The sequence below is a fragment of the Canis aureus genome, chromosome 14 (assembly GCF_053574225.1).
Source record: "Canis aureus isolate CA01 chromosome 14, VMU_Caureus_v.1.0, whole genome shotgun sequence".
Lineage (NCBI taxonomy): Eukaryota > Metazoa > Chordata > Mammalia > Carnivora > Canidae > Canis > Canis aureus.
In genome coordinates this window covers 60,533,330-60,605,418 of record NC_135624.1, presented here as the reverse complement: position 1 = coordinate 60,605,418, position 72,089 = coordinate 60,533,330, and positions in this window count along the sequence as shown.

Sequence of the window (72,089 nt, the reverse complement as noted above, 5' to 3'; positions counted from 1 at the left end):
TCCTAGATCACACTCTGGATCATATGGAACAGAGACAAGGGCACCTCACTGTGCCTTGTTCCAATTAATGGCTCTCAGAATACATAAGCTTAATAAAATTGTTGTTTTATGCCAGTGAGTTTTGGAGTGGTTTGTTATGAAGGAATAGGCATTTGGAACATGTGTATTACATTAGCATTTTGGCTTTCAAATATAATTAAGATTTTGTTATGAATTATTTAACATTAGGCCACACTTTACCTTATTGTACCTTATAAAACATGGATACAACTATAACTTTTTAATAATAGGTGTATGAATGGTAAAAGTAATAAGACGCTCTTTATTCGAACTATAATTATTTTATCCCCATTCTCTTTAACTGGGCATAGAATTGTTTCTTGCAAATGACCTCTTGGCAGTGTTCTGGAGCTTGGCTCTATCACAGACAGCCATTGCTACTGATGCTCAGGAATCTGATGCCACCTTATTCTGAATATTTTGATGACATTTGGATCTTTTTCTCTTCTGGAAGAATTTAGAATCTTGTCTTTATATCCCCAGTGCTACAAAATTTCATCATAATCTCTCTCAGCTTGAGACTTTTTTTAATTCATTACACTGAACATTCAGCACACACTGTTAATCTTGAAAGCATATATATATATATATATATATATATACATATACACACACACACACACACACATATATATAAAGGTTCTGTAGAATGATGTCGTTGGTAATTTCTGTCCCACAATTTTATTTGTTTTCTTTTTCAGGAACCCCTATTATTAAAATGTTAGGCTGCTTAGATTAATCCTCCGGTTTTCTTTATTTTTTTTTTTCTCTTTTACATCAACTTTCTGAAATGTGTTTTCAATTTTAATTTCAAATGCTCTTTTTCCTCCGTATTCTTTGTATTTTTTCTTTTAAAAAAAGCGTATTTTATTTGTATTTTATTTTGTTCTTTATCTGGTTCTTTCCTTTAATGATATATTTTTTTTGAATGGTTCATAATTTCGGCAATGTTGTCACATATAATGTTTAAGTAATTTAAACCTACCTACTACACTGTGTAAAATTGATTTTTTTAGGGCAGATTTTAATTTTTCTAGAATTTCAAATAGCCTTTGCTCTATTTATAATAAGACAGAAAAATTATGCCTCCTTTGTAATTCCTCTAAATTCTCTCCCCTCCTTAATTATGAAATCTTTTTAAAAAATGTATTCTCTGAATTATTTCAAGTTTATCATAAGAAAAACATCATAGATGCCAGGTTTCTGGGCTTTTTTTTTTTTTTTTTATGGAAGGAAACCAAGTCTAAGGAGCATAAATGGAAATGTCCTCTTTTTAGCTCTCTCTCAGCTATTCATGTGGATCTTACTCAACTTCTCTTTTCAATGTTGTGATTCTGCAGATTCTGGAATAGAATTTTCTCCAAACTTCCTCTCAGAAAGATGTCTCCTGCTTTTAAAAATGTCTTCTCCCTTCTCTTTTATGTTTTTTTTTTCTTTTCAGATTTCTCTCTTCCCCAGCTTTTCCAAGTATATGATCTACAGTTACCTTCATTTCTTCACATTCTTGACAATCATGTCATATCAGTGGAGTTCTCAGAAGAAAGGCTGGGCAATGCCTATGCTCAATCTTCCCTTTTGCATTAGGACTTCCACTGTGTTGTTACATTTGTTTATTCTAATCTCAAAAGGGAGTAGATTTTTATACTAACAAAAGACTGAAAACTGATGACAAAAGTGAAAGCATTTCTCCAGTGGTTTTTTAAAAATGTTTTAACACCGGAGATGATTTTTGTTAGGTCTTTTTCCCTTCTTCCTTTCCTTCCCTTCCTCTTTTTTCATTCGTTGGTTCATTCTTTTGTTGTTTTTCTTTCGTTCTTTCTTTCATTCTTTCTCCCTTTTACTTTCTCTTTCCTTCTTTCTAAGACATTAATTGAGATACATCAGACCTTTCTATTTAAACATAATTGAGAAATGACTATATGCTCCTAAAGTTCACTGAATAATAAACTATACTTTGGTAAGAGGTTCAAAAAGAATCTACAAATGGGCAACCACACCAAAAGAAATACACAGTTAAAATGCTTTGGGATTTTAGCATTCAAAGTAATTCAGTCCATCTGAGGACAATATAAAAAGGCATTAACGTAATGGCAGCATTTGTGAGAGAAGAACAAGATTCAGTATGTGCGGCAAAGAAAGAAAATGGAGAGTTAGCCTAGAAAACAAAACAAAAAAAAAAAAAAAAAGAGAGAGAGACAACCATAAATAAGTCAGAAATTGGAAAGTAAAAATATTCAAGAGGATCAGTGGATGAAGCTTAGAGGAAAAGACTTATGTAGGCAAATGACAAAAAAATATCATAGGCTGTAGCCATAGCATCGAGTGTGTGCCTTAGTTTGAATCATATAGGCAATATGTTGAGTATTAAAAATACGTATGTAACAAAATGGCAAGAGAAGACTTGTCATTTCAGAAAGATTATTTTAGGAATTCTGAACAAAACTGGAGAGAGGTTTTTACATAGTGTAAGCGAGAATAGTCCTTGTCAGAATAGATGGCACAATTGCAACAGATATCCAGGGAAACAGATTGACAGAGCATATCAACTCTGAATGTAACAAGTAAAAAGATGAACAAATTGTGGTTTTCTGACTAGGAATTAGGTGATTTACAGAAGTTTATGAAAAGGAAAATTTTGTTTTTTGATAGGTTACATTTATAAATTTGGAAGGGTATTGATATGGAGACATAGAGCAAGCTATAGATGAAATATATGAATAGAATTAAGGAAACATGATTGGGCTATTGATACATATTATGAAATATTCACACGATATAGATAGTGCTTTCAGAAATAAGAATACTTGCAAGATAGTGCAGAGAAAAGAGGTGAGTAAAAATATAAAAGAGGAGAAAGAAACTCTTTGAGCTAGAGAAGCTAGAGCACCTGGGAGGACAGGTAGCAGTTTCATATGAGGCAGTGGAAGGTCTAGGAAGTCATGTGGTCCTAGAAGTCAAGAAAGGAGGAAGTTCCAAGAGTCAAAATCAATAGATCAAATATTGCAGCAGAAACCAAAGAAGAATGAGTTTAAACAGAAGGCCATTGGATTTTATAACTAAGAGTCAATTAACCTCTGGCATTGCAAGATAAGGAAGGACAGAGGCTGGACAGAATTGTTTTATTTGACTCTTTGATTATCAATCCTATAAAACAGAGACTACAATTATAGTGTGTGAGGGGAAATAACAAAACCAAGACAAAGTGCTAGAAGTTATTGAGATATAATTTTATTAGCTTTTTTTTTTTACATATTTACAAATTGATTAAACCCTGAAAATAATGCCTTGAGGGTATAGAGCCTCAGAAAGTCAGGATGACTATAAATTTTGCAGATTGATTCAAGTATGAGCTGATACTCTAGTCAGATGAATTACTTCATTTTTATAACTAAGCACTAAAGTGGTGTGGCAGTTGAATATTGCCTTCTTCAGAGTGGTAATCAGGAAGGTCAGTGGAGGGTGTGGATCAGAATGCCCTGCTTTCTGCTGTCTGGCCCCATCATTAGATGATCCATCCTCATGTCAGAGGCTGTATTACTGCTGGCACCATTTTCCACTTACCACTTGCATTGTGCTATTTATGCAGCTGCTGACCTTTTTTCCATTAAAATCATTGTTGTCCTAATCATAATCTATTCTGTTCAGCACTTTCGTAATGTCTGTCACTTAGGAAATTAACACAGTCATAAAATTAGCATAGTCTGATGACTTGAAAGATACCATATAACTTTCTAAACTACTAAAGCTTACAGACATCTCTTGAGTTCTTGCTGTTGTGCTAATGAGTTTAGGAGAAATGGGGAAATATCGTAGCCTAATTATTTCTAATACAAGTATATTATTTATTTGTAAGATTTTTATTAATATCTTCAACTTAAACCTTTGACATAGGACTATCAAGTGCTATACTATCTATTCTTTAGGCCAACTTAACCATAAGAGAAGAGTAAGACTGGCATAAGTATAAGAAAAGAATATGCATGTTTGTCTGCAAAATGTGAATTAAAGCCATTTAACAGGTTGTCCCTAAATATTACTCCTTAACAAGATCCTCAGATAATCACTGAAATATCATCAGTTTAAGTAAACTATCATATTTCCATAGCAAAAAGGTGTCTTCCAATCATTTATGAGTCTCAGCTGTGTCATTTGTGAAATAAAGATAATGATATTGTCTACCACTTATTTCACAGGGCTATAAGGATCAAATAAGATAATTCTTCTGAAAGTATTTTGTAGACCTTGATGTATTATATAAATATAACTTAATATGTAAAATTGGTGAATGTATATAGCCCTTGGAGATATATAAATCTATTAAGCGTTATCAGTACCTTAATGTGAATCTGAATCATGTTTGTGGAATATTAAGAAAACCTGACTTTAGGCAACAAGTGTTAATAAGGTACAGGCTGCTGCTTAGAAAGAGTAGTCTCAAAGATTCTAGAAAGAGAACTTAGGGAGCCAGGGTCACAGGAGGGAGTATGATCCCTGAGAGGAGTATAAAATTCAAAAAACATTAATAAAAAAAAGATGCTAGAGTGGTTTTCCCAGAAATATGTTGGTGATAAACTTTTTGGTGGTTTTTGTAAAAGACTAACTTAAAAAAAAAAGGATAATACAGTGAGTATTTAATGAGGTTTATTTAAAATAAAATGCTTTATTTGGAGGTTACGTTTTTTCTACTTTTTTGAGGGGGTGGGGCATTACCTATTATTTTCTAAAACTCATATTTTCCCCTGTTTTTTTTTTTGTGGTATAAGGTAGATATAGTAAAATTTAACCATTTTAATTCTACACTTTGATGAGTGTTTACATTTTTACATAATAGTGTGTCCATTGTCATCACTGTATGGCATAGAGTATTTCCATCAATCAAAACTCTTCCTTTACCCTATTATCATACTCTGCCTCTGGCAACCACTGATCTACTTTCTATCACTGTAGGTTTGCCTTTCTGGACTATCACATAAAAAGAATAATACAATATGTAGCTTTTTCTGTTGGACTCCTTTCACTTTCTAATATTATTTAATCCATCCATATTTTTGCACCTGTTACTGATTTGTTCCTTTACATTATTGAGCACTGTTTCACTGTTTGAATAGGCCTCATCTCATTTATTCATTCACCAGTGGATAGACATTTGATTTGTTTTCAGATTTAAGTTATAATGAATAAAGTTGCTACTAAGTTTCAAGTACAAGTCTTTGAATAAGCATGTTTTTATTTCTCATGAGTAAACATAAACGGTTGGAATTGTTGGAATATATTGTAAATGTATATTAACTTTATAAGAAACTGCCTGTTTCCCAGAGTAGCCACACTGTTGGCATTTCCATCAGCAATATTTGAATGTTCCTTTTACTCTGCAATCTTGCCAGTCCTTGATATTATCAATCAATAATTTTAGTCATTCCAGTAGGTATTAGTGGCGTCTCTTTAGAGTTTTAATTTCCAATTTCCCTAATGACTAATGATCATTATCATCTTTAAATGTGCTTCTTTAATGAAGGGTCTATTTAAGTCTTTTGTCTGTTCAAATTGGGTTGTCTGTATTCTTATTTTTGAGTTACAAAGTTTTCACACATTCTGAATGAAAATCCTTTATAAGATACATTTCCCAAGTATTTGCTACAAGTTTATGCCTTGTATTTTCATTTTCTTAAGAGTCTTAACCTGATTACAGCAAGTCCCACTCCACCCCCCCATTGTGCTCTGAAAGAACTTTCCTTCTCAGTCAAGCTTGCTTCAATTTCAGTGTGGCAGGATCCTTCCCAGAAGACCAGTAGAAACCTCTGCCCACACCATGTCTCCCAACTAGAGTGTTCTACAGGGCTTCAGCTCTCGTGGGAGTAGTATCAGATCTCATTTAAGGAATGGACCAAAGTGCATCTAGTTAAAACTCACCACATTGTAGCCAAGGACCAAACACTGCCCACCACAGATGACTGGCCTGATGAATAGAGCAGCCAGATAACAACAGCAGAGCTCAGGAAACACATACCAGAGATACTTCCTGAAGTGTCAGGCCCTGGAAACTATATGACCTCTTCTTCATAAGACCATTATATTCAGAAGGAAACATGATGGGTATTTCTAACACACACAGAGGCTTAGACAAAATGCCAAGATGGAAGAATTCATCCCAAATGAAAAAGCAAGATAGAGTCACAGCCAGAGATCTAAGTGAAATAGTTATTAGTATCGTGACTGATAGAGAACTTAAAGGAACAATCATAAGGATAATAGCTGGGCTTGAGAAAAGAATTAAAGACAGCAGAGAGACCTTTACTGCTGAGATAAAAGAGTTAAGAATCAGTCAGAAATGAAAAATGCATTACTGTGATTAGAAACAGGCTTGATGCAATGAACAAAAGGCTATAAGAATCACAAGAAGTAAGTATGACAGGAGAAAAGGTAATGGAAAATAATAATCTGAGCAAAAGAGAAAAAATAATTATACAAGAGACTAGACTTAAGGAACTCAGAGACTCCATCAAACATAATATTCATACTGTTGGAGTCCCAGAAGAAGAAGAGAGACAGAAGAGAGGAAGAAAATTTATTTCAAGAAATAATAGCAGAAAACTTTCCTAATCTGGGAAAGGAAACAGACATCCAGATCCAGAAGGCACAGAGAACTGTCATCAGAATCAATAAAAGCAGGCCAAAATCAAGATATATTGTAATTAAATTTGCAAAATATACTAATAAAGAAAAAAAATCTTAAAAGCAGCAAGGCAAAAGAAGTCCTTAACTTACAGAGGAAGACCCATAAGACTAGCAGGAGACTTCTCCACAGAAACTTGGCAAGCCAGAAGAAAGAGTGGCATGATATATTTAACATGCTGAATGGAAAAAATCTGCAGCCAAGAATATTCTTTATGGCAAGGATATCATTCATGATAGAAGGGTAGATAAAGAGTTTCACAGGCAAACAAAAACTAAAGGAGTTCATGACCATTAACTAGCCCTGCAAGAAATATTAAAGGAGACTGTTTGAGTGGAAAGGAATAGTGAAAAGGGAAAAGACAAGAAAGGAAGAGAGAAAATCTCCATAAACATTGATGAAACAAGTAATAAAATGGCACTAAATACATATCTATCAATAACTGCTCTGGATATAATAGGACTACATGCTCCAATCAAAAGACAATGGATGAAAAAAACAAGACCAATCTATATGCTTCCTACAGATGACTCATTTTAGACCTAAGGACTTGAAACAAACAAACAAACAAACAAAAAATCCCATAATAGGGATGCCTGGGTGGCTCAGCAGTTTAGCGCCTGCCTTCTGCCCAGTGTGTGATCCTGGAGTCCCGGGACCGGGTTCCACATTAGGCTTCTGTGTGGAGCCTGCTTCTCCCTCTTTCTATGTCTCTGCCTCTCTCTCTCTCTTTTATGAATAAATAAATAAAAACTTTAAGAAAATCCTATAATAATTATTGTTTACCCATTTTTCTAAAATGAATCAATCTGCAGATGATTGTAATTTTAATCTACAGGATTATATATGCTAACTATAAGAACTACAAAAATTGTAAATAACATAATAGTTAATGAATTTTATTAACTTGAATAGAAATGTGGGAACTGATATGTTTTTGCTTAAAAGTCATATAAATTCTTAGAAAAATGATGAATCAGTTTTTGAACATGGCCCATTAAAGGAAAATTATGTTTAATAACTTTATTCAATTATTAGAAAATATGTAAGTATGCATGGAATTACATGCGGATTGTGTTATCTAGTTTTCAACTGTAAATTATCTCTGAATAAAATTTATGGTCTTATCAAAATTTTATATAAATATAAGCTGTACATTAAATTTTAAAGACATATGAAAAATGAATATAAAATATTGGTAAACTTACTTTGATATTTAGAGTGAATCTTCATTGCAGATTGAAAGTAATGGAATGGAGAAACATTTATCATGCAAATAGATGTGAAAGATGCTAGGGATTAGCAAATATTATATCAGACAAAATAGACTTTAAAACAAAGACTGTAGCGAGATGAAAAAGGACACTATATCATAATATAGGAGACAATCCCATAAAAAGATCCACAATTTTAAATATTTATGCACCTGAAATGGAAGCACCCAAATATATAAAACAATTAATAACAAAAATAAAGGAACTAATTGAATAATACAATAATAATAAGGGACTTTAACTCCCCACTTAAATCAAAGGGCAGATCATCTAAACAGAAAATCAACAAGCCATTCAAATGGCTTTGAATGACATGCTGGACCATAGGAACTTGACAGATACATTCAGAACATTCCATCCTAAAGCAGCATACATTATCTTTTCAAGTGCATATGGGACACTCTCCAGAATAGATCACACACTGGGTCACAAAATAGGCCTCAAAAAGTACAAAAAGATTTGAGATTATACCATGCATATTTTCTGACCACAATACAAGAAAAAATATGGAAAGATCACAATATATGGAGGCTAAACAACATGCTGCTAAAGAATGAATGGGTCAACTAGAAAATCAAATACAAAAATACATGGAAACAAATAAAAATGAAAACTCAAGGTTCCAAAACCTTTGGGATGCAGCAAAAGCAGTCCTATGAGGGAAGCATATCATAATACAGGCCTACCTCAAGAAGCAAGAAAGATCTCCAATAAATACCCTACCTTATACCTAAAGGAGCTAGAAAAATAATAACAAAGCCTAAAGCCAGCATAAGGATGGAAATGATAAATATTAGAACAGATATAAATGATACAGAAACAAAAACAATAATAGCAACAAACCAATAGAACAGATCAATGAAACCAGGAGCTGAATCTTTGGAAAAAAATTAATAAAATTAATAAATCCCTGGTCATACTTATCAAAAATAAACAGAAAGGAAGAAATAAATAAAATTATAAATGAGAGAAGAGATCTAACAACCAATACCACAGAAATATAAACAGTTATAAGAGAAAATTATGAAAAACTATGCGCCAACAAATTGGACAAACTGGAAAAAATGGATAAATTATTAGGAACATATAAACTACCAAAACTGAAAAAGGAAGAAATAGAGAACTTGAACAGACCAATAACAAGCAAAGAAATTGAATCAATAATAAAAAATATCCTAACAAACAAAAGTCCAGAGCCAGATACCCTTGCAAATGAATTCTACTAAACATTTAAAGAAGAGTTGATATCTATTCTCAAAGTATTCCAAAACATAGAAAAGGAAGGAAAACTTCCAAATTCATTTTATGAGGCCAGCATTACCCTAATAATAAAAACCAGATGACTCCACTTATAAAGAGGACTACCGCCCAATATCCCTGGTTAGCATGGATGCAAAGTTCTCAATAAAATACTAGTAAACTAAATCCAACAATACCTTCGAAGAATCATTCACCATGATCATGTAGGATTTATTCCTGGGCTGCAAAGATGGTTCAATATTTGCAAATCAACCATGTGCTATATCACATTAATAAAAGAAAGGAGAAGAATCACATGATCCTTGATAAATGCAAAAAAAGCATTTGACAAAGTACAATGTTAATTTATGATGAAAACCTTCAATAAGGTAGGGTTAGAGGGAACATAATAAATGCCACATATGAAAAATCTACAGTTAATATCCTTAATGGAGAAAAACTGAGAGCGTTTCCTCTATAGTCAGGAACAAGACTGAGATATCCACTGTTAACACTCTTATTTAACATATTACTAGAAGTCCTAGCCACAGCAATCAGATAACCTAAAGAAGTAAAAGACATCCAGATTGGCAAGGAAGAAGTCAAACTTTCACTCTTTGAAGATGATGTTATACTTTATATAGGAAATTCAAAAGACTACACCAAAAGAAATTGCTAGAACTGATACACAAATTCAGGAAAGTTGCAGGATAAAAAATCAATGTACAGAAATCTGTTGCATTTCTGTACATGAATAATGAGGCAACAGAAATATAAATCAAGGAATCAATCTCAAAATTGTACCAAAACCAGGAGTGCCGGTGTGGCTTACCCAGTTGAACGTCTGACTCTTGATTTCAGCTCAGGGATTTCTCAGGGTCATGAGATCAAGCCTCACATCAGGTTCCAGACTCAGTGGGGAGTCTGCTTGAGATTTTCTTTCTCTCTTCTGTTCCCTCTGGCCCTCCTCAACACTCTCCCTCTCTAGAATAAATAAATAAAATCTTAAAAAAAAACCAATTACACCCAAATCCACAAGATCACTAGGAATAAACCTATTCAAAGTGGTGAGAGACTTATACTTTGAAAATTATAAAACACTGATAAAAAAATGGAAGATGACACAAATAAATGGAAAAATATTACAAGTTCATGGAATGGAAGACAAGTAGCACTGAAATATTTGTATTACCCAGAGCAATTTACACACTTAATGAAATCCGTATCAAAATACCAGCAGCATTTTTTTTTAAAGATTTTAAGTAATCTCTGCATCCAATGTGGGACTTGAATTTATAACCATGAGAGTTCAACACTCCACCAACTGAGCCAGACAGGCATCCCCCAACAGAATTTTCAGAGCTAGAACAAGCAATTCTAAAGTTTGTATGGAACCATAGAAGACCCTGAATAGCCAAAGCAACTTGCCATTTGCAATGTTAAGGATAGAGCTAGAGAGTATTATGCTAAGTGAGATCAGTCAGAGAAAGACAAATACCATATGATTTCACTCATACGTGGAATTTAAGAAACAAACCAAACAATCAAAGAAGAAAAAAGGAAAGGCAAACCAAGAAACAGACTCTTAACTATAGAGAATAACCCAATGGTTACCAGAGGGGAGGTGGGTCAGAGGATGGGTAAAATAGATGGTGGGGGTTAAGGAGTGCACTTGTGAAGAGCACCAGATGTTATTGTAAGTGTTGAATCACTAAATTATACACCTGAAACCATATTACACTGTATATTAACTAACTGGAATTTAAAGAAAAATTTAAAAAATGAAAAAACCATAAGGACAAGATAGTCATTGTTTCATAAGGTTAAGTCTATTTAATATAGATTCCTATTTTTAAAATTTTCGATTATAATATGTTCTGATTTTCATCTATACATTGTTCTTTAACATTCAATATTTTTCTTTACAGATAAAATTCAAAATTTTAGGAATCAGTATTTTAAGGAATCTTATTCTTAGAATATAAGATATGAGACTTTACTGGCAATATTTGCATTCTCTGAAACATTTTAAAACACTTTCTATGTATAAAATTGGGACTTTTATATGTCTAATACTTCCTTTCCAAGTTTTTAGTAAGCTTTTCAGGAAATCAATTTCTCTTATCTTTTCCCCTCTCTCTATATATATATCTCTTTCTCCCACCTATCTTTCAATCAATCTATGGCTCTATCATCTATCTAAAAATAGTACATATCCTCAAAGTAACAGACAGTCACATATGTGATTCCCTGATCCCCCAAACACTAACGGATGTAAAGAGTATCCATGAATTATTGAATAAGGAACTGTGGAATAGAAAATATACCACATATCATTTGTGCTTAAGATTTAAACAGTAAATTAAATGATTTAAGCCCTGCAATGAGGTCAATGCATTGACGAGTTATCTATTCATTAAAAGCCAATGTTAGTCTTGTGAAAGAGTTTGTGATGTATACTTTAAAAGAAATAGGTGGCAACATCCTCTATCGTAAAGCTCCTTTCTAAAACAAACCTATTTGTCTGAAATGGAGATGTGAGAAATATATATTCCATTAAGAGATAGTCCAAATTTATTTAATAAATCAATATTTATTCAATAAATGAAAGTTAGGCATTCATTTCCTAAATCTCATGTATGATAAGATCTTGATGAACTTTACATTTTAAATCAGGAAAATTTTCAGTTGATACTAAATAGTAACTTAGTTTAATACAAACAACTGCAACTTAATAGAAAATTCAAGTGATAAAGAACGGTGCTGAAATACAGGCTTTATGCTTTAATAAGCTCCTGATACAGGAAACTTCTAGAAGTAGTGAAACATTCAAGGGTTCTGAGGTATTTCCAATTATATTTTTGGGTCTCCTTAAAGCAGCCCCAATACTAATATCTGGTATTTTGTCTCATTTCTGAAAGAATTTTAGTTTAATCAAACTGATCCCAAGCCTCCTAAGCTTTGATGAAATCTAACAAAAGTACCTATCCATAATGTGTACAAGTTCAACATATCCACTTTCTATATCATGAAAATAATTAAGTACCAAAAACTACTTCTGATAGAATATGGAAATATCAAATTTAAGACATTGTTAAAGTTCAGAGTCCAATGCCACTAAAGTATGTAGGTTTCTCCTAGTGTTTGAAAGCAAGTTTTTCTTTTTGCATTGCTTTTATGGAGCTGTGTGTGTGTGTGTGTGTATTTAACTTTAATCCAAACTAAGATCTACTTTTAGGAAATCCAATCAGTTATTTCCCATTAGCTTGATTAACTTTCCTTGACATGCTCTTATATGCCACATTCTTCAAGGGCAATGTTAAAAGTTCCATCGAAATATCCTAAGAATAATAACAGTCTGAATCTTGTGAATTGGAGAACAGGAAAAAAGAAGTGAAACAATACTAATGAGTTTTTGTATTAATGCCAATAACTCTGCCATCATTAATTTATACAGTGATGTACCCATTGTTTTCTCACTTCAATTCAACGCCTTCAGAAGTGGCTTGGCTTAACAGCACGTAAGAGAATGAAGTAGCTCTTAAATGCATGAAATTCATTCCTCATTAATTTTCTACATTCTAGCTTATTTTTATCTCCATCGTTGCTAAGGTCCAACACTTTTAGTGACTATAAGCATTTTCAAGCCTAGAAAGAATGTATATGAATCAATAGGAAGGTAGAATTGGAGGAAAAATATTGATGATCAAGTTGTATAGTAACTATCCTTCAATTAAGGAAAATTCATTTCAAAGCTCCCTTCTGTTCAAGAACAGTGAGGGGAGAAAAAGATGTTAATGTGTTTGGATTACATTAAAGTTTTAAGATTAACTAAAAGAAAGGGAGGGAAAAAGTGCTAATGGCAAGAGCACACGGAAGAAGCATTATTATATTACTGCTAATGCACATAAAACATTGCCTATTAAAATAGGATGGCAGTTTTACATCCTATTAAATATATCAAAGCTGTGCTTCAATTACAAATCCTTTTATATGCATGTTTTAACAAATATGTCTTTGCTAATGGAATGTAGCTGCAACTTCTTAAATGCTAAACATGAGGCATACTATATAATACAGTGCCCAAGAAAAAAATTACCACTAGAAGGTAACCATATTTTGAGATCTCCCCCCCCCCTTTTTTTAATATATGTCATGAATTTTCAAGTGAGCAGCTGGGCAGCAACTCAATTTAAGAGCCTGGGCCTCTGGGCTTGTGATGGTTAACAGTGATGTGTTGTGCTATTATTTTCACATGGTTATTTGTGGAAATAAATTATGTCCCTGAGATGGTATATGAATAGAAAGCACTTGATCATGTTTGTCTATGATCTTATTTGTGAAATAATGGCAACAACTCTATTGGAAACCTCGATTGTGAAATAAATTTTCATAGAAATTAACAAACCTCATCTTAAATGGCATAAGCGTTAGTTTTATGGAAATTTCAAATACTTCACTGTTAAAATTCAGTCCAGAATCTCTAAACTGTATAATTATGATTTTCTTACCTGATTAAAAATGGCTGGACAAAAATACAAGCAGTGTTTTTTTTTTTTTTTTTTTTTAATTGGCTACTGGTAGTGAGTGAAAGTGGCAAAGAGAACATAATGCATGTTAAGATGTTGATTTTTAAGTGATTACTTATGAATATGAAAATATTCATACACACACACACACACACACACACTTTGGCCACTAAAAAAAGATTACCCTTTAGTAAAATCCAATCTTCCTTTTATTCATGATTTAACCTATGAACAAGTTTTTTTTTTTTTTTTTTTTTCTGTTAAGGAATCATCATCTATGCATACAAATGTGTGTTTTTTTTCCACTGGAAATTGAAAACAATCTATTAAATCTAATTGCTTCATTTTCTCTTTAGTGTCATAAAATCCAGCCAAATTAATTACTCAATTAGTTTATTTTTTTGTGAACTGTTTTCCCCTCCTCCTCCTCTTACTCCCACTAGTCTTCATTTTCTGACTTTTCCAGAGTTGGAGTTTGAAGGACAGGAAAAAAACTAAAGGACATAGAAGTTTCTTCTTGCTTCTGCTTGCAAGAGCTGGTGTTGTACTTTCTGGTCTTGAGAGTTGTTGAAATTTGACTCTTTCTCTGGAAGAACACTTTCGTAAATTCTTCTAAGACAACTCCCTCACCACCATTCCTTGACATGATACATTCTTCTTTGTGGGTCCTTAAGACTTGTCTTTGGTCTCTGGTTCTTGGCGTCCAATTACAAAAGCTTTTTTAGGGTTCCAGCAGTCAGCTATCTCATATATACAGTCCACATGTTGTCAATGGAAAACACTTCCTTCATTTTCTGCCTTAAAAATTAGATGTGTGCTGGATGATTCTACCTAGTAACAAACATCATGCTTTCACTTTCATTTTCTCTTTTTCCTCTTTGAGTTGCTTGTCTTTCCAGAGAGCAGTCATATGTCAGTCCACTGAGCCCCATAATTTCAAGAGACACTAATTAATCCCTCCTACTTATTACCTTTCATCTCTTGGTGAATTTAAGCTGAAGGCAGAATAAATACCTCTCTTCCTGTAGTGGGCAGTAAAGAAAAATTCATTAAGTTGTGACTGTAAATCACCTTTGCACTTTTTTTGGAAACTAAACTTAAAAAGTTACTTGAGAAATAGGTTTTTGTTTTCTCTCTCCCCTTTGAAAATATGGCTGATGTGGTAGGCAGAATAATGGGATACCTCCTCCCACCACTACCACAAGGATATTAGGTCCTAATCCCTAAGAAAAATAATATTTGCAGATATCATTAAGTTAAGGATTGTCAGATGGGAAAATTATCTTGGATCATCTATAAGGCCCTATATGAAATCACAGATACCTTTATAAGCGGCAGAGGGAGATTTGACACACATATTGAGGGGAAGGCAAAGTGAAGATAGAACAGAGAGAGATTTGAAGTTCCTGGTCTTAAAGATTGGAATAATTTAGTCACAGGCCAAAGTTATGCTGTGGCTACCAGAAACTGAAGGAGACAAGGTGCAGACTCCCCAGAGCCTCCAGAAAGAGCATGGCCCTGTCAACACCTTGATTTTGACCTGATGATACTGATTTCAGATTTTTTTTTTTTATTTCAGATTTTTGACTTTTAGGACTATGAGAAATTAAATTTCTGTGGTTCTAAGCCACCAAATTCACTAGAATTTATTACAGTAGCTATAGTAAAATGATACAGCCTGAAAGAAAAGTTTCATATGCTTTCCTTTGCACACATTGTTTTGATGTTTGATGATTGATGATATATCTTGCTTTGCTTCAGTCAGTTGTTTCAATGCTTTCTACTTTACATTAGTTCTGAAAGAAATTTAGTAGCTATAAAAATCATCAATATTAACAGAAGTAAGTCTGAATCATTGCATTTTTAAAGCATTTTTAAAGATATGGTTATAGAGGGATGCCTGAGTGGTGCAGGGGTTTAGCACCTGCCTTTGGTCCAGGGGGTGATCCCGGGGTTCTAGGATCGAGTCCCACATTGGGCTCCCTGCATGGAGCCTGCTTTCCCCTCTGCCTTTGTCTCTACCTCTCTCTCTCTCTTTCTGTGTGTGTGTGTGTGTCATGAATAAATAAATAAAAATCTTAAAAAAGATATGGTTATAGAATATTATATTCTTTTATACCGTACAGAAAGTTGTTAACTTTCAAGAGAACAGTCTTAAAGCATTTGTTTCTACAGAAGACAACCAAAATTTTCCACTTTATCTGAAAGAAAAGGAAAAAAATACCTTTGGGACATTTTGAAAGAAAAGAATTTTATTCATGAGTTGGCCTACTGGAGCGATTTTTCTCGATTCTACAGATGAGCCAAATCTCTGTGATCAAGGTCCTAAAGCCACCATTATGAAAGTTCCTGAATAGTCTGTAAGCTTTCTTGGCTAAATTGCTGATACTGACAAGAGAAGAGTCAGAAAGCTTAGCTCACTTTCCAAAGCTGAAACAAGTGCTTTATAAGATGGAGTAAAGTTATAAATTCTTCAGTATTTCTGAAAATAAAAATGTGCAAATACTCAACTCTTTCAAGAGTATATCTGTCTTTATGGCAGTCACTTGACCCATTGTTTTTTTAATTAAAAATAGACCTATAAAAATATTGACTTTGCCAAAGATAAGCTCATAAAACTTAGAATAAAAAACAATTCTGTACAACTGGAGATGAACTCAAAACAACAACAACAACAAAAAACCCAAAACCTTGTAAATACAGTATTTATTAGAAAAAAAAAACTGGCTAAACCTGAAAAAAACAATGAAATAAGGACACTTGAATTCCATATTAAATACTGTATCATTACAAGTCAGGATTTTCAACACTTACAACTACCAAATCAATCAATCGGCCAAATCATTTACATGCTCTACATAATATTTTCTCTTGTCAAAGATTAATAAATTAATCATATTATTTAAAATAAGTAAAAGCTGCTTCCCTAATATTTCTATAAAAAATGAAATTTAACTTGCTTTTCTACTTGGAATATCTTGTAAATGATACTAGAATGTAATTTTTAAACATCCTTTAACTGTATCTCAAAGTAGGTTTACTTTGAAATCCTGTTTAATGTTATTGCATTCAAATTATATTTCTACAAAGGGGTGCATGGGCATCACTAGAATATCAGAGGGGCTCATGGCAAAAAAAGCAACAACAACATGAGTCCCTGCTCTAGCTCCTGTGTTCAGAATAAAACAAAGGAAGAAAGTGAAGGAAGACGGAAGAATAACGGGCTGCTAGGGCCACAGTCTAGCTGAGAGATGATGTGGTTGGGTCCACAGATACAGAGGTGGAAGTGGAGAGAAGTGTTTCTGTTGTGTATGTATTTTGAAGATAGAGCTAATAGAATTTTCTTTATTTTTATTTTTTTATTTTTATTTTTATTTATTTTATTTTATTATTTATAAAATAAATAATCTTTTTTTTTTCTGTGTGTTACCATTGTTTCTGTTGAACTTTCATTCTTCTTCTAGAATCATATTAATCTCTATAAACTGGATACAAATCCTTGTGTTCCATATATAGGAAATGTCTTCCTCCAGTCTTTTGGAATCTTCTAACTTTCCTCATACTGATTTTATTTGTACAAGTTTATCTTTTTATTTTATGAAAATCCAATATCCTAACAGTTTAACCTATACTTTATAGATGTTTCTTATGTTTTACTGAAGAAAATCCATTCTGTTCCAGGCCAGCATTGCAAAGATTTGTATCATAGATTTTCTTCTAAGGTTTGTATGACTTAGTTCTGTTTTCTATCAAGAATTGATTATTACTCATGGTATGATGTAGTTATTTTATATATTTTTATATGGAAAATCACTTAACCCATTAACAGTATTTTTATTTTAGTGCTATGTAAAATATTGTTTCTATATTAGTATGAGTCTATTTTAAGCTATATCTTCATTGATCAATGTGTTTTTTTGTATGCCATAATTTTATAGTTTAATAAAAAACCTTGGTCTCTGGTAGGGCAATTACTTTCTTTTTCAGTTTTTCAAAATTGTACAGTCAATTCTGTGATTTTATTCAGTTACATGAAATTGAGAATCAGCATTCTGACAAATTTTGTGTGAAAAAATTTAAGATTATCATTGACATGAACAGAATTTGTAGATTTTTACTTCAGAGAAATGATATATTTATGATACTTACTTTACCAGCAATAAATATAATACATTTCTTCATATTTATATCTTATTTTTAGTAACATTTTACAGTCTGTATATAGAAATCATTTCATTTCTATGTAAATTTATACAATATTAAGTTGGGCTGATGTACCATCAAGAATTCATAGAGTTCTAATGGTTTGAAATTTGAATTGTTTCTAATCTTTAGTTATAATGATCATTGTAGATACATCATTTTATAATTTATTAAGTTTACATTGATCTTGATTCCTAGAAAATTGATTAATAGTGTGAAATAATGAATATGTAATTGTGCTGTATTTTGACAATTTCCTGTGTGTGTGGCTTAGAATCATTTTGCATTTCACTGCAATGTGGTAGAGTTTCTGTATCTCTACAGTCTCATTAACAGGTGTATTATCAAAATATTGGATTTTTACAAATCTAATAGGTATGGTTTTTTTTTTAATTTTATTTATTTATGATAGGCACACAGTGAGAGAGAGAGGCAGAGACATAGGCAGAGGGAGAAGAAGGCTTCATGCACCGGGAACCTGACGTGGGACTCGATCCTGGGTGTCCAGGATCGCACCCTGGGCCAAAGGCAGGCGCTAAACCGCTGCACCACCCAGGGATCCCCCTCTAATAGGTATGTAATGTTACAAGTGTATTTTTAACCTGTAGTTTTCTTTTTTTGAAGGATTTTAAGTGATTATGTATTTATGCTAATTTGAATTTCCATTTCTGTGACTCAATTGTTCATATATTTTATCCATTTGTATTTAATATTTTTGGGCATTATCATCTCATTTTATAATTTAAATTATTGTTAGAATTTATTATTAGTCATACCCAATTTTAAGTATTAATGCTTGCAAATAATTTTTTCCTATTTTGTCATGTTATTTTGAGTTTAGTTTGTAGTATTTATGTTTTAATCTTGCTCTGTTGATACACCTGGGTGGCTCAGCAGTTGAGTGTCTGCCTTTGGCTCAAGGTGTGATCCCAGAGTCCCGGGATTGAGTCCCACATTGCGTTCCTTGGATGGAGCCTGTTTCTCCTCTCTCTGCTTATGTCTCTGCCTCTCTCTCTCTCTATGTCTCTCATGAATAAATAAATAAAATTTTATAAAAAATTTTGCTTTGCCTTGCAAAAAAGAGCAATAGATTTTTAATAATAATAAAAGCTAATAAGATCCTCCATATTTTCACTAATGATTTGAGATGCCACTTTTATTAAATACTCAGTTTCTATAAATGTTGGATATCTTTTTGTAGTGTCTATTCTGTTTCATTAGTTTTTCATCTGTCTATAAACAAAGGCTATATGGCTTTAGTCATAGAGGCTTTATAAAATGTTTCAATCTCTGTTATACCTACTGCTCCATTATTGGTCTTTCCTCCGTTTTTCTAATGAATATTGTTTAAATCTACATTTAATTCTGTAATAGTATTTTGCTTCATGTGAAGAAACAGAAGTGACTATTCTTAATGTGATCATTAAACATACAGAGGCTAATAAAAAATAAAATCTTTAGGATGTGAGGCTTCTTTTCCAAAAGTATGATACCTATCTCTTTTATTTGTTTATCTTTTCTTTGTGGCTTAAGGACTTCACATAGTCATAATATTTTAGCCTATTTCTTGTTAAGTTTAACTGCACATAGTCATAATATTTTAGCCTATTTCTTGTTAACTTCATGCCTGTATATTTTAGCAATTTTATTGCTATCGCCAATGGGAATGTCATTTCGTTTTGTTTTTTTTTTTATGATTTTATTTATTCATGAGAGTTACACACAGAGAGAGGCAGAGACATTGGCAAAGGGAGAAGCAGGCTCCCTGCAGGGAGCCTGATGTGGAACTAGATTCTGGGACTCCAGGATCAAGCCTGAGCCAAAGGCAGACACCCAACTGCTGAACCACCCAGGAGTCCCAGAAATGGCATTTCTGATTCTGAACAGTCTTTATTTGTTACACATGTTCCTTTTAATTTTATGTTAATTTTCCTAAATTGCAATATGCAAGTTTTTCTTTATTATCTCATTATAACAGGTTTCTCAATTGGTTCTTTTTTACTTTCTAAATACATGATATCTAAATGTACTATCACCGCGTAGATGCATATAACAAATCACTCTATTAATAGAGGTACACACACACACACAAATATGGTCAAATTCTATTTTATCAAGTGTTTTTATGATGAATGGGTCTTACATTTAATGGAAAGGATTTTTAGGTCCTGTGGAAATTATTATACATGTTTTTATTTTTGTAATAAAATACTTTCATGGAGATGTTAAACTAGTAATCCAATTGAATTCAATCTTGTGAACTATACCAAGCAAATATAATATTTATTTAATTTCTTAATTAATAACTAATTGCAATCTATATAATGATAGAATAGTTCTTTTTCCTTTAAAAATGTCTCATTCCCACATAGACTAGAATCCATTTCAAATTATTTATTTTATTTTTAAAAAGATTGTATTTATTTATTCATGAGAGACACACAGAGAGAGGCAGAGACATAGGCAAAGGGAGAAGCAGGTTCCCCATGGGGAGCCTGATGTGGAACTTGATCTCAGGACCTCGGGATCACGCCCTGAGCTGAAGGCCGACACTCAACCACTGAGCCATCCAGGCGTCCCTCAAATTGTTTATTTTATTCCACTGAACTGTTTTATCCCTTTGCCAATACCACCTGTTTTATAGTAGGTAACGTTGTAATATATTTACCAGAAGGGGCAAATTCCTTCTTTGTTCTTCTTCTTAATTGGTCTTCTCTTTATTTTTGAATATTGGCCATTTTTCATTTATAATGTCATATAACTTTTGAATTCATTAGGCAAGTCCCCAAAATATTTACAGTTCTTAAATTGGAATTATAGTGAATTTATTGATTGATATAGATAGATGTTTCAAATATGCAATTTTTCTACTTCTTGAACATTTTCTTTCTATTTATTCATAATTTCTTTTGCAAACTTCAGTAGATTCTTATGTTTTCTCCCCCAAAAGTCTTCCTACCTACACCTATAGCCTCTGTTCTCTTTGCTATCTACCATATAGCCTCTTAGCCTCTCTTTCTGAATCTGCCAAGCCTTTTCCCATCATACATCATCTTCACCCTATTCCATTTGCTTGGAAATTCTTTCTCCTAATATTCACACCGTGGGTTTTTCTTGTCATTCAAATGTCAGATTATATGTCACCTCTTTAGACAGACTTCCCCTTATATTGCTCTCTAATGTGATCTTCCAGTCACTATACAGTAACCTATTTTATTCCCTGAAAAGCTCTCATCCTTATCTAATATTTTTCTTAAGATGGTGATAATTAATATCTTTGTTTATCTACCTCCTTATACTGATAGAAAGCTCTCAGCAAGCAAAAGCATTTATTTTATTCACTACTAATATACTAACCCCTAAAAACATGCCAGAGAGAGAGAGAAAGAGAGAGAGAGAGAGTAGGCATAAAATTTTGTTAATGAAAAAAGGCTCATCTATGAGGTAACTTTAATTTTAGGTATAATGCCTGAAAATATACTTTTGGTTATGATACAGACTTGAAGAACTATATATACGTGATTTTCATAGTAAAATCCTTTTTTTATCTCCCTTTCTCATCTTCTATCTCATCTCTATCCTTAACATTCTCAGGGGTTTTTTTGCCTCTAAGCTTTCCTATAGAAAACCTACATACCCCTTTACCGTTAAAATTTGCTTTATGATCTCTAACATTGTAGAGGGAAAAAAAGAATGATGAGAGAAATGGCATCATTAAAATATCTTTGAGGTTGTACCCAAGAAAAAAAATGATACCATTTACTGGTAAGCATAGGTATTAGAACTGTACATGATACACATTGATAAATATTAGAATGACACCTGAAAAGAAAAAAAATTGTGATAGTATGTGATATATTGACTATAGAAACAGAGTTTGTAGCCTTATGAGGAAATTTAATAATGTTATATTGTTATTTTCATCTTAATTAATTTCTTAGAAAGCAGATTATTTTAATGGTCACAATCATTTGTGTTGATTAGTTTCCTTTCCAGCTGTCCTTTTGCATAATTATAGACCTGTTTTTCAAAGCAGCATGATGTTTATCTTCTAATGTTCTTTTATAGAAGCAGAAATTTTCATAAGATAACATACCAGTGCTTTTTTGTTGTTGTTGTTAAGGGAAATGTATTCCTAACATTTCACAGATATTAGTGACAACCAGAGCAATGACCATTAACAATAAGACATACATGTAAGCATTAAAGTTCTAAAAGATCTAAAGAGATTAAAGATAATTGTGATGAAAAAACAACTTGAGAGAAAATCAGATTTTATGTGCATGCCAGAAGAATTGAGAAAAAGAAACAAGTTTTGTCAAAAGTCAGCACTGAGTCATTATGCACATATGAACATTTATTTTTAGTTTGGTTACATTCTTATTAGCAAAATAATATGATGTATTCTGAATAATCACCTAATGTTTCTCTGATTTATATGTATAAATTTGTGTGATATATGGGAGGGGGCAAGAAATGGTAAAAGAACAATTGTTTATGATACTCTAGTAAGTTAAAACGTGGTAAATCTAAATACCTACCTTCTGTAGCCTATAATTGTTAATAAGGCAAAAGGTTAAGAAAACCGTAAGATTGAATCTTAATAGCTCCACTCATAGATTAACATTTTACCATTACATACTTCCCAGACCAACCAATGTCAGAGATTTCAATTCCTTTAAAATTCAATTCAGTTCAATTTCAGATGTGTTGCTAAGTTAGGTTATGACAAAATATTTAAGGTTCTTGGAAGTCCATATAGTTTATGTTTCTGGTTCTTAAAAAGATACCATATCCAGAATTACCATTATTGACACTATGTTTATCATATGATATGCATAATACAATTTTAAAATACTGCATAAAATTCCTATGGGAGGGCAGCCCCGGTGGCCCAGTGGTTTAGCGCCACCTTCGGCTCGGGGTGTGGTTCTGGAGACCTGGGATGGAGTCCCACATCGGGCTCCCTGCGTGGAGCCTGCTTCTCCCTCTGCCTGTGTCTCTGCCTCTCTCTCTGTGTCTGCCATAAATAAATAAATAAATAAATAAATAAATAAATAAATAAATAAAATCTTAAAAAAAAATTCTATGGGAGGTGGTTCATTCTTTTCAGTAGTACTTTCTAAAAACTCGTAGTCCTCTGTCAACAGTCAGATCTTCACCAATTAGACTCTAGAACAAAATAGAAGAAGTCTATGAAGAGAATACTTTGTGAAATCATTGTGTCTTACAAACACAATTCCAGGAATCCTGTATGCAAGGATATGCAATAGAAAGAGCATAGAGAGTGGGAAAAATAATGTCAGTTATCTCATTTCTCTGCTTCCGTATATATATGTCTATCTATCTATCTATCTATCTATCTATCTATCTATCTATCATCTATCTATCTATCTATACAGAGAAGATAAAGTCCTTTGGATGAATAGACAGGCTACATTCAGTTATAGGAAACTATCTTCAAGAGAGTTCTCTTGAATTGCTAATGCATATGAGCCTTATTTGTGTATTAAAAATAAAGCTCCATAATACAGTTAAAAGAAAAAAAGTAGGGGCTAGAAGTCCAAGTGCCATTCCCTAAAACAGCAGGTTTTATTCTATTTTTTTATATGTGGGGGAAAAGTAAAGACAATTGTTGGGCATTAAAATAATAACTGTTCTGGGGGTACCTAGGTAGTGCAGTTAGTTAAGCGTCTGATTCTTGGTTCTGGATCAAGTCATGATCTCAAGGTCCTGGGATCAAGCCCCACATCAGGCTCCCCTCTGGTGGAGCCTGCTTGAGATTCTCTCCCTCTCCCTCTGCCCCTCTCTTTCATCATTCTTTCTCTCTGTTTCTGCCTCTCTCCTATAAATAAATATTTTTAAAATAAAATAATAACTGCTCAGTATTGAACACATTCTCTATCTTTATCTTTGTCCTAGGTACTTATTCTAATGTATGTACTTTCTAATTTTACTAAAAGCTTCATCTCCTCAGACTTACTCAGTTTATGTAGATTTTCCACTGATACTGTTGCATAAGTGATTTCTATTTCATTCACCTAGGTTCTCCTCCACCTTAGCTATGTTGCTGTATACAGCTAGTATGCATATGCATAGATATGGACCAAATATCTGAACTAGGCCTAACTATAAAAAAAATTTTAAATCTCAAACACCAAGAGTTTAGATAAATTTTCCTCTTTCCTTTAAAAGGAGTTCATTTAAGATGTTTGATTTTCATTTCTAAATATACATCAAATTTGGTATCCTTAAAGAATCCAACTCTCACTTCACTCTCCTAAACTGTAAATTTTCTGAAGTAGAGAAAGTGGAACATGTAGACCAGACCTTTTAAATAAAGAAAATTTAATTGCTATTTATAGATTTGTGTAAAAAATGAACAAAACATGAGTGATCCATATCCCTATGGCTGTGGCTCTCAGGAAAGTAACCATTTTTATTTGAAATATCTATAATTCATTTGAAGGCCTAATAGCTAAAGTAGCTAGAAATTTGAACTAATCACCCTTGGTCCAATGTGATGCTGCTTAGTGAATCCTTACGATATCTGTATTCCTGGTTTATCTCCACTGTATGTGATAGAATCAATAATAAATTCAGAGTTCCCAGTTTCCTCAACCTGTCTTTAAGGAAATTGAAGTACATGGAACTTAACTAAATTAAAACACAGCCCATCCTACAACCTAGGTCTTCTAATTCCACTCCAGTCTTTTCCTTACTACCTCACATTTCCTCTTAAAAATTGGGATCTTAAAAAAAAAAAAAATTGGGATCTTCTGGATTCTTCTACTTAATTTTGAGTGTCATAAACAGTCTGAAAACAACCACAATGCCCATCTGAAAGTAGGGATGACTTAAATTTTAGGGTCCTACATATTGGACATTGCTACTTATGAGGTTCAAAATAATTTTTAGCCCTGTTTCCCAATGTTAAAAATACATGAATTGGAAGAAAACTCTGAACAAATGAAAATGATGAGTAAATAGACTGAAAATGAACAAAAGAAACGAATAAATCTAACAAATCTTAAGAAATAAAATGTGTCTTTCTCCCTTAATCTGTTAAATATACACTCAAGTTCAAAGCCAAAACAAAAAAAAAGTATTTACGTTCAAAAACAAAACAAGAGGTATCCTATTGGAGCAATACACACTTGCTAACATCAAAATTTCACAGTATTTTTTTTCTTAATGTGTCAGAGTCAAAGCATTCACAACAGATGGCTGCATAAATAGTAGATATTTCTATAAGTAATGACAGAAATCTTTCCACTCAGTTTCATTTGTGTTTTTTAATACATTTTAGAAGTATGAACATATGAAAACATAACTCAGATAAATTTCCTATCAAAACAGTGTGACACTAGAAAATGAAAATCTACCTTTCTGCAACTAATTTAAAGAAAAACTAAAATTAATTCTGGAGAAACAGCATTAAGTATAAGAAATTTCCTTTCTCTCTCTAGTTTGGTCCTCAGAATGCTCAGTTTAAGGGATATTCAAAAGAAGGATTTTTCTGACAGTAAATAACATATGGCCAATTACTGATACTAACAAGGAGGCAGTGAAGATATTTTCTTTGATATTATATTATACTTTCCCTCTATGCCAAAGAGAGTGATGGAGGAAAGTTAGATGATACTCCCTGTCATAGTTCTCAGGATCCAAAGGGAGTTTTCCCTTTGCCAGTGCCTAGATTATGTATAAACTCTACACCATGTCCTACAGAAAATTTTCACTTTAATTTTGTAACTGAAGAATAATTGACCTAAAATATTGCATTAGTGTCAGAGGAACAACGTAGTTATTCAATACTTATATACACTATGAAATGCTGACAATAAAGCTAGTTACCTTCGGTCACCATACAAAGTTGCTACAATATAATTGGCTATGTTCCTTATACTATACAATCCATTCTCTTGTTCTATTAGTTTATAAATGGAAGATTGCAACTCCTAATCCCCTCAGCTATGGTGTCCATTCCTCCATTCCCCTCCTGTCTGGCCACTGTTCTCTGTATCTACCAGTCTATTTTGTTTTGTTCTGTTTGGTTTTGTGACTTAGATTCCATAATGAGTGAAGTTATACAGTATTTGCCTTTCAGTGTCTGATTTATTTCATTGAGTAGAATCTTGAGTTTCATTCATGTTGTGACAAGTAGCAAAATTTATTTATTTTTGCAAAATATATTTTTTATGGCTGAGTAATATTCCATTGTTTGTATTTATATACTGCAACTTAAAATATATTTATTTTTATATTAGAAAGAGAGAGAGCACTAGAGCTGAGGGGAGGGGCAGAAGGAAAGGGAGGGAAATAAACAACTGATTAAGCATGGAGCCAGACACTGGGCTAGATTCCAGACCCTGAGATCATGATGTGAACTGAAATCAAGAGTCAGACACTTAATGAACTGAGCCATCCAGGTGCCCCTGCAACTTCTTTATCATTCATCAATTAACGAAATCTCATCAATTTCATCCATTGATTACCTTACTTTTATATCTTGGCTATTGGGTTGTTTTTTTTTTTTAAGATTTTATTTATTTATTCATGAAGACACATAGGCAGAGGGAGAAGCGGGCTCCCTTCGGGATGTAGGACTCAGTCCCAGGACCAGCTCAACCACTGAGCCACCCAGGTGTCCCTATACCTTGACTAATGTAAATAATGCTGCAATAAGCAAAGGAGGTGCATATGTTTTTTAAATTAGTATTTTATTTTATTCAAATAAAAACCTAGACATAGAATTGCTGGATCATATGATAGTTCTGTGTTCAATTTTTTGAGAAAACTATATTTTGAGGATTAACCCTTTATTGGATATATCATTTGTAAATGCTTTCCCATTCAATGTTGCCTTTTTCACTTTTTTGGAGGGAGGAGGGACAAAAGGAGAGGGAGAGAGAGAGAATCTCTCTCAACACGGGGTTCAATCTCACAACTCTGAGGTTATGACCTGAGCCAAAATCAAGAGCTGGACACTTAACTGACTGACCTACCCAGGTGCCCGTGACTTTTCATCTTTTTTTTCTTTTTTTTTTTTTTTTGATGGTTTCCTTTGCTGTGCAAAATCTTTTAGTTTGATATGGTTCCATTTGTTTATTTTTGTTTTTGTTGTCCTTGCCTTAGGAGATATATCCAAAAAAATATTGCTAAGACCAATGTCAAAGAGCTTACAGTCTATGTTTTCTTCTAGGAGTTGTATGGTTTCATGTCTTGTATTCAAGTCTTTAATCCATTTTGAGTATATTTTTGTATATAAGAAAATGGTCCGGTTTATTCTTTTGCATGTAGTTGTCCAAATTTCCCAATACCATTCATTGAAAAGACTTTACTAAGTGTACATTCTTTTCTTCTTTGTTCTAGATTAATTAATAATTTAAGCATGGGTTTATTTATGTGGACTTATTTTGTTCTATTGGTCTATATATTTTGTGTGTGTGTGTGTGTGTGTGTGTACTATTACCATACTTTTTTGATTACTACAGCTTTGCAGTTTGGTTTGAAATTAAATAGTGTGATATTTCCATATTTGTTCTTTCTTAAATTTTGTTTGGCTATTCAGTATCATTTGTAGTTCCATATAAATATTAATATAATTCTAGTTCTGTGAAGAATCTCACTAGTATTTTGATAGGAATTGCATTGAATCTGTAAATTTCTTGGTTAGTATGGACATATTCACAATATCAATTCTTCCAGTCCATGAGATATAGCTTTCTATTTGTTTGTGTCATCTTCAATGTATTTCATCAGTTTCTTATAGTTTTCAGTGTACTGGGTAAAATTTGTTCCTAGGTAAAATCTATTGTTAAAATTTGGTAATTTTTATTGGTAAAATTTGTTAATTCTTGGTAAAACTTGTTCCTAGGCATTTTATTTTTTGATGCAATTATAAATAGCTTCCTTAATTTCTCTAGTAGTTCACTATTAGTGTATAGAAATGCAAGAGATTTTTGTTTAATTTTTATTAACTTAATTCATAAGCTGGTTTTAATAAGTTTTGGGTGAAGGTTTTAGGATTTTCTATATACTATCACGTCACCTGCAAATACAGTTTTATTTCTTCCTTTTCAATTTGGGTGCCTTTTATTTCTTTTTCTTATCTAATTGCTGTGACTAACATTCCAATGCTATGGTAGATAGAAGTGGTGAGAGGGAGTATCTTTGTCTTAATCCTAATCTTAGAGAGAAAGCTTTCAGTTTTTCACTATTTTCAAGTATTTTGTTAGCTATGGATTTGTTACATATTGATGGCTTAGTAGTAGATTATTTAGGTTGCATGTGTTTATGTTTTTTTTCATTTTCTTGTAGTTGATTTCTAGTTTCATACTATTGTGGTGGGAAAAGATGCTTAATATCACTTCAGTCTTTTTAAATTTATTGAGATTTGCTTTGTGATCTAACATGTGGTCTGGAGAATGATCCATGTGTACTTAAGAATTCTGCTAGTTTTGGATGGAATTCTCTCTATCTATTAAGCCCATCTGGTCTAATGTACCATTCAAACCCAATATTTCCTTATTAATTTTCTGTCTGGATGATCTATCCACTCATGTAAGATGGGTGGTAAAGTCATCTACTATTATCATATTACTGTCAGCTTCTCCCTTTGCATCTGATAACATTTGTTTTATATATGTAAGGGTTATTATGATGGATGCATAAATATTACAAGAGTTATATCTTGCAGGATTGATCTCTTTATCATTATGTAATGTCCTTCTTTATCTGTTTTTACAAGCTTCACTTTAAAGTCTATTTTGTCTGATACAAGTATAGCTATCCTAGCTTTCTTTTTTGTTTCCATTTCTATTTGCGTCAAGTGTCATTTCATCCCTTTACTTGCAAACTTTGTCTGCAGATCTGAAGTGAATCTTTTATAGGCTGCTTAGAAGATGGCTCTATTTGATGGTTTTTATCCATTCAGCCAACCCCAAGCCTTTTGATTGAAGCATTTATATTTAAAATAATTATTGATCAGTGCATATTTATTGCCATTTCACTAATTGTTTTCCCAGTTGTTTTTGTAATTCTTCTTCTTCTTCTTCTTCTTTTCTTTTTTTTTTTATTTTTTTTTTTTATTTATTTATTTTTTTTTTTTTTGCTTTCTTCCCTTGATATTTGATAACATTCTTTAGTGTTATGTTTGGGTTTTTGTCTCTATTTTTTGTGCTTCTCTTATAGGCTTTTGGTTTGTGGTTACCATGGACTAATATATAACAAACTATGTATATAGCAGTCTATATTAAGTTAGTGTTTGTTTAAGTGTGAATGTATTCTGAAATTATTATGTTTTTATTCTCTTCCCTCCATGCCTTATGTTTTTGATGTCATATTTTACATCTTTTTTATTTAGTGTATCTCGTAATTTTTGTAGATTTAGTTGATCTTACTAGTTTTGTCTTTAACTCTCATACTAGCTTTAAAAGTGGTTGATCCATTTCCTTTTCTATATGTTTGCCTTTACCAGTGAGAATTTTTCTCTGATATATTTTCTTATGTCTACTTATGGCCTATTCCTTTCTGCCTAAAAAATCTCTTAAATATTTTTTGTAAAGCTGGTTTAATAATGAACTCTTTTAGCTTTGCTTGTTTGAGAAACTATTTTCCCTTCAATTTTGAATGATAACCTTGCCAGGTAGCACATCCGTGGTTGTGATTTTTTCTTTCCTTTTAGCACTTTAAATATATCATGTCACTTTATGGTATGCACAGTTTTTATTTATTTATTTATTTATTTATTTATTTATTTATTTATTTACTTACTTACTTACTTACTTACTTATTTTTGCTGAAAAATCAGCTGTATTCTTATTCCTAAACCTGGTTGTCTCCTTCCCCAGGTTAGGGAAATTCTCAGCTATCATTTCTTCAAATAAATTTTCTTTCACTTTCTCTCTTTATTTCCTTCAGGACCCCTATAATGCAAATGTAGGTATACTTGATATTGTCCTAGTGGTCCCTTAAACTATTCTTTCTTTAAAAATATACATATATTTTATTTTTGTTACTCAGTTTGCTTTATTTTTGTTGCTACCCTGTCTTCTAGATCACTTATGTTTTTGTATCATCTAACTTGCTAGTTAATCCCCCATTGAATTTTTCATTTCTGTTGTATTTTTCATCTCTTATTAGTACTTCATTACATTTTCTAGCTCTTTGCTGAAGGTCTCATTGTGTTCACCCATTCTTCTCTTGAATTTAGTAGGTACCTTAATTACTATTACTTTAACTCTTTATCAGACACATAGTTTATATCCATTTCATTTAGTTCTTTTTCTGAGGATTTGTCTTATTCATTTGAAACATTTCTTTGTCTCCTCATTTTTGCTTTTCTGTGTTTGTTTTTATGTATTAGGTAATTCAGCTATGTCTCTCAGTTTTGAAGGAATGGCCTTATTTAGCAGATTTCCTGTGGAACTCAGAAATGCAAATGCCCCTGGCCACCAGAGACAGGTGTTCCAGAGGATTCCTATGTGGGCTGTATGCATTCTTCATTTGTGGCTGGGCCATGACTGGGGGGTGGTGTGAACTCCAACTGGATGGCTGCAAGATCTGGCAACAACTGGTGGGATCATAGTGCTGGGCAAGTTTATTGTCCTATCAGCTGCAAGGTCTGACTGAGGTGCAGGATTGTGTGAGACTTTCAGTGGGACATATCCCTTGGTGTTAGCAAGGGTTTCAAAATGACACCTATCAGTGCCAGGATCAGTAGGGCAGAAAAATTTGGTAAGATGGCTCCCACTAGTGTCTCAGTACCTGGAGGGAAGCCCAGCTTCCTCCTGGCTCTCCAGCAGGTGCTCCAAGATTATTAAGTGGGATTCCTTAACCTATAGCCTATACCCTTTTGATCTGATGTTTTTGCCTGGCTTGGAGGTCCACTGAGTCTGCACATGATGACTTCTTTAAGAGCTGGTTTTCCTTTCCCTATAGTTCTATAGCTTCTCTGGATGTGTTTTGTGGTGATTTTCAAAGCTAGGTGTTTTGGAGGATTGTGTCTTTTGTAAAGAATCTAAGTGTTGGGGTGCCTGACATGGAACTTGAATCACTACTCAAGGAAACTTTCTGCATCTTTGAGACCCCTTCTTCAAATGGGGTATAACACTCAGGGTGCAGTTTTATTTTTTCCTTAGCAAGACCATATCTCTGTTCCTTATACTCATCTCAGAGCTGCCTATTGTTGTAGAATCTCTTATTATCCAGTTTCTAGGTCCTTTTCTATGGCAGTTATTCTGAATATAGTGTAGATTATTGTGTCTGTGGGAGGAGGTGAGTTAGGATCTTCCTATACCATCTTCAATGCTCACTTTTTACTTAAAAAAAAAAAAAAAGATTCTCATCTACACCGAATACATTGAATTTGGTCATTATCCACCCAAAATATTTTGTGTGTTTACTCTAAATGGAAAAGGAAGTCATCATGTCCAAGGAAATGAATAAAAAGTCACCTGGATATGAAATGATTTGATACATTTTAAGTTTAAAAGAATGTTTATAATCAGAACTAAAGAACATAATTATTTTTTGAGAATATAATTATTTTAAAGGAACAAAGAATACAAAAAAAGTTTATGACTTTTTACTTGATGTTGTGACACAAACTTCTATTTTCAAAGGGTCTGTGCTACTACAAATGGTCTTTTATTCCTGTAGATTTTTATTAAATCATGCCATGGGACAAAGGAATACTAATAGGCAAATCAGAAATTCTCTCACATGGCATCATAATCAGTGTGTAATAGCAGCCCCATTTCTTCTTGATGTCAAGATTCATTGTTTCAGATTTAATGATGGAGCTCTACATAATCTTTCCTAAACCATTCCTTTATTTGTTCTTCCTCAGTCAACTCATTATAGATAACTTTCAAGTAGTTTTATGTTTGGATTAAGTTCAAAATGATTGGGCAGCTCGGATTGCTCAGTGGTTTAGCACCACCTTCAGCCCAGGGAGTGATCCTGGAGACCCAGGATCGAGTCCCATGTCGGCCTCCCTGCATGGAGCCTGTTTCTCCCTCTGCCTGTGTCTCTGCCTTTCTCTCTCTCTGTATATGTCATGAATAAATAAAATCTTTTTTAAAAACTCAAAATGGCAAATATGGAGGTAATAAAATCTCATGAGACTGAGCCATTTTTCCAAGATTTGCTCAAACCAGATCACATCTCCATATTAAATTTCACTAGATCAGGGATCCCTGGGTGGCGCAGTGGTTTAGCGCCTGCCTTTGGCCCAGGGCACGATCCTGGAGACCCGGGATCGAATCCCACATCGGGCTCCCGGTGCATGGAGCCTGCTTCTCCCTCTGCCTATGTCTCTGCCTCTCTCTCTCTCTCTGACTATCATAAATAAATTAAAAAAAAAATTAAATTTCACTAGATCAGTACTACTGCAAATGCTCATATTTATGGTTCCGTGGTTTATATAACACCATATTTTAAATAGACAGCTCATACTGCATGATAACTTAGTGGATTGTGTTCAAATCTTTAGTCTTTCTTAAGCTTCATTAGCAAATTAGAAACTGTTTTTCAGTAAAGAACAGTTATCTATAATAGATGGCATGAATTTGCTCTAATATCCTAAGTGTCTGTTTGGCTATTCTTCCTTAGGGGACCCATCAAAATTACCATACAACATTCTTATCTGCTACAAATATTTTATTTTATTTTATTATTTTTTTTAAATTTATTTATTCATGAGATATACAGAGAGAGAGAGAGAGAGAGAGAGGCAGAGACACAGGCAGAGGGAGAAGCAGGCTCCATGCAGGGAGCCTGATGCAGGACTCGATCCCGGGACTCCAGGATCATGCCCTGGGCTGAAGGCAGGCACTAAGCCACTGAGCCATCCAGGGATCCCTGCTACAAATATTTTAGATAACAATCTTATAGGTCATAATACCCAAATGTCAGAGTAACTTTTATAGCAGCCTGCATCTGTTGCAGAGCTCATGAATACAGCTTCAATAACCTTTAACACGATATTAGTAAATAGAATCCAGCAATATATAAAAAATAAGCATAAGCATATGTTTAATGCTTAATGCAACAACCTTGCATTTCTGCATTAAGCCCCACTTTGTCATGCAAGGTTGGTTTAACTTTTGGAAAGCAATTAGTATAATATAACTCATTAAGAAAATAAAGGAGGAAAACTAGGTGATCATTACAATAGATTAAAAATGTTGACAGATTTAAATATCATTCATAATATTAAAAATTTCAAAATATTAAAAATTTCATAAAATTAAAATATTAAAAATTTCTCCTGGGAATAGGAGAGACTTTTTTTTTTTTTTTTTTTTTTTTGAGACTTTTCTCAATATGAAAATTATCTATGAAAATCTAGAGTTAAACTCCTATTTACTGAAATATCGAATATTATCTTCCTAGGACCAGGAAGTCATTAATGAGGTAACATCCCCTTTTATCACTTCTATTCACTTCAGTGGAGGTCCCCGTGACTGTAATGGACAGAAAGGAAATAAAGTCATAAAGTTTAGAAAATAAAAACTAAAAATTTCATTATTTGCATGTTACTTGATTGGTATGTAGAAAATTATAATGAATCTTTTAAAAATATTAAAATTAATAAGTGAATAGAGAAAGTATAGCTTTTATATATATATAATTAATTTTATATCTATGTTTGAAAATAATAATGAAGAATAATTAAAAATGAGAATGAGAAATAATAAAATAATATGTTTTCTAATACTTAGAAAATGAAAGTAATAAATACAATGTACAGTAGCATAAAATAACATAAAATAATTATTAATATGTTTTGCCAAAAAAGTACAATGCCTACATGTCAGAAACTACAAAATGTTGCAAAAAATTTAAATAACACTCAAATAAATGGAGAGATGTAGAATATATATATGAATTAGCTTAATATTATTAAAATATAAATCATCTAAACATTGATCTGTAAATTCACTGGAATTGCCATTCAAATTATGGTAGACATTTAGTAAATATTTCAAGCTAATTCTTTGTTTTTGTAGAATTTCAAATAATCTATAATCAAAATGATTTTGAATAATGACACATTTGTACTTATTAACTAAGAATTATCCTGACATCAAAGAATTTGTATACTCATTCAAGTTGTTGAATTTACTGGTTGGCTAAAGTTATTTGCGCTGTTTCCTATTTATTCTTCTGCATCCTATGATTTCTATATTTCCATCCCCTAAACCTCTATTTATAATGAAAGCTTTTATTTATTTGTTTTTTTATGGTTCTTGTTTGTTAACTATATCTGAGTTATTAATGAGTATGCATCCATAAATTGATCTGTCTTTTGATTATTTATGACTTTTTCTGGTTATTTGTTTGATTATTTCATATATATGTGTGTGTGTGTTGTAAATATATAAATTATGATATATAAAATCCCAAGGGAGAGTAAACTACATTTTGCTTTGTTTAATTTTGTTGTTCTAGAAAGTACACATCCTTTCTTTTGTGCATAAGTATGGGATGAGGAACTTATAGATTTAATAAAGTTTCACTTTTGAAAAATTCGGCTCACAATTCTCATGCTACCATGACAAAGAACTGGGGTTCTGATCAAGTTACTAGTTGGACAATGAAGGAATTTAGTTTTAGATGTTGCTTTCTATTCTTGTAGAATCAGAATCCAATCACTGTAAGGCTGTCCAAGATTTCACGAATTCTTTACTTTTTAATAACTCATTGCAGCTTACTGAGTAAAATTCTGGTGTGGGGAAATGGTGTTTTATAGAACTAAGTATGGGATCCCTGGTTTGGCGCCTGCCTTTGGCCCAGGGCGCGATCCTGGAGACCCGAGATCGAGTCCCACATCGGGCTCCCGGTGCATAGAGCCTGCTTCTCCCTCTGCCTATGTCTCTGCCTCTCTCTCTTTCTCTCTGTATGACTATCATAAATAAATAAAAATTAAAAAAAATATTTTTGTAGAACTAAGTAATTTTTCATTTCAGATTATTCCCAATTCTAATCTGTTCTTTCACTTACATACACTGTCATTAAGTAAATTTTCAATTTCTTCCTAATCCTGTGAAGTTTTTGTCAGTATAATTCTTCTTTCATTTCAACCAGATGAGGTAGTTGCCTCTAGGTTTAGATACAACTTTGGCTCCATACTCACTTTTGAAGTGCTTCTCTGTTTGGAATTTGGTACCTTAATGTTTTATTTTTATCTACTGTTTTCAAATTTTTACTTTCAGATTTATTAAGCAATCCATGTCCAGCCATTAAGAAGTTCTCTATTTTCTTTAACTTCTAAATGTATTCCAATTCTGTATCATTATATAGCTGCCATCATCGTAGAAAAACAGGTATCATTTTACGCAGAACCACGAGGATTGTAAACTGTCCCTGTATTCAATATTCTCTACTATTTTCTATTTTTCAGAAATGAATATAGATTCATTTGGTTTCCTTATCAAAATGCTCCAGGGGTGCCTGAGTGGCATGGTTAGTTAAGCTTCTGACTCTTGGTTTTGTTTTTTGGTTTTTTTTAAATTTTTTTTTTTAAGTTTTATTTATTTATGATAGTCACAGAGAGAGAAAGAGAGGCAGAGACATAGGCAGAGGGAGAAGCAGGCTCCATGCACCAGGAGCCCGACGTGGGATTCGATCCCGGGTCTCCAGGATCGCGCCCTGGGCCAAAGGCAGGCGCCAAACCGCTGCGCCACCCAGGGATCCCTGACTCTTGGTTTTGGCTTAGGTTGTGATCTCAGGGTCATGGGATTGAACCCTGCATTGGGCTCCCTGGAGAGTCTGCTTAAGATTCTTTTTTGCCCTGTTCCTCTGCCCCTCCCCACCACACACTCTTTAAATCACCAATCAATCAATCAATCAATCTTTTAAAAATATCCTGCAGTAGCTTTCATCACATTAAGGAAAAAAAAAAAAATCCAAAGTTTTTATCATGGTATACCCTAGCTATATTTTCAAACTCACAATTATCTCCACCATCTTTTCTATCTCAAAAAATAAATAAAAAATGTAAAGAGTTTTGTGTCATTTTTTTCTGCTTAAGGAGTTAATTTACATTTGCATTTCCCTGGACTTGGAAAGTCTCCCCTTGAGTATTGATATGACTCATTCTTCATTTATGTAGTTCTAAAAAATTTACCTTTTGATCACTCCATATTAAATAGAAATCATACCCCCTCACTACATCATTAGCTAACAAATTATCCACTTAAAAAAATTCATTATTGTACTCTCTATTATCTGTCATTTTATTTTTAATCTGTTTATTCACTTGTGCTCTTCCTATGACATTTTCACTTTTTACTTTTCTTTGAATAGAGTGAACTCCTTATATGCTTGGGCAATGTCATTCTCCACCCCCCCACCACCTATTTTTTTGTAATTTCCATTACATAGCTATCTCCATGTTGCCCAAACTGCTTATAGGGGTGAATTTTGTCCTTCTTATTCTTTGCTTACATTCTGACAACTGAATTGTCCACTTCAACTTCCACAATAGGGCTTCAATAAATATTTCTTTAATTAATTCACAGTTCACACTTCTAGGAACCCAACAAATACTTGCTGAGTTAAAATACATCGAATTTTCCCATTATTTATCATGCTATCAGGAGATTTTATCACACTACATGGTTTCAGAGAATATTTTTATTTCTGACTTTTTTTAAAATAAATTTTTATTTATTTATGATAGTCACAGAGAGAGAGAGAGAGAGAGAGGCAGAGACACAGGCAGAGGGAGAAGTAGGCTCCATGCACCGGGAGCCCGACGTGGGATTTGATCCTGGGTCTTTAGGATCATGCCCTGGGCCAAAGGCTGCGCCACCCAGGGATCCCTTCTGACAGTTTTTTAATAGTAAAGTTTCAAAATATTACTGTGGGATGTTTGTTCTTATTGATTAGTCTAGCAGTTATTTTCATTCTTAGTTGATGGCCTAAGAAAATGACCTGGAAAAATTAAGCAATTATACAATATAGAATACAGTAGGCAGTAGCTACACGTGACTATTGAGCACTTAAAATGTGTCTCGTCCTAATTGAGATGTTCAGTAAGTGTAGAATATACTCTAGGTTTTGAAAGCTTAGTAAGGACAAAATAATGTGAAATTTCTCATTAATAATTTCATACTGATTACATGTTGGATACATTGGTTTAAATAAAAAAAGGTTATATTTTATGTTTCTTTTTACTTTTTAAAATGTGGCTATTAAAGTTAAAAATTATATATGAGACTCCTACTTGGGATTACAGTGTATTTCTTTCAGATAGGATAGACTAACTTGAGATGAAGTAGGAGGGCAAGTGGAAAACTGGTTGACATTTTCATAGGGAAATTTGCCCACATGCTAATTGTTTTCCTACCAACTCCTACCTCTTTATAATACATAGCAGGCATATCTGCTAGTTGTATGATTATTGGCTCCATTATTTTGAACTTTCTGACATATCCTTGGCTACCTGGCATAATTTTACATAGGAGTAGGGATTCTGTCAAGAACCTTGGTAAGAAAACATATGCAGCATTCAAGAGTCCTAGCTCCGTTTTTAAAAATGACCCATCAACAAACAATTAAATGTGGATTGTCAAGTGCTGAAACTAAAACACTGCATTAGTGGGATAGATAATTGGGAAGTTGAGGCTTTCTTTCTTCCAGTCAAAGTAATAGGCTGGTGTGGTGAATGGTATGTCAGGAATGGTAATTATACATGAGATGCAATACGTCATGGTTGATTAGATGAGTAGAGAAATGAGATAATTGCATTACTATTAGAGATTGTAATATATGAGAGACTTTCAAATGGAAGAGTTTACCTAAAATTACGTTCAATATGCTGCTGCTTTTTTAGTAACATCTTTCAAAGAGGGGAGTGTGCTGTAGTAACAGGTTCCTATCTCCAGGATGTTCCTGGCTAAGGATTAGCTATGGTAAACTGAATCCTATAAGACTTGGATGCTTGAAGAATGTCACATAAGCTATACAGTTCATTGGTATATTGAGGATAATTCATACTATAAATGCTCATATCCTGTGAAAAAATGCACAAATGTAACTTAAAGACCACATCTAATCTGGGCACGTCCAATGTGGAATACAGAGCTCCCTCAATGCCATGGGCCTCTCTCTACTTCATTTATATGCTATGGTTGACTATATTTTTGAAATAATTTTTTACAATTTGATACTGGGTGGGATACTTTATTCATGAAAGTCTGATTTGACAATAAAATCTTGCATGTTAAGTAAAATTCATAGGAATGTATTTAGCTAAGAATGATAATAAACAGGGCAAATATATTTGCAAATTCTTTTATTCAGGAGAAAATAAAAATGAATATGCATACCATACCAAAGTGTTATCAACTGGGAATTCTCTGAGAATTGTGTTATTCATGGTTAAATAATCATTTACTAAGTATACTATTAACTTTCCCAAGTAAACATAAACATACATCAACTAAAAACAAAACAAAAAACAACAGAATTCTATGATAGCATAAAATTTACTGTAATGGAATATGGTGTTGATGATAGTATTGTAATAGGTACTATATAATATTTTATGAATGCTAATATTTAAAATGTCCTTAAGTCCTATTCAAATCTATATTTTCTACTTTGGACTTTTTAATTTTAACAAGAAGAATATGGATCTTATAGGATGTTGCTAAGCTTTTGGGGATTAATGTTTCAATTATTGGTTTATGGCCAGTCTTGACTTCTAGTTTTAGTATGTATTTTAGGCTATCAAAGAAAGAAAGCTTTCACTTTGGATTTCAATTCAATCTGCCTCCTTTAGTTATTCTACAGTACATTAATTTTTGGTTCAGAGAATATTTGAGATTTCTAAGTCATCAGGCACTATTTTCTTCAAGGACATCACAAGTTGGACTTCTTTGCCAAGCTCAGTTCTAATTCAATTATGAATAGAAATCCAGTAAACATTTCCAAAACTGGTGTTTCTGAGCATCTAGTTTAGCAATGGCTTTTAGGTAATAAATTTCTACAATCAAATTTGCAGATTGTATCATATTAAAACATTGTGTTTAAAAAAACACTAATAGAGTCTGAAGGAAATATACTGGTTGAAACAGGGAGAATGATTGGTATTGCTATTATACTTACAACTTTGTGACTTTACAAACTTCAATTTATAAACATAAAGTTGCAGAATTTAAGGTTTAGGCATTAGCACCTATGTCAAAGCGTATTTATATTTACATTCTTATATTTACATCCTTCTACGTCTAATTGATAACTCTCTTGTGCTGGTCCTAAGGTAAAGTGGGGGACTCCTGCGTGGCACAGTGATTGAGTGTCTGCCTTTGGCTCAGGTCATGATCCCGGGGTCCTGGGATTGAGTCCCAATTCAGGCTCCTCACAGGGAGCCTGCTTCTCCCTCTGCCTATGTCTCTGGTTCTCTCTGTGTGTCTCTCATGAATAAATAAATAAGATCTTTTTTTTTAAATTTATTTTTTATTGGTGTTCAATTTACCAACATACAGAATAACCCCCAGTGCCCGTCACCCAATCACACCCCCCCGCCCTCCTCCCCTTCTACCACCCCTAGTTCGTTTCCCAGAGTTAGCAGTCTTTACGTTCTGTCTCCCTTTCTGATATTTCCCACTCATTTCTTCTCCCTTCCCTTCTATTCCCTTTCACTATTATTTATATTCCCCACATGAATGAGAACATATAATGTTTGTCCTTCTCCGACTGACTTACTTCACTCAGCATAATACCCTCCAGTTCCATCCACGTTGAAGCAAATGGTGGGTATTTGTCATTTCTAATGGCTGAGGAATATTCCATGTATACATAAACCACAGCTTCTTTATCCACTCATCTTTCGATGGACACCGAGGCTCCTTCCACAGTTTGGCTATTGTGGCCATTGCTGCTATAAACATCGGGGTGCAGGTGTCCCAGCGTTTCATTGCATCTGTATCTTTGGGGTAAATCCCCAACAGTGCAATTGCTGGGTCGTAGGGCAGCTCTATTTTTAACTCTTTGAGGAACCTCCACACAGTTTTCCAGAGTGGCTGCACCAGTAATAAATAAAATCTTAAAAAAAAAAAAAAACAAAGGTAAAGTGGGGAACTGTATGGATCCCTATAATTCCTCAAAGTACTATCATTGTAATTTATCTACAGCATTACTACCTTGAAATACTTTTGCGAGGGCCAGACATTGTTTTTGTTTTTCAATATCCTTTCTCTTCTGCTTTATCTATAGACATATTGGTTGATCTACTGGTTTTAGGTCAAAAGAAGGGTAGGACTTTGTAATCTGGCTCTTTGAACATGGGCCAGTTATTTGATTTTTAAGGTCAGGAAATTTTTTTGGATTTTGGTTTATCTATTAATTGTATCTGTTTGGCTATAGAGGTCAGCCAAGTCAAATCATCATTTTCCTGTTTAACCAATGACAAATAGAGTTAAGGATCCCTCACTGCTGTAGCCAGGTTGACATCCAAGTATTAGTTAAAGCTTTAATGTAGTCTGGTTTAGAAATTACCTCATGATTTCACTCATATTTTCTTATCATGGATTACAATTTTGAATTTTTGTTCCATATTAAGGAATGATGGCCCTGAATAGGGTTCTCTTCTGCCTTTGGTTATCATAAAACCTTTTTATGCATTAGGGATCCTAGTCTATTCACGATTCTAATGTGACATCCTTTATCTGTTTGTCTCCATCTGACTAATCTAGCAAGTAGATCAATTACCAGAAGTTTGGTAAACCGAAGACATTGGTATCTAATATAATTCTAAACTCTTGCTGTATTTTTTCTATCTTCTTTGACTTTCAGACGTTCTTAAATGTAGCTCTGCAATGAGCTAGAAGTTAGTTTTTGCTGTAAATGAAGTGACTCTACCTCCAGGAACTTAGGCAGTCCTTAGAGTGAATTAAGGACTCAGTTACAATCATGAAGAAATTCATGCAGCATATTTTTCTCAGTATATGTGGATGAGTTCTTATAATAAAAAAATAAGAGGTGCTTTTTTTTTAGATAAACAAACAAATATATATACACAAGACCATAAAAGACATGAGGACAGCTTTAATGAGGGTTTCTTAATTAAAGATTTAGGGAAGTCATTCAATTACCTAAATGCAATTTATATTAAAGACAGTTTGCACAGACTATAGCAAATGATTTGTATGTCCCATACTTGTTTGTCCTAGGGTATACTTGGACAGAAATTTATGGCATTTGATCAAAGTCCATTCCCTATGAACAAAAAAAACAAGACTATAAAACAGCTGGTGGTAAAAGACAAGTGGAAGGTACAGGGAGTATCACAGAGCAGTCCTGGTTTAAATGTCCTCCTCTTAAAATTTGGCCTCTGACTTGATGTGTGTATAAAATGAGGAAATGGAGACTATCTTTGACTAGCAGAAAGTAGAAAGAGAAGGGTACACTAGACAAAGAGGATGCAGTATCGTATTTCAAATGAGAAAAAGAAAACTATTAAAGAGTAATCTAACACAATTGAAGTAGTTTATTGGAAACTGAATGTATTGGCTGGCCAGGTGAGAAAGCCACCTCATCATTCAAGGGCAAATGCAATGATTCTCTGGGTGAAGAATGAAAGGACTAGATATAAGTATATGATGAGGAAATCTTAGACACCTCTTCATTGGCTAGAAAGGAAATGAGGTGGTCTCTTTGGGGACTGGTAATTACTCTAGTTTGGTTATTGACCAAAAAGATCTGGAAGGAACTGCCTGTGTATCTGTCTATGTAGGTATGATGCATCTCTGTGTCATGTATCTATATATCTATGTATTTATCATCTATATGTCTAAGTATCTATGTTTGTATGTATCCATCTATGTATCTATTTGTCTCATTTTCCTGGATTCTAGTAACAATAAGTATGTAGTGAGAAAGTTCCTATGTGCATGACAAAAACTCAGAAAAAAAAAATACCTCTATCAGATTCTGATGCCAGTATGTATCTTCTCTCAAAAGATATTGACATTCAGCACTCATTTTTGGACACATATTATGTATAGGTTGTATTTTGGATATGAAAATTATGAAAAGCTTTTGTGGTCTTCAGAAGAATGCCTCTAAGTTGTGAAGTATATATAAAATACATCATGCTGTATGTACTCTAAATAATGATTTCCCTTTTTTGGATATAAATAAAACCCGGATATTCTCTTTATGTGTTTCTGAAACTCCCTTTTAAGGGTGCCTGCATGGCTCAGTTGGTTGGGAGTCTGCCTTTAGCTCAGGTCATGATTCCAGGGTCCTGGGATGGAGCCCCACATCAGGCTCTCTGCTCCAGGGGGAGCCTGTTCTCCCTCTTCTTCTGCCTACTGTCCCCTGCTTATGCTCTCTCTCTCTCTCTCTTTCTCTCTGTGTCAAATAAATACAATTAAAAAATAATAAGATAAATAAAACTCTCTTTTAAATTTGAGAGCATATTTCAAATGGAAATGTACCCACGTGGATCCACTGGACAGTAAGTATAGAGTCACATAGATTTCAAATTGCTTTCAGGGTCACTTAAGAAGCTTTTGGAATAATCAAATGGGGGCTGTAGTTAAACATTTGGAGTCTGTGTGGTATACCCCTTACATCTTCACTTGAAGTCAGAGTACCACATAAAGTGTTGCAGCTGTATTGGCAGTTAAGCAAAATGCATATTTCTGTTTAGCAGCATCATTGTGAATCATGATAAAGAGAAACACTTATCTCTTATAAAACTTCCCAGAGATGCACTTCTCCTTGAGCTTTGTGAGTCTGTTTCTAACTCACATGCCAGAGACAGAGCTCATTATTGCTTACTGTAATATTGTTTTCAACATAAAAACTCATTTTCCCCTACATGCTGCCACAGTATTTATTCTGTTTATTACATTTAAGCAAAGTACAAATAAAATGATTCGGGGCGGAGGGGGGATGTAACGAACCCTTGAAATAAACTAACCTACGTTTACTACGAAACTTATAATACATGTGATATTCAATGGAAATACAACCAAGTAGGTTGCCAGTTTTAAAGGGGCCAAAGAAAAGTTTGCAACAAAATTTGAATTTAATTTATCCTTGATACATAGCCTGCTGCCTTAATCTTTTCTATTTTATTTCCTAAGTCAGTGGAAAGCTTTTTTGAAGTTGGTGCAAAAATATACAGACATGTATAACATTAGAATGCTGAGGTCAAATGGTAGTTAAATGAAAGATCTGGTCATCTTCTGAGTGAGGGCACAAATACACATGGTATTGGTCCTGTGCCTTACACTAAGTTAGAATCTATGAAAAATGCACAAAGTCTAGAAATTGTTGAACATGATATTTAGCATAACTTATAAGAATCAAGTGGTCATTATGTAAGGAAATCTGTTGATTCTATAGACTACCCATCTAGTAACATCACATTTAAATATACATGAGAAAGACGAACAGTTGCAAGGGGCTTCTGCTGCCCCAGTGAACAAAGATTACTATAATCTCTCACTACTTTCTTCCAGAGTATCCCAGAGGAGAGAATACTTCATAAAAAGCAATATGATCATGGTAAAAATAAAAATGACACAATAGCACTATCATCTCCTCATGTCTATTCCATAGGGAACTAAAATCATGTTTACCAAACAGTATAAGCTGTTATCCATGGATTTACAATAGGAAACATAATATTTTGGTGTCCAATTCAACATGATTTCTATGTTTGCATACTCAAATAATCATAATTCAATTTTCAGCCAGAAACAACTTTGTTTTTCTGATTATTCCTGACAACCTTTCCCCATTTCCCATTAGTGCTATCGTACTTACTTTTGTGTGTTACACTTGCCTCTTTGGTTCCAATCACACATAATAAGTCACTTTATTTTCATTTATTCCAACTATATATCCAATCAAATGTCCATTAATTTGTTTTGAGGATGTCCATGCCCTGTTCCCTGAAATATTTCTCTTAGCAAAGGAAAGAAAGAAGAAGAAACTTAACAAAACAAAATAGCCCGAGCATAAAATCCACAAATGGTTTTGTGTGTCATTTGAATATAAGTATCTTAAAGAACTGGTGTTTGTTAGCATGATCCTTATCACACTATTCCCATACTACTTTTGAATGCCAAGCTTTCTATGCATTAAATAAACATGAAATGGCAACATGCTTGTAGAATTTAAATTCCTGTTTAGTTTCAATGCAAAGTTGTTACTTTTGGCTTGATCCCAGGTTTTGATAAAGCAAGAAAGAAATGCAAGCAGACCACTAGCAATCCCTGCTCAGGACCCAAATAAGGGTAAAAAAATGAAGGGCAAGATGGGTAACTAACCTGTTGATTGACTCTTCAGAAAATACAATACAGATGGAATCATTAGCTTAACTCTATGTTTTCAATTAACGATGGAAATGAACTTAAGGAAACTTTCAAGTTAAAAGAGGAAAAGCTATATTTTTCAGTTTCCTGAAAATGTTTATTACAGTGTTAAAAAAGAAACCCCACTTTATGAGTATAGGCAGCCTCTGCCTGTCCATGGCACAGGAAAATTCTCAAGTCAGCGTTGCCCTCTTCTTACGGAAATAATTACTCTAAAGATTACCTCTCCTCACCTTATATGCTTTACTCACTTCCTCCCTACTTCCTCCCAAGGTCAAGAGATATTAGTGGGTCTGGTTTACTTTTAACCAGCTCCCAATAGCTTTGCCTAAAAAAACTATAAATATCTCCCAAGATTGAGCCATTTTGGCTTATTTTGCAAGCCCAGAATCTGGTAATAATTTACTACGTAGCTGCTTTTTCCCTTGACCATCACAAAATTGCTTCTTTTTTTATTTGGTTAACATTTGTTTATAACACAATGTCTCTGAGTACCACCTCTGGGGTCTCTGTGTGTGTGTGTTTAAATTGCTTTTTATTTACTTTGCTTAGGAATTGACATAGCTTTAAAATATAGGAAAGACAAAGATTAAAAAAAATAGTAACATCTAATTCCAAGCGAATTCCACTTGAGGTGGCAGGCAGGCACAGCTATATAACCACACTGAAGTTATCCAGAGACAAAGACTACATGTAAATCTAATACATTCCAAATTAAGGGTGAATGGCCTATCTTGGGCCACTGGAGACTTTTCCATCTTTCTGTCAAGAAGAGGAGTGAGTCTAAAATTGGAGCCAAGAACTGGGACAGCTTTTAGGATACTCAATGTCCAGGTCTGCAGTTTTTAAATTTCTCTCTGTCATCAGCAACTCAGGAATTATCCAGGGAGCTATTGAGCTAGGGCTGACTTGGGATGCTGATGAATATTTTTGGAGGGGAGTGGCAAAAGGTCTATGAGTACTAGAAGGCACTGTGAAGTGCTACCTGGGCAGACAAGAAACAAGTTATGGGACTTTTAATTTTCAATTTAATCATGTAAATTCTCTGAGCCTCAACTTCCTCTTTACACAATGTTGCTGCTTATTCTCCTGTGAAGACTAAAAGAGAAAATATATGTAAATGTAACTAGATCAGGATTCTAGTCAGCGTTAAAGAGGCAGAGAGTTAAGTGGCTGATATTCTTATCAAACAATTAGAAACCGGATACCTTATAATTGTATCTACCATTTTTTATTTTATTATCTGTGTTAATCATAGCACAATACATCTTACATTCACTATTATATGTTCACAGATCAGCTTAGTTGGCAATTTCCTAGTGTCCTCATTTTATACAGGAGGCCACTAAACCCAAGGGAAGAGAAGTGGCTCTCAGAAGACTCAGGTAGCTGGTTTGTGGCCTTGAAGTAATTTGGCCTCATGTTTTTACAACTGTAAGAATTTCAATGGGTTTTTACAACAATATGAGAAATTTCTATGAGCTTGTTCTCTCCCCTCTCTCATGCCACATTAATCTAGAGTCCATCTCTGACAACCGAATGGATGGGGAAAGCAAGCAGGGCAGATGTGAGACATCTGTTACAAGGAAGGAATCCCAGTACCTGATATGTAGTCTGATTTTTGTATTATGGATCAATTCCAGATTAGCAGTTCAACTTGAACAAATATTTGAGTGAAGTCTGTGGGTAGAGTCAATTATTAGCTGCTAGTACTCAGCAATTCTTTTTTTTTTTTTGGTGGCAATTAAAAGCTTTGGTTTCATGATAGGAGCCCTGTCTCTTCCACTTACAAGTTATCTGGCCCTGGATAACTTACTTAATTTTTTAAGAGCAAGAAAAAGATATAAAATGAAGACGATGATATTACCTACTTTATGGGATGTTTGTAAAACCTGATAGTAAAATATATATAAAGTACTTATCATTGTGCTTGATATGATATAGTAAAATGTTAATGCATGCTAGTTGTTATGTCATTGTAACTTTCCTTATGCCTCAAATGATTTTTCTTTTAAAATGCTCTACCCAGGTATTTTTGTATACCAAAATGTTTAACGTATATAATTTAATGAGTTTGGAGATATGCATACATCTCTGAAAACATCACTACAACCCAGGTAACAAACATATCCATCACCTCCGAAAGGTTCTCTCTGCTGCCTACTTTGTGTGTGTGCGTTAAGGACACTTAATGTGAGATCAACCTTCTTAACAAATTCTTAAGGGCTGTATAATACTGAATTGTTAACTATAAGCATGATGTTGTAAAACAAATCTCTAGAAGACACTCATCTTCTATAAGTAAAACTTTGTACTAGTTGAACAACTACTGATTTGTCCATCTCCCCTAGCCTCTGGCAACCATTATTCTATTCTCTATTTCTATGAGTTTGACTACTTCAGATAGCTCATGTTAAGTACAATCATGCAGTATTTGTCCTTCTGTGACTGGCTTATTTTGCTTAGCATAATGTCCTCCAGGCATATTTATGCGATTGCATTCATCAAGGTAAAGGATTTGAATAGATATTTCTCCAAAGAAGATATACAATGAAAAGGTGCATGAGAAACAGATACATGAAAAGGTATTCAGCATCACTAATCATCAGGGAAATGTTAATTAAAACCACAATGAAATATCACCTTATATTTGTTAGAATGGCTATCATCAAAATCAAAAGATAACAAGTGTTTCAAGTATGTGGAGAAATTGGAACCCTATACACTGTTGAATGTGAAATTGTACAGCTACCATGGAAAGCAAGAAGTTATGTTCCTCAAAATTAAATATACCATACGATCCAGCAATCTCACTTCTGGATATATATCCAACAGAATTGAAATCAGGATCTCTCAGAGATATCTACACACTTAAGATAATTATAGCATTGCTCATGATAGCCAAGGTATAGAAACAACCTAAATGCCATTTACAGATGAATGGATTTTTTAAACTGTGGTATATACATAAAATGGAATATTATTCAGCCCTTTAAAAAGAAGGAAATCCAAATGACTCTTATTGTGTCAGGTGGGAAGGGAATTGGAAGGAGTTTCCATCTCTGCTCTGGATTGTTAGATCTTGTGTTGATTCTGTATAGGTCTCCTTTGGCAACTTAAAGGCTGAGGGCATTTTCCCTTTTATATCACCAACATCTGCTTGAGTATCCTAGTCTTGTCTTTCATTTGGGAATTTTGAGTTAGTCAAACTTGGAAATTGGGGTAAAAAAAAGAATTGAATAGGGTTTCAACTGAATAAGAGGTTTTTCTCTCTGATGTTATTTTGGTTCTGAGGTCTCACTGCTTTCTTGCTTCCTTTGGTCCAAGATATAAAATACTTTTTTAACTATGGGTTGGAGTGGAAAGAAAAGAGAAATCTAGATCACTGTCACTTCAAATGTAACCACTATTATCACAGGTCCAAGCCTTTTGAAACTTTATTTTTTTTTATTTTTTTGCCTTTTGAAACTTTAAAGAATATTCTATAAATAAGACGGAGAAAGACCAACCTGGTCAGAAACTCTTATTTAGTTCACATTTTAAAAGTTGATTAGGAATCAATAAAAACGACTCATTGTGGTTTCCATGTTAAGAGGGGAAAGGAGAAGGAGAGAGAGAGAGAGAGAGAGAGAGAGAGATGAAACTATGTGAAGGAAATATTTTTTTACTTAATTAGCTAATTGCCCAAATGGAATAGGTAGTGAAATTATTAGGGGAGAGAAGGATTAAAATATGATAAGTATTTTCATAGCTAAAAAAATTGACATTTAAGATTATATTATACAATTTATTTTTTGCATTCACTTGCACTTTAAATCTTTAGCATATAGTATAGGATTAAAATAATTGAAGTTTTTCTCATTGAAAAAATCTGTATGTCTTTTTCTTTATGCTATGTTTATTTCTAAGGTGGCAGTAATATATAAGGCAAAATGTAAGCTTTTTATTATAATATTTGGGTTCACTGAAGTCAGTTTCTTATTAAAAATAATCTTAAATTATCTAAGTTCTGATAACTGAAACTTTTGGCCATTTAGTACCAATATAAATACATTTTATAATGACATATGAATTTAGGGAATGACCAGCTAATTCAGAAATTATTACTTTCTTTATGAATCCCCCATGTTTCCTGAAACATGAAGGAATAGAGAACACAGATTGTGGCAAAAAGCTTTCCTGCTGCATTATTTTTCTTCAAAGATCAGTGAGAATGTGTGTCCCTCACACACACACATGCATACACATTCACAGATAATAAGCCCATAAAACATCACCAAATCAAAAGAAGCAAAAGAAGTGACATTTAGGCTGTGAAGTCTTAATTTAGGCACCACAATGATTAGAGTGTTTTAATATCATAATAACTGATAAATAGACTATGTGTCAGACATTTCATTCCTTTTTAATCAAAACTCCTAGTCTGCTAAATTAATCACCCCCTTGGGGTACAGTAGCAGATTTCCAATTTAGTCATAGAACATTAATAATGAAAAGTTCTGGGGGCACATTCCTTTATTTATGTTCTTCTTTTTATTTAATTATCAAGGAGGTTTAAAGAGACAAAGCAAGGAGGGGGGTGTTACCTTGACAGTTGCAGGGGATACAGATAAATGCAGAGTGATTCAAATTATAGGCTTTAAGCATTGAAAGAACACAGTGGATTCAGGCACTTAGATCCTCCCCCAAATTAGAAACTCTTTCAGTAATGTTTCTGTTGTATGCTCAGCCAAGGTATGCCTGGATTCTTTCAATTCAATTCCATGAACATTTTACTATCTGTCTTTTCTGCATCAAGCACTGGAGAAGCACTGAAAGACACAAATAAATGAGCAAAAGGTCTATTTAAAATCTGGGTGGGAGAGTTATTTGTAAAAATTAATAACAAAAATGTATAAAAGTAATAAATGGAGCAGACATTTATCATCTTAAAACAGATGAGAAAAGATAGTAAGTTCTTTTAAAGGAATAAGCAAAAATTCCAAAGGCAAGAAAAATGTGATCAAAGACCCAGAAATTATGGGAAACTCTGAAAGTAATTGATACACAATTGAGAAGGAACCTATAGCTCAAAACCTATGTGGAACAGCTCTGTGTTTGATGCATGAGGTGGTAGCAAGAGAATCAGGGAAAGGTCCTGTGGCCAATATAAAGGGGGTACAATAAGGAAGTAATTTTGGGCAACTGAGTGGACTGGCCCCTACAATATTGCCGTACCTTGGGGAATATTAGGTAGCAGAAATATTTGCCCAAAGGCTAGAGCAGTAACTGAAAAAGCATGGCTAAGATGAAAGGTGAACACTGCCTAAACCACGGGAAAAAAGACAGCCACATACCCTGCCCAGTGCTGTCCCTCCCTCTCTCTTACCGTCCAAGATGGAAAGTACACTCTCAATTAGGCATATGGGAAATGTGTATACAATTTCTAACATAAATTCACAGATCACCAAATATTTGGGGAAAGCAAACAAAATGAACAAGCAGCACCAAATTCTTCATGGGGAATGCAATATGGCAGGAACAAAGAAACAACAATACTAGAAGAAAGAGAAAATAAACAGGTATAATTAATAGACTCATAAGGATAACAAAGAAAGCAGTGTCTATGATCCAAAAACAGATTTGTATTTAAAAAGAAAACCAATTTGAGTTCTTAGAAAAGAAATAAATAGTACACACAATAAACAAATATTCTTAATAGCAGAATGGAAAAAGCCCAAGTGAATTTTTAAAACCAGAATTTTAATTATTACTTCCTCAATATAATACAAGGAAATTAATAGGACATATGAGAGAATCAGGTCTAGAAGAGCTAGATCAACTTTATTCAAATATAATTATATATAATATTTATAATAAATGGAATGAATTAACAAATATACTTATATTTGCCTTTACATATTTGGAAGCTGGTTAATCCAGTGAAACTCTCTGTATAAATCTGCTTTTTTCTACCAATGATGGTGTTGCTTACAATAAGTGGAACAGGCAGTTGGTAAAAAAAAAAAAAAAAAAAAAAAAACATGCTAATTGGGAGAAAAGGGGTATTAATTGGAACCTGAAAGAATAAGCTGAAACCTATAAGGTTGGATTAGGACCCACGTTTGTCACTTACTGCTTTCAGTTTCCAATTTCTATACTGTAAGTGATTTGAAGGAGATGAGGGTACCCTTTCATCACAGAGCTAAACATGAACCTGGCCCAGAAGGTGGAGAATTGGCAGAGGAGATCTGCCACAGGTTGGAGAAGCTGCAGGCCTGACTGCTGCTCCACAGAGCATGACCTGCATCAGTGCCTGGTGGTCTGCACTGACCTTCAAGGCATATATAAAGAATATTTCTCTTACCTCTCTTAAACATCTCACGTAAAATGTCTTATCTGGCCACACTTTCCTGGGACGACACAGGGAAGGGAAGAGCCCACTAGTTTGAGAATTAACTGGGTGTAACCGGCCTGTCAGAACAATGTCACTTGAAGAGAGAGCAGAGAAAACTTGATATACTTAGATTTTACATTTATTTGAAATCCCTTTATCAGGCAGCCCTGGTGGCTCAGCGGTTTAGTGCAGCCTTCAGCCCAGGGCATGATCATGGAAAACTGGGATCGAATCCCACATCAGGCTCCCTGCTTCTCCCTCTGCCTGTGTCTCTGCCTCTCTCTCTTTCTCTGTGTGTCTCTCATTAATAAATAAATAAAATCTTTTAAAAAAATGAAATCCCTTTATCTCTTTCACATAAATTGTATTAATCAGTGTCACAATCCTGTTTTACATGATGCAAATTGTATCTAAATTATTCTTATTATTACTGTTTTTGTTATCATTATTATTATCATACACAATTCCACACTAGCTATTTCTTTCCAGTCCACACAAACTTTTATTAAACACTTTTAACTGCTTGGCCCAAGTCATTCAATAAATTAGGCTCTTAGAATTCTGTGATTGATTTATATTTTGAAATCAATTACATCCAAAGTCTGATGATGGAGCAGATTTGTAAATAGTTCATGGATCCTTTTTTATATTCATACAATTCAATCTAGTTTCCTGTCCTTTGTGAAGTATGATAATTTTATAAAATGCTCTTATAAAACCATGAAGTATTACATATGCACATTCTTCTAACAGTATAGCTCTGGCATATCTATTCATATAGAACACATGCCAGCCTAAAACATCAACTTCTTCTTTTCTTAAATGAATTCAATACCATCAATAACTCTTGGTAAAAAAATAATAACACCATGTATCAACATATAATCTATTGATTTATATTCTCTGAAACTCTATCCTTGCCGCCTTTTGGAATTGTTTGTTTCTTTGTTTTTATCTAAAGACAACTTCCATCTTCTGAGCTAGTCTCCTTGTTCGTTTCTCTACATATGTATATAATTATTTTAGGCCTGAAGACAAAAATCATTTAAAAGAATGAGTATTACCTGTTTGTTTTTTTCAAAGAATAACAAACTGTAGCCCTAATAAACTGGTGTTATCATTGAATTACAGGCACTAAGTCTGAAAGTAACTGAGAATTAAGGAGTACAAACATTTAAAGAGGCTTATTTAATGAACCAGCTCAAAGATACTGTGAAAGATGATCTTCAATTTGATAATTCCACAACATAAAGTAGAATCAAGGAAGACATTTTATATGGACTCCTTGGATGTTGAAAAGAAGAAATAATGTAAATTATAGCATGACAATTAATAGATTAAAGACTGTCATGTTGTTGAGATCATGTTCCTGGCCCCAATTCCAGTATCTATTAGTTGTGTGACTTAGAACAGTGTATGGCTTTTCTAATTCTTGATTTCTTCCATCTGCAAGAAGATCAGAGTAACATCTATATTAGAAGTAGCTTAAGTATTAGTAATTAGATAATGATTACTTAAAAGTATAGCATAGTAACTTTCTCTTTTCTTTAAAATTTTATTATTTTTTAATTTCAATTTCAGTATAATCTACAGTGTTATAGTAGCTTCAGGTGTACAATATAGTGATTCAACAATTATATACATTACTCAGTGCTCATCGTGATGTGTACTCTTAAAGTTTTAATTGCTGCACTAGTAGCACAGTCAACAAAATATCTTTGGTTTTGTTTCTGCTTAGATTTTCCTTTCCTCTTCCTGGTAACAATATCATATACTTCTAATAACTCTGAGTGGTTGAAAATCCTGTGGCAGATGAATCATAATATGCTGAAGCAACTAATTAAAGACAACATGATATTTAATCTACTTGTATCAGTATTGAATGGAACCCTCCACTTTAAGCACTTAAACACTAAATATAAATATTCTTTGAATGCACAAAAGTTTTAATAAAATAAGATACATTAATTCCTAATATCCTATTTCCCATATTTTGCCCCAGGGTTAGCAAAGAGTGTTCTTGTAATCTTAACCTTCTCCCTCTCGGGATGGACATGGCTGAAGGTAGATGCTATGTTAGTGACTCTATCTGACTTTGATTTCACTGCTCTGGGTCCCTGACACCTTTACATTTAAAAGTATGTATCAGGGAGGCTGTGTTCTGCTTCTAGTAGGAGAATATCTGGCTAATGATGGCCTAGTTGTATCAGAATCTGGTGGTGGTTGTATTATCAAAATCATCAGGGTACTAATCTTTCTTGTTTCTCCCTCAGGAACCTAAGGTGGTTGCAGCAGCTTTTAACAAGATAGCCTCATAAAGTGGAGTCCTCTTTTTACTTGTTTTTATCAGAGAGGAAAATCTTGCCAAAAAACACCAAAGCATGTGGGTCACAGGGACAATTTGGACTTCAGGATTATCTTTCCAGAGAGGTGTGCCATCTCTAGCAGTCTCATACCTGGATTAAGCCTCAGCCCTTTTATTGTGACTCTTCTACCTGTTTCTCTCTAATAGAACAAGAATTGTTACCCCCGATCCATCTCTTTTATGTCTCTTTTATGGCAGCTTAAGGGAACAAACAAAGACATTGGTTACATAATAACTGGCTTATTTAGTCCTAACCCCGTTCAAAGATGCAGAGGACTTTGTTATTGCTAGTTTGCTTTATGTTGTGTAAAATAACAAAGATTTATAATCATGAATTAAAACATTCGCATGGCCAAGACGTGCTGAGAAGTAAAAATGTTAACTCAAATTTATGAATATTCTATAGAAACTATACTAAATATCAAAACTAAATATCAATTTTTTCTTCTAAGGAGAAAAAAACATAACCATAATTTTGTAAACACTCATGACAATCCAATTTGTGATTACCTTCATCTTCCGTTTATTAAAAACCTAGCTATTTATGAATATGTGACCATAATGAGTATTGAGATCACCAATTAGAATCACCAATAGAAAGAGTTTTTCTTAGTCTCCCTGTGATACATTATTATGGATGCTTTTTGCTAATATATTAGGAAAAGAAATAAAATATAATAACATTTTTGTATTCAGATAATATGATTATATACCCCAAAACTAAAAAAGATAAATTTATAAAATGGCAAACCGTTAAGACTTACATATTTTGGTTGAATAGCTACACACAAGGGAATATATAAATATCAAAACAGCTTTTGGTAAATTGAAATTTATTTGCAAAGTCGTCAACAACTAAATCATCTAGTAACTTTGTAAGGTATGAACAAGATCTCTTTCTGAAAGTCTATAAAACTTTACTGTAACAAAGAAACTTTTTCTTTAAAAGGAAAAAGCAGTAAGTAGACTGTGAATATATTAGAAGATTCAATATTACAATTATATTATTTCTTCTTAAACATACACAAACTTTCAATAAAATTTTCATAACTTTTTAATTTTGATTTAATTTGAAACTTTAGAAAATTTGAAAGAAAACTACATAAAACTTTTATAAGCCCCTTTTCACAGATTCAACTTTTTAAAAAATTTTGTCCCATTTGATTTATTCTCTTTATTTTCTTGCTTTTCTTTCTTTCCCATTTTTTAAAAATTTAAATTTAAATTTAAATAAAATTAAAGTTAAATAAAATTAAATAAAATTAAGTTAGCTAAAATATAGTGTATTATTAGTTTTACAGGTAGAATTTAGTGATTCATCAGTTGCATAGAACACACAGTGCTCATTACATCATGTGCCCTCCTTAATGCCCATAACTCAATTACCCTATTCCCCACCCACCCTATTACCCACCCACCTCCAACTACCCTCAGTTTGTTCCCTATAGTTGAGTCTCTTATAGTTTGTCTCTCTGTTTTTATCTTTTTTTCCTTCCCTTACGTTCATCAGTTTTGTTTCTTAAATTCCACATATCAGTGAAATCATATGGTATTTGTCTTTCTGTGGCTGACTTATTTTGCTTAGCATAGTACACTCTGGTTCACCTATGTCACAAATGGCAAGGATATCATTCTTATTCTATAAGTTATAATGCATTACTTTTATTATTTACTCTGATGTTAAAATTTGGTCAGTAAGAGTCTCTTTAAGTCCTTCAACACTTAATTTTTATTGCCCAGCCCTGGAATCATTTCTCCACAGAGCCCTGGTTCTATTTAGTGGAAACTAATATTTAAATACCAACAACTAGGCACAAGAGATGCTCGTTGCTACAGATGTCATTGTTACTATATCTTAGGGGAAAAAAAAACAACTAGGAAAATCTGTAGTGTGTGTATGTGTATTTATATATACCCACTTCTCTGTCTATTTTTGAGTTGCTACTGATGCATCCAATCTCAATTTAATATAATAAGGTTTATTCTAGACACCCTTCATTTTATTTGTAACACTCTTCTCCCAAAATGAGAGATCCAGCTCCTATTATATTATGTTCAATATATTTATTTATTACATCATTTTTGGGATACATAGAATGTAAACTCGGAATCTCTAATTCAACTCATTCCAGATCATAGCCTGCTAAACCCAGTAACTAGTTTTATAATTGTAAGTTGTTTTTATCATTGGTTTGAGAGTATCTTATAAAAATCTCATATTTAAAATTTACCTAGATTAAAAAAAAATAAAAATAAATTAAAAAAATAAAAAAAATAAATAAAATAAAATAAAATAAAATTTACCTAGATTAGTCTTTAAAAAATTATTTATTTGAGAGAAAGAGAGATGCACAAGAAGGAGAGTCAGAGGGAGAGAGAATCTCAAGCGGATTTTGCACTGGACTCAAAGCCCCATGTGGGGCTCTGATCTCATGACCTTGATGTCAGGACTATAAGATTGCAACCTGAGTTGAAACCAAGAGTCAGTTGCTTAACTGACTGCCACTCAGATACCCCTGGATTAGTCCTTTTTTAAGGGCTCCTCCCCTTTCCCACCTCCTCCTCCTTTTCTTTGTTCTCATTCTGTGTGGTTATATTATGCATTTGAAGTAGTTTCAGGTTTCTCTCTGTCTTCCATTTTAAGTTTTCCATTCTCTCAGTTTCTGTTACATTCTTAGCACAAGCTATCATCCCATCTTTCACTCTACTTTTTTGATACCCCTTTCCATTTTATTCTTCTCCATAGCATTTACTGCAAACATATTGCATGTTTTTCTTATTTATATTCCTTATAGTTTGAATCAGAATGTAAATTTCGGTAAGGCAGAAGTGTTTGTGCTTTGCTCACTCTGTATCCCCAGTACTGGTACTGTGTATGATAAAGTGAATTTTTAATAAATACTTACTAGATGAATTAATTAATTGGTCTGATCATAGCCTCTTCTAGAATATTAGAAAGGAGAAAACATAAAAGTTGCTTAAAAATATTTAGTGGAATTGAGGTTTTTGACTTGCATGTTTTCAAAATATTTTTCCTGGATAGCTTGTTTTCTATGGGGTGTGCACACATGTTTTGTTGAGTTAAGGATATCGGAGTTAAATTGTATAACTGGAGGTATATATAGGATAAAAAAATATTATTATAGGAGGCTATGTAATTTTTCATTTTACCAGATCTACCAACAGATTTTTTTGAGATTCTCACTTTCTCTGATAAACTGCAAGTTTTGACTCTGCCACTGACTTTCTGTTCTCTGGAGTTGCATAATATTTTAGAGAAAATAGTATAGCAGTGATTGCAAAGAAGTGTTTGCATTCTTTTTGCCCTGGGTGGGTAGGGATTTTTCATTTCATACATCATTACAGCTTTCTCCAATGATTGGGCACCAATTTCATCTCACTCCATTACAACAAGCTACCTGCTCACAAACTCAGCATCCAGGCCAAGCTGAAACAATCTCCACAACACATTGTCTGTAAAACCTTGTAATTTCAATTGTTCATGCTAAAATGTTATGTTATGCATCTCAGTGCAATCTCATCGTACTAGCACGTAGCAATAGGTTAATGAACTGTAACAAAACTCAGTTTCAAAAATGTCAAACATAATGAGAAAAGGAAAAAAAATAACAGAAATACATAGTTCTTCAATTGGATTTATATATTCCTTACGTTCAGACTTACATAAGTTTTACACACTTTATTATTGGTTTGCTTCAGATACCTTAGTATTTTAGCATTATTCAGCTAGTCTATCTGCATTAATACACTGAACCAGCATCAAAAGCTACTGACTCAACTGCATATTCATTCTCAAGTATGCCACTGTCAATTAGGTCATATTTTGTGTTTATTATAGGTCACTAAATTTGGGAGGAACCCCAGATAACTCATCTTTATGTATTCATTTTTGTTGTTGTTTTCTGGTCTTACTTTTGAGCATTTATTATGTATGAGGTTTTAAGAACACGATGGTGAACTTAGCAGAAATGTCCATTTTCACACAATATACAGCTTAGTGAAGGAGACAGAAATTAATAAAACAATTCGTCAAATATATATATATATTTATATATATACATGTATATATATTACATATATATACATATATAACATTGGCTGGCATATAGCATATACATGTATATATATGTAAAACTGAGGTATGGGCTATGAAAGAGAAGTTTAAAGATCTATAAAACATTTATCTCAAAGTTCTAAGGTGTCAAAAAATTTGCTATGTATCACTTCTTTCCTGAGAAAATGAATTAACCCAAAACCAGAGAACAGATTAGGGTGAGTGGACATGCGCATATAATTTAAGAGTGGGTTTATTATGTGCACAACTCTAGAGAAAGGAAAAAGTATTGTGAGTTTAATCCATTAGAAAAGGGCAACACTACCTGATATCAGGAAAGAATGCAAAAATGGCAAAACTTTGGGCTGGAGATGTTGGCACAACCACATTATGCTGAATTTGGAAATTTCTTTTAAGAAACAAATAACCCTACTGAGGAATTCCTAAAATTGGAATAAGTTTGTCAAATATTCATTTTGGTATGTTCCTTCTAGCTAAAGTGAAGAGAACAAAATTGCAAAGACCAAAGGTAGAAACTTCAAAGAGTAGGAGATGTAGCTATTGAGAGAGTGCCTTATTGCCAGTAGAAATAGAGAGATATATGCAAATTAAAGAGATGTTCTGGAGGATAAATAAACAAGATAATTATAGAACATAAAAAGTGAAAGGAATGCATGGGTCATGGATGATAGCTTGACTGATTAAATATATATTCAATAAATATTTTTTGAGTGCCCATTAAATCCAATAGCTATTCAAAGGCTATAGCTATGGTGGTCAAAACAAAACAAAAGCAATGCTACCTTCATGTAATGTACATCCCAGTTGTGGGAGACAGACAATAAACTCATTAATAAGTAAAATGTATAGTTGTGGAATAGTGAAAAATGGAGAAAAATAAACTCAAGAAAAATTATGGGGAGGATGAAGTTAAGCGTAGGAGTGGAGAAATATAATTTTAAATAAGTGAATCAAAGAAAACCACACTGAAGAGGGTGAAATTTGAGCAAAGATTAGAAAAAGGACATAAATCAAAAACAATACCAAGAAAGTGACATTCGAGAAAATATTGAAAGGGGATGAAGAAAGTAAACTTGAAGACAGTTGGAACAAGAGTATTCATGTCAGATATTTTTGATTTTCACCTTTTGCAGAATTTTTAAAAATCATTTTAAAATCTTTCTCAGATATCATCCACAATATTGCAGTCTTCCCACACAGTTTAGCTTCAACCTGTGCTCCCTATTCCACTCTTTTTCTTTCTTGCAAACACTTAGCACCTTCTAATGAACTACATAGTCTGTTATTCTCAATTAGAATATAAGTCCTGTAATAGATTTTTGTCTGTTTTGGCCAGAACATTGGCTGGCATACAGCATATTCTTTACATATTTGTTGAAAAGAATAAATGAGATAAAGAATATGTGGTCTATATATACAATAGGATATTACTCAGCAATAGAAAGGATGAATACCCACCATTTGCTTCAACGTGGATAGAACTGGAGGGTATTATGCTGAGTGAAGTAAGTCAATTGGAGAAGGAGAATCATTATATGGTTTCACTCATAGGGGGAATATAAGAAATAGTGAAAGGGATTATAGGAGAAAGGAGGGAAAATGAGTGAGAAATATCAGTGAGGGTGACAGAACATGAGAGACTCCTAACTTTGGGAAACACACAAGGGGTGGTGGAAAGGGAGGTGGGCGGGGGGTGGGGGTAACTGGGTGACGGACACTGAGGGGGGCACTTAATGGGATGAGCACTGGGTTTTATGCTATATGTTGGCAAATTGAATTTCAATAAAAAATGAACAACAAAAAAGAAAATAATAAATGAATGTCCATCTTCAGAAGTATCTCTTTTGTATGCATAAACTAGATACGTTTAGTTTTCTTACAGTGATTCAGTGTCAAAGAGTTCAGCATGCTAAATAAATTTTCTATCTTTTGTTTCTTTCTCCACCCAATTTAAAACTGCAAAAATCTGAGATCCTGGATTAGCTACTCATTAATCTTACTTTACAATATGAATATATATATCGATTATGCATGTACACACTTTTGGACTTTTCTCTTAATTTTCTCTATGTAATCAAAATTTTAGGTAAATTTTATACCTCATATACTATACAAAAATGTGCACAGATAGCTTTACAATACTTATTTTGCTTCATCTCTCAACATTATAGCAAAGCAAGAAAGAAAGCAGATGTTGCTTTTGAGCTGAAATGTGCTAGGTAAATAAATTAGTTTAAAATGCCAAAGGATTGAAATATGTTGAAAGATACTTAGTCTGTCTTGCTAAAGGGAAAGATAATAAATGACTATGCCTTTTACTTCTATATTTTTATAGCACTTTCTGTAAAACAAATAATGCATTACTGATACAACTATTGCCAAAATGGTATTAGAGTAGTGCCATTTTGCCAATTTTTCTTCCTAACTAATGAAATCTTATGTTCTGTAAGAACTCATTTATAAAATACATCAAGTGCTTTTAAAATTTCTTACTATCAAGGTTTGTTTTTTGGACTTCAATATATGCCCTTGGTACATTGTTTGTATTTAGACATTTTAAAGTAACACATAACTAAGAGTAGCAATATGATCTACTTATCTATCATCTATCATCTATCTATCGTGTACAAATATGTGTGTGTGTATGTATGTGTAGATAGAATAGAGAGATATATGTAATAGTGTGATGGTAGTGCAGAACTGCCCTTCTCTCAAGTTGATTTTTATTATAGAATTCATGTTCACCAAACTGTCTCATCATGTTTTATCATGAGTGAAATTAACATAAGTTAATACTAAAATATATGCCTTTAGTGCTATTAGAAGGCCTATGACATTAATAGGCATCATGAGGACATAAAAATGTTTATAACAAATCAAGGCACCAGGTGGAGGTCAGGGAATGTATTGCGGGTTGGAAATAAAAATATGTTGATGTCGTTTGCTGAGAGCAGAAACTTGACAGTGTTTTGCTCTTTAACATGGGAACCTTTCTGTATCCGTGTTTGTCCTATCAAACTTACCAACATCTTTGTTGACTAGGTCAATTATTTTACAATTTCTCAGTAATAGAAATGAAAAAAAGAATGTAAAAAAATTCAAAACTTACATTTTCTTAAAAAGTATATTCTAACTTCAAGCTTAAGGAGTGAAACTTCAATATAGTAAGTATATGATTTAGAAGATGTGTTAAATAACACTACACAGATATAAATGCAAACTTGAACATTTATTTGTATATACTTAATATATTTTAATTAGTACCATTTTAATTTGAAGAGAAATCTAACTTAAGGGCTGTTTTGATTATTGACATTTAAAGTGTTCTGGTCCATTGTCCTAGTCACACTTTATAAGACTTTATCCAGATGTTTCAATATATTTTTTATTTTAAGTTAATAAATTTGGTTGATATTTCAAAAATAGAGAAAGCTAAAAAATTAGCAGTTAATGTGAACTCCCTTTATTTTTATATCCTTGCCCTTCAACTCTGTGACTTTTTTTCTAACATTTATTCATTTCTTAACCATTTTCCTTTTTGTAATTTAAATATCTTTACAATGGAATTTCTATCTTAAGTTTTGTTTCTTGTTTTGACATTTTACTCGATATTCTATACATTTTATTTATCTTCAAAGTCTTCTAATAAATTTTTCAGTTTCCATGCATTTATAGTTTTAAAAATGTCTTTCTAGTTCTTTCAATTCAATTTTTCTGTAGCATCCTAAGTTGATTTATTAAAGAAATTTTTTTGATATTCTCCAAAGTTGCTAGTTATTTTTAAGTGTCTTTGAATTCAATGAATTACCTCTTTCCTCTGGCATAATTTTCTACTTTTAGTATAATTCTTCCCTCCTATGCAAATGATTTTTCTTAAATATATGTTGACCACTAGTCTTCGATTTTTATAACTATTTGTGAATAGTTTGATTACTATAGGGATTTACTTTTTATTTATTTTTTTTGCTAATAATGAACTTTAAATATATTAGCAGTTTCTCTGACACTTTATTTTGGAATTAGTGGTCAAAATATTGGGAAATTGAACTACTTATTACATATGACAGAAATTGAAGAGTTTTAGATCTGGTGCACCAACCCAGACACTCAAATTTTAGTTACTCACTGGTGAATTCCTTATGGATTCAATGGATTTACTCTCATTTAGATATAATGGTAAACATTTCCACTAACAAGTGTTCTCTATATGAGTAGTATTGGTAGGAATGAGTAAACATTGATGATCATTATTTAAAATCCTAGAGTTTTTTTTTTTTTTTTTTCCTTTTACATTCCACTCTTGCTTTTTATAGACTGTGACTCAGTTTGGAATCCCTGCAGAGTCCCATCTGGTAGAAAACTCTAAATTTCACTATATCCTTGCCTTGTACCTGTTTTAGTCATGCCTTTCTCTACTCTACTGCATTAATCACTTATACTCCATATGCTCTCTGTTTTGCAAATTTTTGTCAAAGATCCTAATGGGTATACTCCTTGTTTTGTTTTGGCTTTACTTTATTTAGTACATATGTTTACATTTAAATGGGAAGGCAGAGGAGGTAAATCTGTGCACTCAATCCACAATCTTGTTTCAGAAACTATATATTTTTTTTTACTCTTCATTTTCTCTGTTCACAATGTAAGCAAATACTTGGCTTTTCCTGTTTTAAGAGATTATTTTTACTAGTGTCATAAAATAAGTTTATTAATTGTGCATAGTATGTTCAGTTTAAGAGTGTGGACAGTGAAATAGTATTGGCAATATTCCTATCATAGCTCTACTACTTTCTAACTGTGTTACCATAAGCAGCTTATTTAACCATTTTGTTCATCAGTTACCTAAATTATAACAGATAAAAAATGTGTCCTTTCATTAGAAAGTACATTATCTAGAAGTTTAAATGACTCAATGTATGAAAATGTATGTAGTATAGTTCCAAGTACTAAGTAAGCATCAAAGAATGTTAAAATGCCATTTTTAATAATTAGCTTTCAAATCAGAGCTCCCCTGTCCCCCTTCTAAATCCTTACTTTGCTTCCACTTCATAAGCCTTATTTCTCACTGAATTTTATTCAGCAGCAAAATTCTATCCGGTCTTGGTTAATAGTAGAAATAAAAAAATCAGAAGACCAATTTAAAAAAAAAGGCAAACAGACTTCAATATTATTTACTTCTTTTAAATCCTATCCTCATTTTTAATAAGAACTATTTTCATAGAATAGGTAAATGCTGTTCTTTAGCAAATCTAGCAAATTTTCAGTCATCTCAAACTCATTAAAGGGATTACCATTATTTATTCTAGGAGAGTTTAAACATATTCAAGAAAATTGAGCTCTTTCAGTCAAATATTTACAGAGAAATGTCTTGCAATTATATAATACTTATGGGAGTGAGGAAACCTGTTAATCAAAATAAAGATTAAAAAAAGATTTGATTGCAGATTATACATGAAGAATGAAGGACAACGAAATAAAACTGGTCACCAGTAGTTTCCTTGCATTGACTTTGATTTTGACTTGACAAAGTGTACCTTGAGCTTTTGAAATGCCAATTTGACACTTTTTTTTTTTTTTTTTGAGTTTTAGGCACAGCAAAGATATGGATTAGAGGTTCATGTGTTTATAGGTAGCTCTTTTAAAAAATGTGCTTTACCAAAAGAATATATGTGTTAGGAAAGATATTGCACTTTCTGGTGGAAACAAAATTTGTAAATATAAACTATATTAAATGAATGAATTCATGAATTAATGAAAGAGAGATATTTTGCCAGTTATTCAAGGAAGCAGAAGTGCTTCTAGAAGCTGCATTATAAAATAAATTTCAACTCTAAGTCTTTAAATAGTATTTGTCATAAGGAAAATGTCTTCCATGCAGGAAATGGAAAATGGCCTTCTTTTGCCATTTATCTCTATCAAATTTCTGTCAAAAATAATAATTGTGGCTTTCAAAATCTAAGTTCAGTAGCTATAAAATGTTAAGAAATTCATACTGATTTTATGATACTACCTAACAGAATGGACAAGAAAGTAGAGAATCACTCATATTTCTTGAGAAATAATATATAATAAATAAATATATCTTAATAAGTACAAACAGAAGAAACTCAAAATCAATGTTAAAAGAAACAAGATTTTGTCTTTTCTATGCATCTTCTGTTTCAAATTCAAAGACTTGAGTAACATAAATTCTGAAAATTAAATATAACCTAAAAAAGATCTTTTAAGTTAAAAAGAATCATAAAAAATTATTGGATACATTTACAGTAATATAATAGAAACATTTCTTTTTAGTCTATGAATCCTTTTTATACTTAATTGCATACATGATGAAGAAACTTACATACCATAGAATGGACCATGGTAGAGAACAATGATAATATAGATATGATCTCCCCTGAATTTCCTTATCATATCAACTCTGTTCCAATGGTATAAATGGATTAATCAAATATAATTCATTATTAAAAAGTTAGAGCTTTCTATATTTTCTTTCACATTTTCCTTTTAAATAGGAAAAAAATATTCAGTGACCACTTGTGTATAATTTCTCAAACTGCATTCAAGTATACCAAAAAAGGAAAAAAATAAAAAAGAAATTAAACTTGGCATATTTAAAATATGACAAAACATTCCAATGAAAACATAAGAATTCTATAACAAACACAGAGCTGGCTACCTCGTATGTCAGACGTGAACAAAATTTTTATAAGATCTAAAATATTCAGGCAATAAGTCCTTGTTAAATGAGTAATTTTGAGAAAAACGTAATACCGTTTTTCACTACAAGGAAGTATACATCTGGAAATTACAGTCCACATAAATTAATTGCCCTGGACTTAAATTTTGATGATTACTGGTAGAGTAACAATTCAAAATAACGACATTCTGGGATGCCTGGGTGGCTCAGCAGTTGAGCCTCTGACTAGCTCAGGGCGTTATCCTGGAGTCCCAGGATCCCACATTGGGCTTCCTGCATGGAGCCTGCTTCTCTCTCTGCCTGTGTCTCTGCCTCTCTCTCTCTCTCTCTGTGTCTCTCATGAATAAATAAGTAAAATCTTAAAAACAACAACAACAAACAACAACAACAAAATAAGGACATTCTAATCTCAAAGACAAAAATCCTACTTTGGAAAATTATAGATGCCTAATGATATTCAAGTTTTATAAAGAAAATTTTTATTATGATTGTGTGCAGAATGGATAGAGCAATACAAATAAGTCATTCATGTCAGCCACTCTAACAAATTTAATTGTTTCGTTGGGATTTATTTGAGTGAGACGATTGGAGGATAAGAAAAAGGTGGTGGTTATGCTGATTTCTACTTCTTTGAGTCCGGTCCTTTTCAGTTAGGTTTTTTTTTTTTTTTTTTTATCATATTTAAATACAATACAGGAAAATAGTGTCAAAAGTGAAGCCAAATCTCAGTAATCTGTTTTGTATGATCACTCTGACATTTAAATTTCCTACCAACAAATACACAAGAACATTTTACCCATATCATGATTGCTCATATTTGTCCTAAAATATATTAATTTGTGTCCTAGGCATCTTGCAGTTCAGGCAGCAGATTAAACAAAAACAATACAACTAGAGAGTTTTTTGGATGAATTTGCCAACTCTCTCCGGAAATGTTCTGTTATTTTTCATTCAAAACAGGCAATAAGTCCAGAAACTGTAAGAATAGCATGTTAGCAGTAAATATTCATTGAAAAATTCTTTACATGTGAGGTGCTTTGTTTCCTTTAGTTTGTTTTTGCTCCTTAGAAGAGGAAAAGCTGTGTGGCTGGTTCTTTATTATGTATTGGTATTAAAGGTAATAGGTCCAACAATAGTTAAATCTTTTTATGATATAAACTGCTGATTTATTTATTTCATGATTAAATCAATAGAGCAAAAAAAAGTGTTAATTCAGTTAGAAATGGTAGGATAGCATTTTATCCTTTTTTACTAAAATAATGATTTCTTTTGCTACTTATATGTCATAGTTTAACAATTAAGTTCATTAAGTATGTGTATTCTAATATGCCTCATCCTCTATCACAAATAATTTGGGATTAAAAAAAAACCTTTCGAATGAGATAATGTATGTTATTACATTTGAGTATATAAATATTTTGACAAAAATAATAGGAGATTCAGTCATTATTCCATTAATTTTTCTAATTCCTTTTACATGCCTCGTTTATTCAACTACACTTTTCCTTAGGTGAAGTCTCATTCCTTTTAAATAGTTGTAGAAGCTGATAAATTAAAAGTCTGGAATTTAACTCTCCCACCTCAAAGGTCAAATGCCTATGTCAACACTTTTCCTGAAATTTACTTTTAATGTTCTATAGTCACTCTGATATATATCATGGCCCATGCTTACAGATTCATCCACACTTTTCATGTGGCAAAATAGTAATTGTAACTCTTAAAACCTTAAGTGATTTATTTTGGAAATGTCTATTTATTTGTAGTATCTGGGTTTTTATTGCCATTCCAATTTTTAGGGATAGGTGGCTCCTAAGTTTCACAGAAATATTTCTTATAATAATTACCTCTTCCTCTTTTTCCCCTTAATGCTAGATAATCTCTCTCATTCCTGTATATCCTTCACTTTGTTATGTACGTCTTTCTTACTTTCTAAACTATAAAATCCTCAAGGGCACAAATTAAAAATTAGTCATCACAATATTTACTATAGTCAAACAAGTTTTATTGTAGTTGTCATTTTTATACATTACAATAGGCTAATTTTCTTTCTTTCATGAAATTGTATTAAGCCCTGGTGTTATTTTCGAACTACATTGAAGTAAAGTAGAATTATTTTGCTAGTTTTGAGGGTGTAATTCTTTGCAGTGGCATATTCAATGCATATTTTTGTTTTTCACTTTCTGCATATGTGATTTTGCATGTGTTTTTCCCTATGTGTTTCAGTCTGAAAAAAACCTTTTTTTTTTTTTTTTATAATTTGATGGTGGCTTGATTGTGTCATAATGCATCTAATTGAATTCCTTTGAAAAATGTATATGAAATATAAAAAAAAATTCTGATTCATTAAACATTTGTCTGGTTTCCAAAACAAAATAATTTCTGGAAAAATTCAATTGGATTTAAAGAATGTTAATATCTTTTAAAATTCTATTAGTCAAGTAATTTTTCTGGTTATCATGTGAGCTTCCAAGAGGAATATATTCTAGAGACTTGTCATTCTGATGACTACTTAGAGTTTATTTATTGGATGAGTATCATGTTATAATACTCCTTTGACCTTTTTTAGTTTATTATTTTAAAAAGGCATAAAAAAAGGTACATGTATAGAGCTGCGTTTACTTGGACATACCTAGATATTAAAAATCTTATGCTTTTCTCTTTGAAATAAAAGTGGTAAATTTTATATATATATAAAAAATAAAATAAATAAAATTAGTAGTGGACATAAAGTTTCTATCAGACATCATGATGTCACTGTTAAACAATTTGGATTTAGAATGAGTGCAGTCTTAATAGTTTTCAGATTAAGAATATCAGAAAGATGGGATACCTGAGTGGCTCAGTGGTTGAATATCTGCCTTCGACTCAGGATGTGATCCTCGCTCAAGTCCCGGAATGGAGTCCCACATTGGGCTCCCTGCATGGAGCCTGGTTCTCTCTATGTCTGTGTCTCTGCTCTCTCTGCATCTCTTATGAATAAATAAATAAAATCTTAAAAAAAAAAAAGACTATCAGAAAGATAACATGGTGTCTTGATAACATATTTATCATGAGATTATTAATTAAAATTTAAGGGCAGCCCAGGTGACTCAGCGGTTTAGGGGTTTAGTACCACCTTCAGCCCAGGGCGTGATCCTGGGGACCTGGGATCGAGTCTCGTGCAGGCTCCCTGCATGGAGCCTGCTTCTCCCTCTGCCTGTGTCTCTGTCTCTCTCTTCCTGTCTCTCATGAATAAATAAATAAAATCTTTAAAAAAAATTAGAATTTAAACCTTTTGAAACTAGAGTATTACATTTAGTAGATAAGTATTCTCCCATCCACAAACTCTTAAGTCATATATTAATGTCCATGAATGAGGTCTCATAACTAAATAATAAAATCTATAGTATTGAGTCAATTTGTGGCCACATTTCAGGGAACAGAATTTTCATTGACTTCAAGGGCAGAAAATTTAGTTGTAATGCAACTGTTACAGGAAGAGTTTTTCTGTACAAGTAGAATTCAAGAAGTAGCTATCATCCTGTATTTCAAAATCTAAATTTCTGTCCTTGAATGGACACATGAAAACTCTATTGATTTTAGGCCTTTAGCTGACTGGTTTTTTAAAGAGTTTGATATTTCTGTTATTACCATTGGAAAATAGGATGTTTAAATGAAATAAGCACAGAAAACTTAATTACCTATGTGTATATTTAAACATTTATTTCATTTTCTGTATGCTTTCTTAATTTATGTATACCTCAATGCCATTTTTGTTAATAACAAAGACCTCTATGTTCCTACTTAAGTCTGAAAAGCAATTTTCATTAAATAAGCATCAAATGTTATATCTCCTTTGGGGCTTTTTCAAACATGATCCAAATTTTATTTGGTAACACATAATTATTTTAGACTCAGTTTTATGGTAATTTAGCTAGATGACTCATTTGAAAGAAAAATGTTAAGATACAGAATTTCTGACACTTTGTTTATAATAGTTTCTAAATTTAAAATGTTCTTAAATGAAATTGATAATATCGAGTATTTCAGATAATTGGTCTCTCTCCAGAGTCACCTGATGTTTTTAAAATTTTCACTTGAACTTTTAGGCCAAACATGTCCTCCTCTGTATTCCCTATGTTCATTTCAACTGCATACTGCTGGATAAAATCATATATGGACTAGTATGGCATGATGGATAACATAAGCCAACTCTCTGTAAAATCTCTAACAAGAAGATAGAAAATAAGATAAATTAAGTGCTATCCAGGATATCACTTCTACTCTCAAACTGTAGGCAGAATTGTAATCTTAAAAAAATTCTCCCTCCTTCCCCCTGGGGCCTACACAGTAGATGTTCTGGGTTAAAACAGTAGCTGTGGGATCCCTGGGTGGTGCAGCGGTTTGGGCGCCTGCCTTTGGCCCAGGGCACGATCCTGGAGACCCGGGATCGAATCCCACGTCGGGCTCCCGGTGCATGGAGCCTGCTTCTCCCTCTGCCTGTGTCTCTGCCTCTCTCTCTCTCTCTCTATGTGACTATCAAAAAAAAAAAAAAAAAAAAAAAAAAACAGTAGCTGTGAGAAAGCTATAAATGTAAGAACTGGTAACCTTGAAGTTTTTGCTTTTATGTGTTTAATAGCAAAATTCTTGTTTCAAGTTTTTTTTTTTTTTTTTTCAAGTTTGATAGTATTGTTCCATCTGCACCATAAGATATTCCTCTTGGTAAGTTCTACTGCACAAATGGTAGGACAGACTTCCAAGTAATTAATACTCAACGTTGGAATTTCGCAGTTGGGGAGAGCTAGTAGGACATAGAGAAGTCATTGTCAAAATAAAATTCTAAGATCCATTATATTTGCTGGAAATACCCATTCTGTTCCCCTTAACATAAACAATTCAGAGAGCCCTATGACTTAACATCAGCAGGAAAGAAAGCACTACACCTGGGATAAGACATAACTGAATAAATAAATGCCACATCTAGTGAATCAAATTAGTTTAAAAATTAATTTAAAGTCTGAGAATGTAACAGTCTTGATTTTAGCAAGAAAAATTGATTTACACAGAGTAAACACAGAAGTAGGTAGTCTGTTGCTAAATAACTTCATGGATTACTATATGATGCAAGTGATAAAAGTAACTCCCAATTGTCACAAGGTTGAAGTGATTTCTTATTTGGATCAATCTCCTCTCAATATGAAAGCCTTACATTTCCTTTCAAAAATAATGAAAGCAACAAGTATATATGCAAAAGTACACAGATATATAAAACCAAGTTTATATATACACCTTTCTCGGACATGTAGATCTTTTCTTAGGTGAGTATGTAACACTTCTAAATCCATGCTGTGGACAGTTAAGTGGTAATAAAATGTGGAGGAGCAGGAGGCTTGACACTTTGTATCTCTAAACACAATGACTCTTTCCTCACAAATTAAGTTTGTCATGAATTGAAAAGTTTTGCATCAATACACACAATTAGATTTATATGCAAATCTTGGAGTTCTTCTGGAATACAAAGAGGTGTACTTTGAGATAAGGGAAAAGAGGGGAATAAGAAATGAAACTGCAAAATCTCAAGTTGTCATTTAACTGGGAAGTGGATGTGATTTTTTTTCTCCAGCTTTTAGCATGAATATGTACAAATTAGTATTCATTTTCTTTCAAACTTGATATGATAGATTAGGAGGAAAAATCCCCAGGAAAACTAGAAAAAATAAATTTGGAAGTTGTTTCTAAAAGCTGGTTAAAATTGAAACTATGATTCCTAAGTAGCAATGTTCTTGTTACTGTCTGGGTGTTTCCCCTCAGTTTCTTTCCAAACATCTCTGCCTCCATTGGAAGAAAAGGCTTAAGAGGATTTCTGCTAACTTGTGACTCCCTCATATGTAGGCCCTCCATCATTTTCTGAAGGGTGTATGTTTGAAAATAAAGATAACAAATTATTTCAGTCCTCTTCTCTATCCCTGTTCTGGTGGCCCTACTTTTCTTGGTCACAAAATAATCTTAGACTGTGATAGATTTTAGAAAGGCAGTATTTTTCATAGTACCGGACAATGTTAAGCCTCTGTAGTATCTTCATGTATTTCCCTGTATGTGTTGAGAGAAAAATAAATCAGAGAGGATGCTGCAATTCTTTGAAGCCTTTGTGCTCTGTGTTATAATGGCAGCCATGAATACTTAAAGGGAGAACTTCAAGGGTACTTGGGCTTGCTCTTATGTATTTATTAATGAGCAAATGAGACTTAATTCTTTTTTTTTTTGAGACTTAATTCTTAAATGAGGCTTACAATTCTGTATTTTTGTAAATGCCTTTATGCGATAAGAATCATGACCTTGACATAAATATTGGACTTTACAAATAAATCCAACAAAATTTTTAAAAGAGGGGAAAGCAAGTTTAATACATGGTAATTTGCTGAATGAAAAAAAGAAAAATATGCTCAACTTTAGCTTCAGTCATAGGGAAGGAAAGATAAATTAGTCACACATAGATATCAATAGAATGTCCATGAACACTACAGTTAATTCTTATATAAATGACTAACTAGAGGATCTGCAGTACATTTAATTGCCTATTGTAGTTATTTCCTCAAAGGAGTAACTGATTCTTCATCATCTGAGATCACATCTGCTTCAGGAATACAAACCACATGAAGCAATGATACCATAAACGTTCTCAACATCATAAGTCACATTCAAAATGGACAGAAGTAGCAAAGGAAAGGGGGGGGTCTAAAGAGTGACCTTTTAAATTGTGATTTTTATAAGGATACCTAAAATTAAGATCTACATAAACAGTGATGTGCTCTAGAAATAAAAAAAAAAACTCTTAAGATAATTTCAAACTAAATCTTTTAGAGTTTTTTTTAAAAGATTTATTTATTTATGATAGACATAGAGAGAGAGAGAGAGAGAGAGAGAGAGGCAGAGACACAGGAGGAGGGAGAAGCAGGCTCCATGCTGGGAGCCCGATGTGGGATTCGATCCCGGGACTCCAGAACCCGCCCTGGGCCAAAGGCAGGCGCTAAACAACTGAGCCACCCAGAGATCCCCCTAAATCTTTTAAATATTCTTATGGCTGAGTAAAATGTTTGATATCTCCTAAATGTCTACTGCATCATCTCCCCTCTAATACCTTCATTTTCCCATTCTTTTATGATGTTCTTTCCTTTTCTAAATGTAAACTCCAGATTTGTCTAATGAAAATCAGCTGAAAAGTTGATGATATAAAAATATTTGTCTAGTTTTAGTTTTAGTATCTACCATGAAACTCAACTATGTTTTTGAATTGAGGATTCCAAAAAAATATGACCTTTTCGATGTGAACAGTGCTAGAAATCTAAATAAGTGTTTTGTTTCTTTTATTCAATGAATTTCTTCAAGTCCCTAACATGCATGGCAGTTTGTTCTATGTGCTATGAAAATATAAAGATGAATTAGTCAAGGATTATCCCTTTAAGGGACTCCCAGTTTGGTAGGGAAGACAAAACAATTCATAAAACTTATTAAAAAGTTTGGGTTCTAATATATGAGCTTCAAGATTCAGAGATATATCATAATTATTAATGATTTTTCTGTATAATTCTTGGTAAACAGAGCATGGACCAAAAATGGCAGAAGGAAAACAATTAGGTTTGAACTAAAAATGTCTGTCTCTGGAAAATGAATATGTAGAAAAGCAGCAACACAAATATTTTAAAGAAATTGGAGAATATTAAAGATAATCAAATCCAGTTCTCTCATTTTGAAGAAAGGAAAGTTGATAACCCAAGTAGGTGATTGATTTATTCATGTATTAATAGCTAAGCCAGGACTAGAAATTTAAGATCACAGACTCTAGTCTGTGCATTAGGGAAACAAAATCTTTATGTAAAAAAACACTATTTTTGGTTTGGGAATATAAGAAAAATCTATGAAAAGTAGAGAAAAGTAATTAATAATAATTCAAAACTCTCAATAAAGATACCATTATATTTTGAAAGAGGGGTTTCTGTGAGCTAAAGTGGTTTTTGAACAAAAAAGGAACAGGGAGGAATATATTTATTTCCATGGTTAAAAGGAAGGAGGGATGAGAGAAGTTATGATAAAAACTGAGAATACAGGTTAAGGGAAATAATTGTAAAATGTTTTCTAAAACATTTAGAATTGAATTAGGTAAGTCAGGTAACAGGCAAGGTACTGGTATGATGGATTTTATAAATCAAGAAAATACATTAACCATGTCTTCTATTTCAAATGGTAGTA